The following is a 63,752-nucleotide window of genomic DNA, read 5'->3' as shown; positions in this document are numbered from 1 at the left end:
AAAAATATTTTATTTTTTAAAATATATATATATGTAAGTAATAAAGTGGTACAGTGGAAGCATCATTTACATATATATATTATAGACTTTATATATCATGAGATATGATAATGTATTTGCTGTAAATTCATACAGTAAATTCATAAAAATGCTGCATATCAAGGAGTACTTTTTATTGTAGTATACAACATAACTCATTAATTTTACTCTCCATTATAGCTAATATTTTATATAGACCACATGATAGATAATACATACTACAGGCTTTTAGGTATCTAGTTTATGTAAATAGCTTATCTAAAGAATAAGCCTGGGAGAGAAAAACTGTAACTCAGCACTAACTTTTCCTGTATACAAGTTATTAAATGTGTACATGTGTACCTATATACATCACTGGGTACAGGGCATGATACATAGGCACACGTATCTATAAAAGTCTGCATTTTAATATATATAGTATATATTACGCACAAAATGTGTTTTAATAACACATTGACTCAACCTTCTGTGTGTGTGCATGCTTTCATTAGTTTTAAATATATAGCTATAATATAAATTCATATATTTTAATACACATATTAAAGATATGTGTATATAAATATATAAATTAAAATTGCATTTTCATATACCATATTTATCATAATTGCTTTTAGCTTCCTATTTTTATACACTGTTATAAATATATAAATAACTTTATTAATACAAAGGTTTTTAATGAGACAGAAAGTGTATTTGGTCTAATAACCACACACACGTGCATCTGCACAAGCACATACATCTCTGTGTATCCGTAGAGCTATACCTTGGCTAATTATGCTTTCATAGAGCATATTTAACAGCACTTATTTTATTAATAAACCTTTTTTAAAATCTCTTTTTTTTAAATACATATATATTTTATTGTTATAAAGGTCTGGTTTTGCCATATATGTTATGCACAAACTATGATTGCTGTAAAGCACAAACACAGTGTGGGCACACACATCCTTGTAGCTCACTCCCTCTATATGTTTTATATATTTACAGGTTTAATAACTGTATTTCATATAGCCTGCCAGAATTTACTACTTGAATAAACATTTTTAAAACACATGAAAAATATTTTATTGTTAGAAAGGTGCTTTTATGATACATGCCCTGAATTATGCACAAGAGTTGTCTTAATATACCCATATATAAGTACATTTCCACACTCACCTGTGTGCCTATATAGCTCTGGGTGTCTATAAACTGTGTGTGTATATATTTATATATATATACACAGAGAGAGAGTGTGTGTGGTTTATATATATATATATATATATATATATATATAGCTATATATGTATATATACACTAAACATAGATATGTGTATATATATATATGTAGTGTCATATACTGTTGTATACACTGATATAAATTCAATTATATTTTCAAACAGCATACTTAGCAGAATTTAATAATCTAGATTAATATTTTTATATTTCTAATTATGTATTTTATTGCTATAAGGGTCTGGTTTTACTACACTTTCTGTATTATGCACAGACACATGTATGTACATGCACACACACGTGCACACTCCCCTTCCTCTCACTGTCTAGTCAGACAGAAATTTAATAATTTTATTTCCATATAGCATATGGAACAGAATTAATAAGGTTTCTAGTATTTTTATATGAAGATGCATCTAAAAATTGTCATCACTCACATGTAAATATCTGAGTATAAATATATATAGTATATATTGTGCACCAAAAATGTGGTTTAATAACCCAGAAATACTCCCTGTGGCTCTTGTGCTCCCCACCCCTGTACACACACATATTTCTTTCGCAGAGGTTTCCATGTACACACTCAGGATAGAAAAATAGGTTTAAGAAAAATGGATGTATTTTTATGCAGAGACACATGTATAAAACAACGTAGTTTAAAGGTTAAAAAATTATATTTTAATTTTATTTTTAAAGGCTAAATTTATTTTTTTTGTATTTTTTTCAAAAATATATAAAATATATTATATTATTATGAATAGTAATAAATGTTATATGGGACACAACATGTGTTTCTTCTAATACACACATCACCCCTGTCTAGATGTTTCTGCACATTTATCTTTACATGCCCACAACTAGAGACATTTAATAATTACATTTCACACTGCCAACTCAACAGCATTTTCTTCATTAATGTGGATTTAGAGCTTTTTGTATACACATTTTATGGCTACAAAGATTGTATTTGCTATATATGTTATTTATTATGTACAAAATGTATTTGTTATAGTGCAGAAACACACAAACCCTCCTTGACTGCCTCTGGGTGTGCTTTTTGCAGCCTTTTGATTATTATTATATATATATATATATAAAGTATAGAACAATAATACATAAAACATGCATTTGGAGATGTTTTCTTTTTTATATGCACTGTATGACAGGATTTTCACATATGATGAGGTATTTAGTAGTACACCTTTACATGTGCAGAGACTATTTAAGAAGCTTTATTAATATAGCGCAGTTAGTAGCATAACTATCATAGGTAACTATTTAAAATAAACCATCTTCTCTCCACTGCAAGCCAGGAGACACCCAAAACGCATCTTTATGGGAGCCAAGAGCACATTTTGGAGTAGCTTTACAGGGCGTTTGCCACTTTGGGGTCCTAGCGCTCCCCTATTAATCCACCTGCTTTGACTTCAGGATAAATTTGGTGGATTTAACATTCCTGGGGTCATTCATGGATGAAACGATCCCAGAAAATCCGTGATTTAAAAATAATAATAAAAAAAGACTGGAAAAGTCCGGTCCCGAGGTGTTTCCTTGGGTGGACACAGCCCCGGCTCCGGCAGCTCTGGAGCATCCGAGGTCGCCTTAGGGCTGGGTTTGCTGCTCCTTTTTAACTTCTTTTACCCAAGTCCCAATTTTCATGAAATCTGTGAGAATTTAAGAATCTTTGAGATGCTTTAAATCCTCTATCACTCTTGCCCAGCTGCTTAAAAAAAAATTATTCCGGAGCAAAAGAAAGACACAGCCGTACCCATGGCCAAGTCTGGACGACGAAAAAACGAATCCTTAATATTGCATTTAAGCGGAATAAATAGGATTTGTCACTGTGACTATGACCGGTGCGTTTCCGCAGCGTATTGTTTTGGTGGGGGTTTTTTAACATGTAATCATTCCCTAAATGCAAATGTGGGTGGGGAAGTGGGAGAGCTGCGTGGTGGGAATGCCGAGAGCCTTTCCCAGCTGACACAAGAGGTCACGCAAGAGCCATGAGTGGCTCCCGAGCGCTGGGATCTGCTCCGAAACACCGCCAGCTTTTCCTCTTTAATATCCCCTTTATCCTCCCTCGGGTGCTTCTGCCTTGGTGCAGCCGCTGCAGGTGAGACCCCGTGAAGATCCAAGTCACCGGTGGTCAGGGGACAAAGGCAGTGCCACCCCACCAGTGCCACGGCTCTGCCCAGCCCCGTGTGAGGGGGTTGGGGGGCTGCAAGTGCCGGGGTGCCCAAGGTGCTCCAGCTGCTGTCTGGAAGTGTGAAACATACTGGGACTTAAAAGAATGATGCTCAATCGTTTTTCACATTCGCAGACCCAATTTTAACTGAAATGTGAGAATTAGCCCCACCTGCAGACAGCAGCCAACAGCCAGGTTTCACCTGGGATGGATGAAACCAGCCAGACGTGATTTATTGTAACCAGGACTTTGGGCCAGCAACCTAATTCCTCTAACATGTATTTCTTTTCCGTCTCCACCTCTGCAGCCTGGAGACAGAAATATCACCCCTGGGAAAAGACACAGCCCCCTGCTCAGCTGAGTCTGAGCCCCAGCCCCACCTTGCAGATGAACTGGTTGCCCAGTACCGAGGTCCCAGTGGCCCTGGAGGAAGCATGGCATGAGCAGGAGAGTCCACGAAGGGAAGGAACCTATTTCCCTGCCCCAGTTTTGCAGCCCCTCAGGCCTTCCCCTGCCCTTTCCCCCCTGCCCTGCCCTGTTGGATGGGGCTGGAGGAATCAGCAGCAAAATGGAATCACAAAGGCAAAGCCCCCCAGGGCTGAGTCAAAGGATGCTGCTGGAGAGGAGAAGGTTCAATGAGGAAAAGTCCCCCAGCAGGTCAGGACAATGAGAGGTTCTTTACTGTCTGTGGAGTGCTTTGGGGCTGGAGGGAAGCAAATGTGTGTCTGGTGAGGTGCACAGCACATTCCAGCTGGAATAGAAGGGACTTGTCCTGAAGATGCTGCTGTGAAGCAAAAGCAGCACTGGAGACAGGTGGGAGATTGCATTAAAATACTGAAAAATAATAGTAATTTTTAAAAGTCCAGAAAGTAAAGAAAAAGAGAATTAGTTAAAAAAAAATCCCAAACCCACCAAACAAACAAGAAAACCCACCATCATCCAAAAAAACCAAAAAGCTAATCATGCATCAACAACAAAACAAACCAATAACCAGAACAAAGAGTTCTAAGAAGAAGGAAAAGCTGCCTTCCTGGAATGCTGTGTGTGCTGGTTTTGGGGTAATTTTCTTGCTTGATGTCCTTCTCCTGAAACACAGGATTACAGCTCCTGCTTCCACCTCTCCCTTTCTTCTGCACTGTCACTAATTTCTCATGTCCCTGTGTCACAACATCAGCTGGGAAAACTGTCTGGAGTCTGGAACACCCTGCTGGCTCTGTCAAGGTGGAAGGGAAGCAAGATTGACGGGACTGAGTTTGTTTAAATCTGGGGGAGAAGAAAGCAAGGGAAGAAGTGACTGTCTCCAGCTACAGAAAAACTGCCTGGAAGGGCTCTTATCTGAGCTGCTGCAGACAGGACAAGGAGTAACAGGCTTAAAGTACAGCAAAGAAAACTGTGCTTGGGCAGCAGGAAAAAAAATAAAAATCAAGAGGGCAGAAGGTGAAATACTGAAATAAACTGCCTGGGAGGACTGTGAAATCCCCATTATTAGAGGCTTTTTAGAACAATTCTGTCAGGACTGACAGGCAGTCCATCCTGCCTGCAGGCAGAGGAGGGGCTAAAAATATCTCACAGTCCCTTCAATCTTTATTTTCAGTGTTTTAGCAGAAGGCTGATTAAGCTGCTCAGCACCACCATCAGCTTCAAGACAAAAGCCATTTCCGTTCAAATATATTCATATATTAAGACATATATTTAAAAAAAAAATCCATATTCCCCTCCTAGACCAATCCTGAGCTTCCCATGTTCATGGGTTTTGATCAGAAGGCAGTTGAGTTCCCACAGCAACAATGTTCAATCCTTCGCTACTAAATCCTTGCTGGCTGAAGCCAAAAGTGCCACAGGTTCCCCATGTTCAGTAGGTGGTCTGGGTTGGGTTTCAGTGTTTCAACATCCAGAATAACTACAGCTCTCCATCCAAACATCCTGTGGGCTGCTCTGAATGTCCTGTTGGAGAATGGCTCAGTTGTGGGCTGGCTGTGTCACAGGAGCCACATCTGGTCACACCTCTGCGCCATCCCTGGAAGCCACCAGCACCCACCAGACAGTGAGGAGGTGCCTGCTGGAGCTAAAGCCACTCATTCAGTCAGTCTCTACCAACAGCTTTTCACCTCTCTGTGAAAATCTAAGGGAGATTTGCAAAGCCACCTGAAGGATTTGGGCACTCAAATCCATGCCAGCAGGGCTGGGGCTGCTAAGCAACAGAGACATCTGAACAGATCCCTCTGAGAGCACATGAGCTTCATTAGCCAATGATGTAACTTCTGTTATAAAACTGGCCTCTCTGCCAGCCTTTAGCAACAGTATTTTGGTTCCTCAGCTTATCCTTAGGAGCAAGCACCCTGGTTCTGCCAAGGGAACTAGCATTGCCACCCTCACTGCTCACCACAGACAGGAGGAGGATGCCTAGGGTGGAAACAATCCAGTGACAGACCCCCAGCTCAATAACAAAACACCATCCACCAAACACTACCCAAACAGGAATCTGAAAACTCCTTTATCAAGAGAGGCCTGCTTTCCCTTGGGGTTTGGACTGGTGAGTGGAACTTGTCTGTGTGTTCAGCCGGCACCTGGGACAGGTGCTCCCTGCTGAATTCTCCAGGCAGGCTGCAAAGCTCACACCAACCCCGAGGCTGAGCAGCCTGGGGATGTTCAGCCCCAGGGACAGTTACCACAGCACTGCTGCTTGTGCCGCTTGAGCAGTGCTGGGAATGCCAAGTTAAAGGCATCCCAACACTTCCAAATCGCCACTAGAGAACATCTCAGGTATCTTATGTCCATTCCCTTCCCTGTGACAGTGGTTGGTGTTTTTATTCAGACAAATGATGACTGAAACACAGCAGGATGGAGGAGCAGCCTCTGGCTGTTGGAGCACAGTGGTCCAAGGCACAGGCTGAGAAAGGAAGGCAGAAAGCACCCACACCCTGGAGCCAGCTCTGCTGTGCCATCCCGATCACTCTTTTGTCAACTATTTTTAGCTTTAACCTTATGGCACCTATTGATGGGTGAAAGCAATCAGCAGCAGAGCCCAACATCCTGCGCTTTTTAAAAATAGCAAAGCACAGAGAAAACATTCAGTCAAGCACATGATGTGACCATGATAGGCTTGGCCTTCAGGGACATCTCGTGGCTAAACACACCAGACCCAAGTAAAGAACTGTGTAGATGTTCTGAGCAGGAGGGGTACTTAAGCAAGAAAAAAAGAACTATGAAAAATTTTAGTATCTTCTCTTTAGCTTGCTCATTCCAGCCCCAACAATGTGCATTTTATAGAATATCCTGAGTTGGAAGGGACCCACAAGGCCACTCAAGCCTCCCACTTCCTTACCTAGAACTGGGAGATGGCAACACAATTTCTTACCATAATCACAAATAATTAAGAGGAATGTGGAGCATAGGATTGGAACAGCAGCCTGCTTTTAGACCTTTTTTTGGTAACAGGAAGAAAAATGAATACTGTTTAATTTAAACAAATACAATTCAAACAAGAGCACTCTAAGATAGATCCTTAAATGAAGCCCTTCGTTTAATAGAATTACTTTTTGATGCACAGGATATTGTGTTATAAAAACATGACCTAAGAGTCTATCCAATATTCAAACTACCTGCAGCATCCCAGACATCTTCTGGAAAGTTCCATCTGTAAAACTGAAATATTTGCTATCACTGTTTCATTTAGACTCAGCCTACTTGTTGCACTTCTAAAACCTAGAGGCATAGAAAATACAAAAGCAAGTGCTTTTAAAAACATTTGCCTCAGGAAGACCAAGAAATCCCATCTCTGTACTGCAGCAAACAGTACTAGAAAAAGCACTATCCTTACTGCTGAGAGGAATCAGCCTCAAGAGCTGTAATTAGATGGAAGGGAAAAAAGAAAAGACTAATTGATATGCTTGTTTTTCAGACAAACACATTTTTATTTCAGCTTGTCTATATTTTATGCAATGATACTCCTGTAGTGATAGGAGCAAAATTATGTATTTTTCAATGTTCTAAGCTGAAAAAAAAAATCGCAACATATAATAGTATAAGAAAATTGATCCAGAACAGCAAAAAGGGAAAAGCAAGTTCTAAACAGACCAAAATTTAGACAGAAATATATTTTTTCCCAACGGAATGTTTTGGATTGCAGTCTTTCCTACTATTTTTAAAGCATTGGCTGAGCAGGCATGAGGGTTCTCAGCTTCAACTCGGGTTCCCTTTTGTCAGGAGTAGCCACAGCGTCACTCCCTGATGGCCCTGCCCAGGTGATGGAGGGGAAAAAAACACCACAAAGAATACAAGAGTTTCCAAATTGCACCAAATGTTTATTGTTAGTCTAGTACATTCAATATCATATTGACTAGAATACAGTAATTCAAAATATTTTTGGCGAATTGAAATTTTTTAAAAACCATTTCAAACACTCCAAAAAGCAAATGCCATGAAAAATTAACTTAAAATTAAAACAAATATATTCAAGCAATAGTTTCACTTTTGACTACAGAAAACCTTTAAAGGTATTTTAGTGGTTTTAACAGTACTGCATTTCAACAAAATACATGGACCCACAAAAAGTGGAAAATATTAAAATAGACACATGTTAAAAAACTGAGGCATCCACATGTGCGAGACTGTGATAGCAGAATCACCTGTCCAGCTGTTCCCTTTGCTCTCTTTTGTGGCAGTTCATTAGTTTGCTGTGGTGCTGCCACTTCTCTGATCACCTGCTACCACCACACAGCAATTCTTCAATGTCTTGAATTTAAAGTTTTTTCCTCTGGTAAATTCCCTATACAAATGTAAATATTCTAAAACTTGCAACCCTCTGGCAAATCTGAGCGAAGCGGGACCTTTAAAACATCCCTATCTTGCTATTTTTTGTTTGTAGACAGGCAATATCCAGAACAAAATCTGAAAAAGGCAACGCATTTTGGTTTTGTTCTTAAATACTGACATGAAAAACTGAGTAAATTAGAAAAAGGATAAAGTCAATCTTAATATAAGACATTCATTACATAGTGGGACAGGATACAATTATTGGACAGACAGGATTACAATGACTCTTCTACACTGGTCATTAAAGTACATGTTCTACACTCGTGACTTGCTACCACAGCTGGATTTCCTGTACAGACAGACAGCAACACAGACCAGTTGGACTCTGTGTGAAGTCCCAGGATGAACTGTCAAGTTCTCCAAGCTCTGCACCCTGCCAGGCTGTGCTTGTGAAGAACCCTGAGCTCCAGGTGCTCAGCAATGCTTGCCTGCTGCTCCCACCAGGATTTCCCAGCAGAACCACCCCACCAAAAGCTGGTGGGACCAGTCAGTTTAAGTCCCTTTGGAAACCCAAGCCTCAATGTCACATGTGTGTACATGGTCTGGGGAAATGAGTGACCCTGGCTTGGATGGAGGGTATTCCTCACACAAACCCTCACCCTGGGCAGCACGGGTACAACTGGAAACCTGGAGGAGAAAAATCACCTCAGCTATTCCTTTTACAGCTCTTCACCACAAATAAAGCCAACCTAAGGTCTGGTTCATGGTACTGCAAATGAGCAGAATGCTGCCATGTTAGAACTCAGCAGAATCACATTCAGGTTTTAGTTTGTAAAAGTGGTTATTACAATTACACCTCCAACACAACCTTTGGGAGAGGTACGATGTTCTCTCCTCAGGACCGGGTGTGGAATGTAACCATTTCTTGCAAGATTTTGCAACATTAGTAGCTGCATAGATGACAGTTGTGTGTCTTCAATAAATGTACTTTTAAAGTTTACAAAAAACACAAAAATTTTCTATAAAAGTCACATTATACCAAGATAACGGGTGGTAAAAGTAGATTAGCTGTCTCTGATTCATGTTTAAGAAATGACTCGTGGAAAGGTGATAGAAACCAATTTCAGGTCAAGAGAATTACATTTCCACTATTGCACTGACTTCACCATTTGAATCCCTAATTTAGAAAAATTCACGTAGTTAAAAATTGTAAAATTAAACTAGGATACAAAATTTGTTTGTAAACATCAGGTAGCCAGTTCTGCTAATGTGGAATGGACTCTTGGTTACTGCAGTACAGTATCTTGGTTATTTACAGCACTTGCCATGTGATGAGCAATGGCAGGACACAGACATCAGTTCACAGTAATTGTGTTCACAGAACTACCAAAGTCAGTGCAGTTTTGCTGTGCAATTTTTCCAATTCCCCCAAATTCCTTAAGTCAAATAATACTGTTACAGAGGCCAAGTGCCGATTACTTCTTTATATATATATCTATATATCTATAGATATAGACGTATAGAGATATACATAATCTCATAAGTGACGAATGATGTCTGCAGGACTTCTGTAAAGGTACTTCCAAATGGCATAGTAATGGACAGCAGCTGCTGTGGCCACGAAGACGTGCCAGATGGCGTGGGCAAAGGGGATCACTCCGTCACTCTTGAAGAACACCACGCCCAGGCAATAGATCAAACCTCCCCAGGCCACCTCCTGCAGTCCTTCGGTGTTGCTCTGCCAGGGAACAAGGACAGGTCAGGGGCAGGGTGTAAAGGGGGCAAAGTGCATTTATGGACAAAATACAAAGTGCTCTTCTCCCCCAAGCAAAGGGAGCTGGCTGCAACAGCTCAGAATATCTTGGGTGGGACAGTGAGAAATGCAGTGTATTTATATTTCACTGTGAAATGCACAATAATGTGTTTATATACTATGTCCCCATAGCACTAGAGAAGTTATACTGGGATAACTCAAGAACTAAAACAAGTTTGATGGTTTGCTTCATCAGCAGAGCAGACAGAGACAAAAAACCCCATGTTACTCTGTGAAAGTGTGAGTTTAATGCAGCTTCTCCCAGCTGCATGAAACTCCCAGCAAGACTTTGATACAGCCAGTTAGGGCATTAACTTGAAAACGTGTCAGGTTTATATTAGCAGCAGAGAGGGTTAATCAACACTATTTAAAATGTATAACTATAAAAAAGTTTGGAGTAGAATGCTTTTCAGATGCACCAAGAAACCCAAGCTCTCTTTATCTACACAATGCAGCCCAGATTGAACAGAACAAGGCAGCATTTCACTGAAATGTAAACTATAAATCCAAACTATAACTGGTTGTATTTGGTTGTTCTGCAGAGAACATTTACAATTACAGTGTACTAAAATGAACATCTCTGCAGAAGAAAGAGTTGCACTGGAATTGAAGCTGGTTATAAAAGGCATGTTTTGTTTGTTTGCACTGTTAATAGTCACATTCCTTACCATGGATGTCACTACCAGAGCAGGAGAAAATCCCATCGCTAAATAGAAAAAGAGTTCAACGATCTTATACCTAAAAAGGAACAATTTGAGACATTTAAGGAGGTGTACAAAAGGATGAACATTTCCTTCAATAGTAAAAAAGACTATTTTAAATTATGTGTTGGTATGAGGTCATTAGTCAAAAAGCTTTTCATGCAGATAGATAACCAGTGTTCTATGACAAAATTAAAACTTGTGTTGATTTCTGCATTGTAGAGTTGCAGGCAGTACCTTCTCTAAATACTGCCTGGATGCCCTCATTTGCAATAAGTACCAGTGAGAATAAAACTCTGAGATAACTTAAACTTTCTTACTTGATGAGAACCTTGGTAGCTCATCTCCAAAACAAAGAAAGTTTGGTCTTGTTCCCTGAGGATAATTTTCAGTCTAAAGTTAAATGCAAAGAATAATTCTTACTTTTCATGGTAGAGAAATACATAAAGGGTTCCTCCAGCAGCCATCAGCCAGATAAACCATCGCATGTGAGACGCCAGAGGTCCCAGCTCACGGAGATTTAACCTGGAGGCACAAAGATTCCAAGAGAGAGTAGTGATGAGTGAACGGACCACACTGACACAAAAGCAGTAGGGACTGATAAAAACAAATAATTACTCAGAGGCTAAACTACAGAATGAGGGGGGAACAAACACTGGGACATTCTAGCCACAGAAAAGCAGAAGGTGTTTGCATTGATGGGTGGAAAGCATGAACTGAGGTATGTGGAATGTAAATAAACTGCTTTCTGATGTTTTCTAGCATCACTTTCTGTTCAGCAAGGCCCAGGCGATGACATTGCAGTGTCTGTCACAACACAGAATGTGGTCAATTGCATCCAAGAAGGCATCAACAGATTTTGGAAAACTGCAATGACAAATTGTTTACTTTGGAAAAGCTTTGATTCTGCAGCTGTGCTTCCCATTTCTTACCATGGTGCATAGGATGCTGCAATGAAGACGTAGATCATCATTCTGTCACACATGTGAAAGCAATGCTCCATTGTCCTAGGGAGATTGAGACAGAACAGGTCACCATGACATATTTTGGAAAGAATTTTGCATCACCTCATTTTCCTGATGTGCTTTGGAATCAGTTTGGGGAAAACATCATCAGCTCCATGCCTCTTAAAACCATGTGGAGGACCTGAGACACATAAGAGCTGAACACTTCTCCAGTTCTCTCCCCTTCTCCACCTACCTTGCATCCCTGTCACATCAACTCTACCTAATCCAGACACTGTTATGATTTAGCGACCACTGACTAAACCCAATTTGTGGCCCAGAATTTATTTAAGGGTCTTACATGGGACCAAAAATATAAAATAAAAAATAAATCACGACAGTTTTGCTATTTGCTCCCAAGGAGGTTTCCTGCTCATTGGCTGGGCACTGTATTCTCTTGGCAAAAGCTGTGTTCCTCAAAGCATTTGAGCATGCCATAGTCCCAGAGAGTGTCTTCATTTCTGCAATGGGCTATTATCCATCAACCACTTACATTATGTTTTTCCCATTCTGCTTTTGGATTAAGAGCCACTAGGGCCTACAAAACAGCAGAACTTCAAATTCACTGGTACGTGAGCTTGGCTCACTATTACTTCCAAAAAAATCAAGGGTGATTCAGTAGAAAGTACCACTCCAACCTCCTGTAAAATTGGTTTTGACTGAGAAACACAATGGGGAAACATCACAAGAAAGTGAAGCATTTTCTACTGCTACCTTAAGTGACTCTTTTTCCAGGAAACGATGTGGAACACGGTGGAGACGATGAAGAGGGCACAGAGCCCCACCCCGTACATCCATGCTGTTATCTTCTCCCAGCGGTCATCGGAGAGCCGGTGGAGGAGGGCACTGCCCACGATGGCAGGAACAATGAGGAACTGGGAAAACAAAAGGCCATTGTCAGGTCTTTGCCGTGGTGCCACCCACAGAGCAGCACCAGCAGGCAGAGAGAGCTTGGCCCCAGCCAGAGGAAGTTTAGCCATTTAATTTTAAGTTGACACATCAGCACACCAAAAATTCAACAATGTCTCAGGTATAGTTTAGATCTGGTTTTTCTAAATTTCTCCCCCCATGGTGCCAGGGAAGGTTACTGACTCCTCTAGCCATGACAGCAAATTCTTTTGTCTAATTTTATAAGTACTAGCAGTGATTTTATTTTCATATTCTGCCTCATGTTTTAAAACTATGTTGATCTTACTCTAGGCTTGGATTTAAGCCACCTCTTGTGCACAGACACAGAGCACAGGACAGACCAAAATAAACTTGAAGCCCAAACGAAAAAACTTAAGCATTTAGCAAAGTCCTGCTGCAAGTACTAAGCAATAGTTTTGCAGAACTTGGTTTTAAGCTATCATAAATAAATTAGCCACAAACTTCTCTCATGAATAGATTTTTAATGCACAAAGATATTCTTCTAATGCAGTGTATCCAACTCTGTTTTCCTTCCCACCTCCCTCTCAAGCATATTGTGCCGGTTTGGACATCACCCCAAGACACACATTTAATTCATTTCTTCCAAAACAGGCCTTCTTCAAACATCATGATGGAATTACCATGCTTGCATGAAGCATCTAAGAAGTGGCTGCAGGCTTCACATACATTTAAAACTACACTCCCTTCCAGAATAAAATACACGATGTACCTCTATCTCCTTCAGGAAAAGGCAGAAAGAAAATGGGGGAGAAGGACAAAACAACCCTAAAACCCCTAAAAAACACCCTATGCCCAACAAGTATTTGAAGAAGAGAGCTCACTAACTCAGACATTTCTACCCATCTCCTTCCACTATCAAGGCCAATCTTTGTCAGCCTTCTAAGTTACAAAGACTGCACAAATTCCCTTCCAGGCCCTACAGCATGTCTTAAGATGTTAATTTGTTCCCTTGAATTGCAAATGAGCTTCTTAGGTTAAATTCTTCGTACTTTAACCCAAGTCTCATATGTTAAACAATAAAGCCAGGAACAAGCAATATTTAAACAAATCTGGCCACTTTGCATTACAGGTTTGATAGCTCAGACTGCAAAGTTCTAGTCTAGACTGACCTGTCTGTCCTTTATCTAATTACAGACCAGAGGAAATCGAGGTTCTGCTCAGTGCACAGGATGCAGAGCAAACTGAATGGATCTGAGAAGAAGCTGGTTGAGCCAGAGAATAACAACAAAAAACAAGTGGCTTTTCCTTCTGGCTTTGAAGTACATCAGCTGTAGCTTCATTACTATTAAATTTCCTAATGTTTTGCAAAAGTTAGTATATTCCAAAAGCTGCAGAGCCGTGGAAATGAAAAGTATGGCATTGATACATTCACAGCACTGGGACTAGAGGTGAAAACACTTCCTGAGCTTTGTAATGAAACGATGGAAGTTGACATCGTGCACTTTAAGGCCAGAAATAGTCTGCCAGCCTGGCTTCTCATTTATCACCAACCCTAAGTTTCCATGCACACATCCTGGATAGTCCCCAAATTCAGGGAAGGTTGAAATGTGTCACTCCTCAGGAGATCAGTCACTCCTGTTTTCCACACATGACACACAGTGTGAATGAAGTGTGGCTGAAGCCCCTGGGACAGCCAGGAACTGATGAGATGTGACAGCTGTTTCATTAGTTTTTGCAGGGGACAGGATACTCAGCTCCAGAAATGGTGCTGTAGCCATGGCCCTAAGCTGTGCAGTCCCACCGTATTCGCATTCCTCGGTTTCCTTCCCCATTTTCCGTGCAAATTTCAGTTTTGACTAAACTTGACAGAGAACTAAAAGGTTTCAGAGAGATTAAGTACTCATAAATACCAGGTAAAATACTAAAATCCTACTAATTCTCTACAACAGCCCAGGCATGAGCTGCTCAGGGCCTCTGACAGAGACCATTTTATAGGAAAGGAGACCTCTTTGGAAACAAGAGTTAGATATTACACAGAATAACTTGCCTTTCTTACACAGACACACCAGCTTTTTACTAATCTCCTCAAATATTTCACAAGCTAAGCTGTGACATGGGATGCTCAAATGGACCAACACAAAGTTCAGTGTCAACCACTTTTTCCAGTAATTATTGTGTATAAAATAATACAGTTGAAACAAAGATGCAACTCTCTTATCACATCTCTCTTTGCACCTTCAGAATCAAGAGTACAGCACATGAATGAAGACCTTAATCCCTTTTTTGCTTTGTCCTGGTTTTAAAGAACAATTCTACCTCTCACAGGCAACAGCACTGTATTCCATAAGAAGGACTGATTGTTTTTTCTAAGTGCTCTTTTTGGAAACACTTTCCCCTCTGTGCCTGACAGGCACCATGGGAACAGTCCGACAAAATAAGAGATGTTTTATTACTCCTTTTTTTGGTCAAAAATAGCTAGATGAAATACAAAATCCAGAAATTATACCCTGCTGTTCCAGCCAACTGGATAAAAGTTCTTTAGATGCCGTAACAGGTAACATATGGTACAATGGGCTCTACCCATCTTACAAAAGAAATACAAAATTTTAGTTAATAAAAAAAGGCAGACTTCCCCATGTTCACTTGAAAAAAATCACTTACACAAGAATTGCATTTTAATCTCCAGTTTTCAGAATGGAAAAGCCATCAATCAGCCCTTTAAAAGGAGATGAATTTACCAAAAAAGCAGTAAGGGAATCAGAACTAACAGAATGAGTGGGATTGTGCTGTGTCATTTTACAGCATGACAAAGCATTTCTTAGTTGCCAATATTCCTTGAAAAAAAACTCCAGCTACAAGTCACAAAATCTTTGCTTATTTCATCATGGAGTGCAAGTCTTCCAAATGAGTATCATCAAACCCAGTAACTTAATGTACTGTGAGGAAACCCAGAACTGTGATGTGCCAATTTACTAATTTTAGTACCTTGATTAATCCTGGCTGCATCAGAAGTGGGGCTGGAAGAGAGATCTGCAGAACAAGAGAGAAGGCAACAGTTTCCTAAGCTTTCTAGAGAAATGCCAGAACAAAATGAGAGAATGAAGTGAAAAGCTCTTTGTAATAAGGAGGAAGATAAAGGACTAAAATACGGTTTTTTACAGCTATAGATAGGAATCTTTCAGAACAGATTTCAGCACAACCCCCTGTGTGATGTATTTTGGGAAACCAACTACCACAAACTCTGCTGTCACAATGAGCAAAGAGCCTTAAGGCACAAGGAAGGAGGCTGACACAATAAGCTGTGAACCTGATCAGGGTCAATTCAGGGAAATTACACTCTGGTTACCAACTTACAGCAAAATATCCAGTACCTTCCACCTGTCTGTGTTTCTTAGGGCACTGTTCCACTGTATTTTACCTGTATTCTTTCCATAATTCTCTAGACAATCTCTGCCACAGAGAGCTTTAAAAATGTGTTGGAAGTTTTGCTTTTGTATATAACATTCATGGAAAATGAAGTTACTTTCCTTGCACATCATGCAGGCAGCAACAATGCCCTTCGATGCACGAGCCACTGCAGCAGAGCGTGGTGTTACTGCTGCAGTCTCACGAGCCTCTCACTGGGAGGGAAACACCAAGGGCACAAAGGTGGTCCACGCACTTCCTTTTTGGAAAGGAAGGCAACAGAAAGATCAGTAAAGCTGCCAAACACCACCCCCTGCCAAAAATGTGACACTTAGAGGGAACCATCTCCAGCTGCCTGCTCCTGGAGTGCACTCCTGTCACCATCTCTCCCTACTTTTCAATTTTCCCCTAATTTTAGGAGACCAGTAACATGGAATGGGAGGCCCACAAGCAACTTGGGCTGTGCAACACACAGAGCAGAGAAACTGCTCTATTCCCACTGTCAGACATTTTCATCGGGAGAGCCCTTCTGAAATTCTGATGACCCCTTCTTCCATGCTCAAATGGCCTTCTAAATGCTCTAAGTCTCATTTTTAAAATATTTATACTCCTTCTGTTTTTCCATGCACTTCAAAAACCCAGCCTGGAATACAGACTATAATTCATTTTAGGAATAGTTACTCCTTTTAAGGCAGTTGGAAGAAACATTTAGAGCAGTATAAAGCAAGCCATATCTAAATTCTGAGGTTTTAACACAGCAGGGTCTATCTTTTGTCTGATAAACCTTACACACACTAGAAAGCTTCAAGATAAAAGAGCCATCTTTCCCCTCCAATTCTTATAACCCCTGCATTTCTCATGCACTGTTTCCTTCCTGTTCCTCTAAACACAGAGAACAGTTTTTTCTGTCTGTTTTCAACTACATTGCTGCCATTCCTCTCTCACAGTGTCTGAACACAAGTCAGTGCTTCATTTAAAGCCAAAAAAAAAAAAAAAAAAAAAAAAGCAAGACATTTAAAATAGCCTTACAAGTTAGAAATTTGAAGATACCTTACGATGCCACACAAAGTTACCTTCTAAGTATTGTACCAAAAAGTTGTGCCGGGGATTCTATACCCTCCTTTATCCTTGCTTTTTTGTTATTTGTTTTTTTTTATTAAGCAGCTGCCTAAACTGATTCCTGCGTATTTTTAAGTCCAAAACCCTACTGAGAAGTACAGCCACACTCAAAGTAGAAGTTGACTGCTTCCTGAATTACAAATAAAGGTTTGGAATAAAAATATATTGGAAAACCATTGTTGAACTCTGTTCTGTAGAATCATCAATGTCTAATTGAAAACTGGCACTGTAATCTAGCAGCAAAGACTCAGGCATTTGACCATCTCACATTTAGTAAGTCTGCAACACAAAGGAGATGAAAACATCCCCCCCATCTTTTTCTGTGCTTTCCCAGCCTAGACTCCCATTTCAGGACTTCAAATATTGATCAAAAGTTATTGCATATTTATTTTAACAGTTCATGGTAGGTTTTAGCAGGTAGTTTGACTGCTCAAAAGTAATTACTCAGAAAGTAATTAGACAGCTCCACCACAAACTACAGCCTACCAGAAAACACTGATCCATCTTGGCTGTCACCTCCTGCTGACAGGCAGGAGTAAAACATGCCTGTTTTTCAACTAGGTGAAAGCTGAAATTGCTAATGAGCACACCAACTTCTGCCAGATATTTTGAAATCTAACTTTTTGGCCAGAGCAAACAAGGTTTGCACAAGGATTATGAGATAAACTACATATTTGTGCTAACTAACAGAATGTTGCTTCATTCCCTAGGCAAATAAGCATATATTTACATAATGCTGTACATGAGACCCTTGGCTTAAGAACACAGAAGCTTCAGTCAACTTTTCTAAATGCAAAACCAAGGTGATTCTGTTTTTACCAGCACCATGGAGCTGTCTGTTGGTTATTTATGAAGTACACACAAGGGATCCTTAAGAACAGAGCTCCTTCTAGAACTGAAGAGTCCTGGGCAGTGCTTTGAGCTTTCATATCTACAGCTCACTCAGACACACTGGAGATAAGAGACTGAGGACATAGTCAAACATACTTCAGATGTTTGGAGTAGAGAGACTGAGGAGAAGCACAAGCTGCTTTTATAAAAGGGCAAATGCTATCTTAAAAAGCAAAAACCCACATTTTTAAATCCTTCTCAAAGTGCCAGACAGCAAGTTAAACTTCCTAATTACTAAAAGAAAAAAACAAATCAAAGAGGACTGCTTTTGTTATTCTTTATGTGAATACCATATACTCAAATCTAGAATAAGTCGTTACATTACGAAAATAAGGGCAGACTCGGAATTTCAACAGGGCTGTCAGCATCATCGGGGCCTCTTGCAAAATAGCAGATTTCTTGAACTAAACCACTCCAGCTCCTGTAGCTCATACCCACAGACAGTCTGATGAAGCCTTCCCATTTCTTACATGGATAAATCTTTCTTGTACTTCCAGTATACAATTTGCACAGTATTATGTCAGCACAGACCTGGGAAATCCACCTTGCAGGCTAACTAGTAGTGGCCTATACCCCTTTACTGCAGGCATCCTTTGACTGGAACAGAGGGAAAATATCAAGTTAATGAGCTGTAACATTGGTGAAAAGGAATCTTATGAAGTATCTGGAGCTCCAAGAGATTCAGAACATCACCAAACATCTATTTTTCTGGAATGTTATAGCTAAAGCTTATATGCACAAAACCAGAGAGGTTGTAGATATGAACAAAGTGAGGCAAAGGTAAGCATTTAGCAATCCAAACCCACAAAAATTTACTGAAACATCTGGTAAAAAAAAAAAAAAAAGGAAAAGAAGCCAGAAGTGTACTTACTGCATGTGTGTAACAGTTAGCAGCATGTTCATAGCAAGTGGGTTTGTAGCGGCTGTTGGCTGGAGCTGGGTGGTTCATGAACCTGTTGAATAATTAAGAAGTACTTTTAGGAAACTTACTAAAACATCTCTCTGAGTGTCATGATGGAAATGAAGGAATACCTCCAACCTAGTAGTGTTAAGAATTATAAGTACAGACATGTTCAAAGTAACTGTGATTGAAATTGCAAGCTCTCCCAAGTAAAGCCTCTTACCAGAAGCACATGTTAAATAAATTCCTGGGACTGCCTGGTGCAGGGGATGGTTATCTTTAACCAAGACTTCACACAGAGCAGTCACACTCCCCCTTTTCTGATGGTTTGGTCAGATGAAGAATGAACTATTTCCTATTTAAATGCATAGCAAGAACTCAAATTACTCTTGAAATATGGAGTTCATCATAGCTGTCATGGGTTACTCTTCTTTTCAGAAGTTCTTAAAATTGCAGCAATATTCCAGTTTGAAACAGATGAACACTGACTTTTTGACTCTTATAGCAAGCAATATTTGTGTTTGGAGCCTGAAGTGGCTCATTTTTTTCCAATCTTGTATCTTTTACCAAGATCCAAACTACACAGGGATGATGAAAGGAGACTCTAATGGTCAATTCCAAAGAGGAAGCATTTCAAGAGGTTTGCCATAGATATTCCACCTTTTTCTCTACGAATTTTCAAACATTCTAACAACCATCAATCACATGAAACACAGTCCATGCAAGCCGAACAGAATATGATGAAACCTGAGAAAGTTTTGGAAGAACTTGCCAATACAAATGTTTCATTTAAGTATATTAAAAAACCCAAACACTTGAGTTGTTTCTGTGAAACCCAATAATTTAAATCTGTATAGGAACAGCTGTGAAAGACAGCACACACCTATATGCAACAGTCAGAGGAAAGCTGTGAACTTCTCCAGCTCCAGTCTGTTATCCCAGCACTGCTGACAGTCCTATAAAAGTGATTATCTTTCACCAATAATTCCAGTTTACTCCAGACTATTCTAAAACTATGCCCTGACAATTAGTCAGGTATCCAAGAAGCCAGGAACAGCTTCACAAGCAATACAGAACATGTCTATATGCTCAGAACTGAGAGCAGCTTTGTTACCTAGATTTATACAAAAAGCTTGTTAGACAAACTTTGGTCCTTCCCCATGTCCCCAATGGTTTAAGTCAAAATGAGTCCTATTTTTATGACATCCATAAAATATTGGCAGACCTCAAACCAGGGAAAAACAAACAAACAACTAAAAAAATCCAATCCAAATCTTACGGTTGGCATAAGCCGTTCCGGATTTCTGGGATATTTCACGTGGTTTTCTTGTCTGATTTATTAAGTGACTTTTAAACCATTTTTTCCTAAACTGATACATGAAAATGTAACAGCATTGGGAAAATAACACAGTGTCATGACCCCTCCCCAAACTGTGGCAATTTCAAGAAACAGTTTCAATTGTTACTAATACAAAGGCTAAGAAAAATGTGGATTTAATTCACAGACAGTGAGCATAAATGGTTGTTAGCAAATTAATAACCCTCCAGGAGTTAAGATAGGGTTAAAAATAGCAATTCTTTTGTCAGCGACAAATGGCACCTTGCTCTTCTCTCCAAGAAGACAATGACACTGTCATCACAAAGGCTCGCGGGATATTTGGATTTTTTTTTTTTTTCCCCAGGGCTTGTAGGTCTTCAACAGCTGCTGAACACCATCTCTGCATCCTCTAAAGATGGAACATTCAGTTTGCTCAGTTCTGCTTCCAAGTTAGGAAAATGTTTAAAAATAAAAGCATCTGTTGGCTCAGCGAGTGGCCAGGCTTGGACTGCCCTTGTCCAACTCCCTAAATTCAAAGTCATGGGAAACTCTGCACTTATCACATCTAGAATATCATTACATTTCTCTGTGGTGGTACCTTGGAAGTCTCACAAGAAGTAAAAAAATAAAAAAGAAAATCAAACAAACTCAAACCTGAAGAACCAAAAGGAATAAGCTTACACTCTGTAGTAGCTTTATAATTCCTGTTGTTCCAAATTTCTATATAAGATACTATTATCGTATAAAAATCTATAAATAATTGAAGCCTCCCAATGTGATCTTCTATTATCCAACATTAGACTACTTTTAATCTTTTTTTCCTTTTTTTTTTTTTTAGTAGAAAATACACGGCATCTTTCTAAAGCAATCACATTGGATCTAGGGGCAATGTTAGATTTTAGAACTATGAACAAACACTTTAGAAATAGGACCTCTTCCTCTCACTAATTTAAAGACAGTTATTAGCCACAGAACAGAACACAAAATAACAAATCTATCCTTGCTCTGCTACCTGCATACTGAGTTGGGTTTTTTTCCCTGTTTTGTTTGTGGCAGCACAGAACAATTCAAAGCACCACAGCTCCAGCAGAACTCCAGCATTAGCAACACCTCATCCATCCCCTTCACATCCATGTTTATACCAATAACACCAACACCACCAGTGTGTTTTGGCAGGAGGGGAAGAGTTCAGCTTTACCTCTGCCTTGCAGAAATGGGTCTCACAACGTCCCAGCAACAACTTTGCTGTACATTTGATGGATCTGCACCTCTCTTTTCTGGAAGGGATCACCTGCAACAGGCTGCAGACCCTGATGCCAAATGCTGGAGAACATTTCCTCTGCACTAATCACAGGCAATGCTCTTAGTAAAGCAAAGTTTCAGTTATTCCCCTGTGCCTTTTGATAATTAACTATTTATAAACGTTATCAGGAACAACTTCAGAGGGAGGATCACTAACGAGGTGGTTGGAAGGGCAATAATTCCAGCCAGTGCTTCTCTCGAGCTGGTTTCATTTCCAGCTTGACAGTTCAGGTTTAATGTCTTAAGAAACAGATGTGAATTTTGAAAATAGTTGCTCTGTGATATTACTGATGTGCTCATCAAAACCAGGAAAATTATTTTGACACATACTGTTAAAGTCAGTCATATACTCCTGCAGTTATAGACACGTATGACATTGCAACACAAAGGCAAAAGAATGTGCTTGCAGACTTACATTCTAGAAGCAAAACCAGCTCTGCTCTTTCTTAAAGATAAATAAATAAACAAATAAACCCCATGCCATCACCAACAATGGATGCTTCTTGTTTCCTGCCTCATGAATACTGCAACACAGGGACACTGTTCTTCCTCCTATCTACAGGTCATGTTTGCCTCTTCTGGAAAAGATAATTGTGGGAATTATCATCTCACCTTCCTAAAAGTGGAAGCTCAATAAAGAACATCCAGATGCTGTTTACTCCTAAACAAAGGCTCTCTATAACACAGACATTAAGGTTATTATCAAATGCAGGACAGTCTGACAAAGTCCCACTGAACTGGACTACAGTTTACAGGAAATGTGTTTAATTGAAGCCTTTTGATTCTCTAGCAAATCTCTAATGCATTCTTTAATAGCAGATCTGGTGAAACCAGAGTCATTTAATCAGAGGATATCACAAGGATGCAAAAATAATTCTCCATTTAAGATACTGACAATCCAAGATATATAAGATAAAACATTAATGCCCTCAATACCAGAATATGAAAATTCTGAAATTAAGAGACTAAGAACTGCTTGCAGCCAGCCAGGAGAGCAGAATCCTTTTGCACTGAACTGAGCTGTGAGTTCCTTTTCACAATTTAAATTCTCAATGCTCAGGATCTGCTCAAGGAAGTCCAAGATTCAGAGTTTCACAGCAAGCAAACAACTTTTGATGAACACATTCCTAATATAAGCAGAAAAGAGATATTGAGAGAGACATATGACAATTTAAAACAAGAGGGAAGAAACTCATACCCCTCCCTTCACACTACTTGATCTTTCATCTTGAAATACTCCAAATATTTTAAATATTTAGCATAGAGACTGATCCATCCTTTGTGACAGACTCTAATCTCAAGCTCCTATTCATTTCCAAGGAGCAGATGCTGTATGTTTCCCAGAGACTCCAGAATTAAGAGAAGGCAGTATTTGGGAGACAAAGCAGAAGGAAAATCCAAGAGTTCTTAATGTTTTGTCTTTGCATGCAAAGCCAGCTTAGAAAAAATAAATTACAAAATCCCAAATCTATTGCACATATCTGCATGGCATGTGTCTGGCATCATAGCAAGCTTAGACCCCAAACTGCAAAAGGGAAATAAAATCTCGCCTTATTGATGGTTTCCAACTGCTGAATGAATTATTGCTTTAAGCATGAAGCAAAATGTCAGTAAAAACAGCAAGCACTGATAATGGCCACAAAGATCTGGATTTTTTTTAGTCTTTTCAGGAAGTATATTTCCTTTATTCAGCTCAAAAGACTTCATACTTCCTTTTACCAGCTTAAAAGCACATTCCCCCTTCTTGTGTCTTTCTTTCTTTGCGCTTTCCAGCAGCAGGAGAAGCCATTTAGACCTAATAAACCACAAATAACAGTGTATGAGAAACTGCAACAAGGCGGGTGTAACTCCACAAAACTGGCAGTAGCATACATCAAATGGGGTTAAAAATTGCTTCATTATTTAAATATATGCTTCGGTACCTAGGATGTTATCTAGACTCCTTGTTTTCAAGAGGAAAAACAAAAAATTACAAGCAGGTCAAAACAGATTTGCACTACATTTTCCTGACGACCATTTAGATTAGATTTTGAAGAGAAACGAAAGTATTTATAGAAAGCTTCCTTGCTTTAACCAAATTGGCTGATATTTCCTCTTTACAAATTCATTCAAATAAAAGTAGATCCATATTCCTCTGCATTAGCTACCTTCCTTCCTGGATTTGACAGTATCTAGCTGTGGTTTGTAACTGTTCACATAATCTTTACTATCACTGAGCATCTGAGGCACAGAAATAATTCAGATCAGCACAGAAGCAGTTCCCTTATTTGGAAATATCAGTGAAATCACACGCTGTGTGAAGGTTCATGTACTTACAGCACGATACTAAAGATAAAAGGAAACCTGCAATACTCTGAGAATCCACAAACAACTCTGGTATCATACATAGATTGGGTCATGGAAAAAAGTGTCTGTGCATCCCACTGACCTCCCCAGCCTTCTGGCAAGTACAAAAGGCAGCAATTCAAGCAAAGAGTGGGCAGCAATCACAAGTCACCCCAGGTGCTGCAGCACATCTGAGCTCAGAGGCAAGGGACCAACCAACCGATGTGTGAGCTAGCACAGAAACCACATCTGACTGCATTCATATTTTTCTGTTTCAGTTTTATTTCCCGTTTAATACTTAGATTATAGTTTCTTGAGTAAGTTGATGAAAGGAGAGCAGGGCAGCCCTATGGCAGGTACCTGGTCAGGGAAGCCACGGTGAAACCGGCCTCACCCAGGGACGGGCTGTCCATCAAGTTATCGGCCTGGCATCTGGACTTTGGGCAGTGAAAAACCAAAAGCCCACAGATATTTATCCAAGAATCACGATTGCAGTTAGCCAATCGACCCCCCCATGAACATGAGCAGCATCTTAAGCTGAACGAGGGTTGATTTTTAAGTTGAAAAAGCATAGATTTGCATTGGATACTAGGAAGAAATTGTTCCCTGTAAGGGTGCAGAGGCCCTGTCACAGAGAACTCGTGGCTGCCTCATCCCTGGAAGGGTCCAGGGCCAGGTTGGACAAGGCTTGGAGAAACCTGGGATAGTGCAAGGTGTTCCTGCCCATGGCAGGGGGTGGAATGAGACAAGCTTTAGGGCGCTTCCAACCCAGACCATTCCGTGATTCCATGATATTCAATGCGCCGTCGGAGGCAGCAGAACAAGGAGCTCCATCGCCCCGCGGGGGCACACGGAGCCGGCGGGTGCTGACCCAGCCCGGCCCAGGAGCCACAGGTCGGGCCCCGCGGGAGCGCTGCGATGCGCGGCTGCGACACACGGCCGGATGCGCGAACCTTCACCCATTTACCGGCGGCGATGAATAAACAAATACACAAACAAAAGCCACGCAGACCCTCCTCACCACCCCCCTCCCCCCACTCGCACCCCTTGGGACCCCGCTGCCCTCCCCGCCCGGCAGCAGCGAGAAAACCTCGGCTCCCCCACCCATCCCTCACCCCGCCCAGGGGTCCCATCCCGCGGGGAGCAGCTCGGGCAGGAAGGGGGATCCCATTCCGGCCGGGGGACGCGGCAAGCTTACCTCCGGAACCGCTCCCGGAGCCGCCGCATGGGTCCGGGGCGGGGGGTCGGGCCGGGGGGCTGCGGGCGGCTCCGGGGGCGGCTCGGGCTGGGCTCCGGGCCCGCATTGGCGAGCGAGCTGCCGCGGCGCGCAGGACGGCGGGCGCCGGGCGGGCTCAGCGCGGAGCCGGGCGGGCGGCGGCCGCTTTAACCGGCCCTGGCTCCGCGCAGCCCCCGCCCCGGCCCGCCCACCGCGGCCCGGCCCCGCCGCCGAGAGCGGGAGGAGCCGGCCCGGCGCGGGCTCCCGCGGCATCACCGCCTGCGAGAGGGGGCCGGGCGGCAGCGCCGCGATGGCACCGGGGAACGCGGCCGGGGCAGCGGGAGATGGGGCTGGGGGGGCAGCGGCGGGATGGGAACAGGGAATGGGGCTGGGGGGGCAGCGCCGGGATGGGAACAGGGAGTGGGGCTGGGGGGCAGCGGCGGGATGGGAACAGGGAATGGGGCTGGGGGGGCAGCGCCGGGATGGGAACAGGGAATGGGGCTTGGGGGGCAGCGCCGGGATGGGAACAGGGAATGGGGCTGGGGGGGCAGCGCCGGGATGGGAACAGGGAGTGGGGCTGGGGGGCAGCGGCGGGATGGGAACAGGGAATGGGGCTGGGGGGGCAGCGCCGGGATGGGAACAGGGAATGGGGCTTGGGGGGCAGCGCCGGGATGGGAACAGGGAATGGGGCTGGGGGGGCAGCGCCGGGATGGGAACAGGGAGTGCGGCTGGGGGGGCAGCGCCGGGATGGGAGCGGGAGCCGCGGCCTGGGTCCCGAGGCCGGCCCGGCTGAGCCGGGATGCCGGGGAAGCAGTGGCAGTGGCAGCAGCCGCGGCGGTGCCGGGGCTGGCCGTGCCCAGGGCCTGGTTGCAGTTCGTCCCGCAGCCTCGCAGGGCGATGGAGCAGCGCCGGGGGGCTGTTGGGGACAGTGGTTCAATTGCCATTGTCTCAGCTCGTTCATCGGAGAGGAGGGCTTGGCGGTGGCAAGACGCCTCTTCTTCCCGGTCTGGGAGCTGTAGGAGCCTTTCCACAAGGGATTCGGCACAGACTGATCCGGGTGACTTCACCCACCCGCCCATGGGGTCCGTCCCGGCGTGGCACAGGAGAGGAGAGCAGAGCGCTGTGGCTTTGCTGTCACGTAAAGCTGCACATGGGATCATTAACTCCGCTCCAGATCGAGGTCACAGTGGCCAGACTGCTTGTGATAACCTGGCTGGCCGAGTTCCCCCGTCGCTATGCCCTAGTCTTACCTACTCAAACCAAGCTTTGCCAAGCAAAGGCTATTTCACTAAATGAAGGGACCATGTCAAGCATATTTCTGTAAGGTGAACGTAGTGTTGCCTTGTATAGCACAAATCAAGGCATGAATTAGGAGAATATTAAGTTTTATTCATGCTGTTTTTCTAATATCTTGTCTTGAAGTGTTCTAGCCCTCAACAAAAGCCATTAGTAGAGGCACACCAAAGCAAACCACGGGTTTACACAAATAACCCATACCCAGTGTCAACATCTTTCATGGTAGGACTGAGACAGATAGGTTTGTAAGTCATCTCCCAAGCTAAACGTGTCACCTCTGCCAGGCAACCACCTCCGGCACAGGCAGCACAGGGAAGTGTGAGCATCATGGCATGGCTGCATGTCAGGCTCAATCTGACTGTTCATAGCTCTCAGTCCCATTTACCAACTCTTCCCCTGTGCCAGCAGTGAGCAAAGGATTAGGTGGTAACAGTTTTGTAAACTGCCATGGCAAGACTTGCCCCTCACTTTCTGTAGTTCTAATAAAGAATAAGCTCTTCTGATACAAATTGCAGGTTTTGTTTTCCAGCAGGGGCTTGCTTGCTGCTAGGATAGCTGAGGCTGGGCCAGAAGACTTCTGCAGAGAGTTAGCTGCTCAGCTTTTCTGAAAGAGGAGGGTGGAGCTTGATGGTGGAAAGGAGAGCTCCTGAAATGCACAGCCAAGCTAGTTCCCTGATAAATATTCCCATTAATCTCAGTGAGGTGTCACTGTTAATATGTTGGTACAATCTGCCATCCGATTTAACCAGTGTCACTGGTAATAAAGTTTCATATTGTCTATGTTATCTGTTAATCCAAAAGGAGCAAAGTTTGAGGACCCTGCAGAAGAGCCCGGGCCTGCACACAGCTGTATTTCAACAGCTGAAGTGCCAGCAGTATTCCAATATCCTGGCTTTATTTTGAGGTAGGGCTTGTGGTGATGCAGCTGCCTTCCTGCTCAGTACCACACACCCACCCTTGCATTCCTCTGCAACTCACCCAGTAATTTGCACTTTAAGGTTGTAGAAATGTTCAGGAACATGTGATGTGGACACCATGACCGGAAGGCTGGCTGCTTTGTGGTTCTGGCAAAAAGCTGGACTGACTCCTGTAAAATGAGTGTGCTGATACCTTCAGAGGTGCACACAGAGGTGTTGCATCTTGTCTCCATCTCCTCTCATTCCCTCTGTTCCTCTCTGACTCTTTCTTCAGCCTTCTCCCAAGCCACTGCTGTTTTCATTTCCTTCCCTGCTGCCTTGGACATTTGATGTAGACTCTACTCACAAATGTGTCAGAGTTTTTCTCCACACAGTTCTCAAAGCCTGCTGTTCCACCTTTGTTCTGTGGACATAGACCTCAAACCAGTGTAACTTCCTGTTGCTGGAGCATCAGATATACAGATTCAAGATACAGTTAAAAAAAAAAAAAATCACTGTTCAAACTGGTTTACTTTGAATGAAAATAAGAACATTCATATCATGAAGCTTGACTGAGTGGAACTAGGTTAAGAAGACCCTAACCATCACAACAGTAGTGAGGAAACTGGAAGATTTTTTACTGGAAGTCTGTGTCTATTAAGGAGAGCACTAAATTACACAGGTATTGTTAGAGCAGTCCTGACCAATAACATTTTTAGTACCAGTGACTCTTGTTGAACTCATCTCTGTAATTGCTTTTGATGATTGAATGAATCAGAGTGCCTTAAAATCACAGTAAAAGAAACCTCTTATTATGGACCAAGGAACCATTAAGTCTAAATCCTAAAAATTGGCATTCAGCATACAAGATTAAGGAAGCAAAAACCTTGTTAGTTTGATTACTCTTATTTACAAAGTAAGAAAAACCAGAACCTTCAAATACCTGAAATAGTTTTGATTAAAAATGTTCTTAAGACTAGAAATATGTCATCGTGCACTCAGCCAGAAAAGTATTTCAATAAAAGAGCTGGGGTTACAAGAAGGGTGAAAGAACTTTTCTTACTGAATGCATCCCTGCTGTGGGGCACAGTCATGTAGTGTGCTTGGAAGGAGCAGTGTACTGAACATGAACAGCCAAGGACTGATTAATAAGACATTTAACCTATTATTTTTTCATGCGGCAAAGAGACGTTAGTTCTGTAAGGTATTTGTAAAATGGGTTTCCAAAATGAACCAGGCAATCCCAGTCTGATACCCAACAGACACCCATTTGGTACCTCATAGGTGTTTGCATAGCAAATCCGTTACTAATTACAATTCTTGACAGTCAGGAGTACATGAGCTGTGTGGTTTGCCCTTATTATTTTTAAGTCAAATTTTACCCTTGTACAGTCTCCTGCCAGCCCTTCACAAGCACTGTCTACTTGTCTAGAGGTGGAGGAGTTCGTACTCCTGGACTATTGATGAGCATTAAATTGTCACGTAAAGACATATGTAATTTCTGAATGAGACATTAAATACCCGTATAGGATTATGCAAAGAGGGACACAGAAGTGGGGTCTGTAGTTTTCTCTGCATTGCAAAATTGTCTTGGGTTGCACAAATCCAGGAATAGGCAGGATTTGCTGAAAGCTTCCTTTTCCCCACCCAAGATGAAAAATTTAATTGCCACTTGGGATGCCAGCAGTGAATGAGATTCTGTCAGGAGGTTACATTGATAAAAGTAAAAATCTTGCACAAAAGCTGAATTTCTTCTGGCTGCTTGGCACAGATGAGTTCTTATTATAAGCCTGCACAATAACCAGTCCCCTGATTTGTTAAACAGATAACAGAGAAGCAGCTCCACAGTTGCCAAAACGGATGTATTAGTGATAAGACACTGCTCATGCTCCCAGGTACTCACTTTTTGGAGCTGGCAGTGCTGATGGGCTGGCTTCAGAGGCAGCAGAGCAGAACACCACAGCTCAGGGAGCCAATTAAATGCAGTGGGGAGGGAGCAGAGCAGCACAGGCCTTAGTGAGGCACAGGAAACAAGTTTGGCAGGTGAAACTCCTCTCCACTCCCAGTCTACACCGGAGAGAAAATCAAGCATGTGGGGTAAATAAGGGGGAGAAGAGTACCCTTCTGCTTTCTTTTGACTTCATAAGAAACAGAGTATGTGGATTTAGCCTTCCTGTCTTAGGGGTGTGCACAATAATGGAGGAAGGTGGTGATTTCATTAAGGTTTGATTTAGAAGATTTAGTGGTAAAGTTCTTTTCTTGGATTTAGAGAACAAAGGGTTTGGGCTTTTTTAGCATGTTCAAGGACATGTGGCAGCAGAAGTATCCTGTAAAAAGTTATGCTTTGGGCCCTGCAGACAGCATGGATATAGCTTTTTTTTTTCTTGCTGCAAACTGACCCAGATTTCTGCTTTATTTGACAGTCTTTTTGAGCATAGTGTGAAGGAGAATCATCACTTACTGAAATGCATGTCAATGGTCTTGTGAAATGAGCATGTTTCTGTCCCTCAGCCTTCCCCCAATCTAATTAATAAGGTCGTCCCAATGAAGGCAGGCTTATAAATAGCTTTCCAAACACTAATGGAATTAGTTCTGGCTTGGACAACTTTTCCAGGGTGACACAGGTATCTAAGAAGGGCTGGCTCCTTGGCATAGACAGCCACTTACAGTAGAAATGTTGAAACATAAACATTTACCTGATGTCCCAGGTCTTGCTGCCAGCACTAAACCTTAAATGGGATTACAGCATTGCTACTCACATCATAGAAAGACTTCCTGCAAGTGAAACAAGGGATTTTAGAGGGATGGGCCTTGTATTAGATTACATTAGTCTGGATAGTGAAACGTCAAATTCTGCTGAAGGTTTCTCTTTTGTCACTATTTCTGAGGAAAGTGTATTTTTCATGTCCCACAAACCCACAAGAGTTTGTGAGGATAATAAACATTTACCATGGGGAATAACATCGAAGTACTTCCAGTCGATAGGAATCTTTACTATGACAGCAATTAATGGAAAGGAATAGCACAGCTATGAACTCCCAGAAGACAGTGATGATTGAAAATTGACTATTTAAATCATCAGTGAATTGAGCCATTGAACCCCTTCAAAAGCAATGGTTGAATTATTAACAATTAAAATCTGGCATGAGACTGGAATTTTATAATGAAAATAGAATCTAAATGTGTCATAGAAAATGTAAGCTCTGATTGTTTAAAAAACTTGAACCAAAATGTAAAGAGGATGTATCTGATTCAGGAGCTTCAAATCAGTAAGCATGAAGCTCCTGAAAACATGAGACAAACATGAAATTGTAATATGATTATCTATGTGACTCATGAAGTTTAATTACAGTAAAATCATGGAGAAACATTATTTCACAGTCATTTGGCCTGTGTATCACAATAGTCCTGCCATGTACTGCATTTCCAGTAAACAAAAGGACATTTCAAAGATTTCAAAATGCATATTGGGAAAACCAATGAAGGTCAAATTTTATATTAATTCATCTTTTCAATCAAATTCCTTGCTGTTGCTTGTTCTGAATATAACCTTCTCCTTAAATGAAGAAGCTGACACGAGGGCAGGAGGTGCTTCATGTAACCGAGAAAAGATCACTTCTTTAGAGAAGGAGAGAAAAGCAGCACTTTTCAGTCTCTGAAATGGCCTTGGACCAGCTGCACAAATTCTGAGTCATCAGATGAATCAAGTCTGTTAATGACTGCAGAGAACTTTTACTTCAAAAATGCAGAAGTATCCTGCTTTCAGATATCGATTCTGTTGTGCTTCCTTTAGGAAGCTTTAGTCATAAAGGTGCCAGATTTCAAGGCTCTTTTAGAAGTAAAAAATGTCACAAGGGTTTGGCATTTAGTAATTGTACCATAAAAATTATGGTGGCCCATAGCCCTTGGAACATCTATCAGTTCCTCTAGCAGAAATCAGTATGGAGTTTTGGCTGACAGGCAAAGAGGGAGTTATTAAAGGTAAAATTCACTCATAAAGAGAATTTCATATGAAAGGCCAAATCAGGACAACCTGACTCAGGAGCTAAGCAGCTGCCATTGACTTCAGCTTCAGACTGGAGAACACCTGAAAAATCACAGCTCACTTTCTTAAACCAAAGGGATAAGAGTCATGAAGATCTGTGTTGTAGCCTGCCTTTAGGAAGTCTACAACAGAGAATAAAGAATTACTCTACTGTATTATAACAGTATATATTCTCAGTGTCATTAGATCCTAAGAGATGAGGTCTCTCACCCCATCCTCCAGCTGTCTCGTTATTGTGGCCTGAAAAGAAAAGCTGTACCCAACCCTTGGGGAAAAAAAAGACCATTGTTGCCCTCTCTCAGATGTTGGATTTTAGCACTCAAAAGCGAAGGTTTTTGAAGATCTTTTTAGCAATGTGTTACCCATGCAGAACCAAATTATTTCTCTTTGGACCCAATATTTTAATATATCCCCAAATTCTTCCCTTTTCAGAAGTAAATGAAAAATGTTCTCCCTTATACCAAAGCCAGGATAAAGCAGTTCTGTGTTTGAATCCCTGTCCACAGTGGACCATCTTTAATTGATGTTTATAACATTGACACATAAAATCTTTTCCCCTCCTTTCTTCTCCCCATCACTGGGTTTTGCTCTGCAAACGTGTCTGCCATCCATAATCACTCTTAATTCCTCATCTTTGACATCACAATCAATGAAGGGAAATAAGCTGTTACTTAATGGGGCTGATTCTGGAAAGACATGATCTGTGCCCACAAACATCTCTATTTCAGCTCTTCATCAGGGGCATTGTCTGTTTATTTCTTGATTTTGTTCAACCAGCCTCTCCTTATAAGTATTGCTACTGCGCCTCAAGACCCAGGAGTCTGAAGGACAGGAATTTGCTCTCTGAGGATCCAATCTTAAGTTAATCCATTTAAGTTAACAAAATCCATTTAAGTTAACAGAAAGACGTTCATTGTTTCCTATCAGCCTTAGGTCAGGCCAAAGTGAACAGAGTGGGTGGAATTTAGCCTGTCATTTGTCATCTGAGAAGAAATGATTCCTACGTCCCATTTGGACTGCTTAGAGATTTTAAACATATTTAGCAAAAGAAAAACTGATTTATTCTCAGTTGTTAAATTGTTGAAATTTTACTCTGGTTGGATAGTCTCTCACTTAGCTTAAAATGGTACTTAATTTTCTTAATAGTTAAAAAAAACCCAAAAAAACAAATACAGGAGAGAAAGATCAAGGTGAGTGTAAGTCAGTGAAACTGAGGAGGTGCCTGACTGCCCTGTGCAGGTCATAAAGCATCGTCTGCACAGGAGCTTGGCCTCACTGGCAGGGGCTGCACAGAGCCCATGAACTCACCCTGCCCTTCCTGCCAGCTAGCTGACAGCCTCTTAGTTTTATTTATTTTAGGTTTCCTAAATACATTTGGAAAGGGAGAAAACATCTGTACTCCAATGTATGGCATTGTCTCAGGCCTTGTAGGTTTTGTAAACAGACTTAACAAAATATGAATCCATTTTTCTCTATTGCTCACAAATGTTCACAAATATAATTCAGAAGCAAAATGAACATGTTCTTTAATAGAGCCCAACAAACATCAGACACACTTTCCCTACTATATCTCTCAATCTGAATAATGCTTGTTAGCCTTGGGAAGAAGGAGCAGAGTGTCTGGCAGGGACAAGAGGCTCTGAGTGATTGTCTAACTTGCAATTCCCCTGATAAGTTTAGAGACTGTTTTTGCAGTGTTTCTGCAGAAGTAACTTCTGTGATTCAAGGACAAAAGTCCAAATGTTCTGTTTCTTGGTTATGGTGTTCTAAAGAGTAAAGGGAGTTTCACCACATCCCTTCTGAACAACAGGAAACTCTTGGGATATATCATTCAGTCGCTGATGACCAGGCCAAGTTGCTGAGAGGTCAGATGACTTGCAAGAGACAGAGATATCAAGAAGTTTGATTCCAGTGCAAATTTGTCTGCTCTGCTCCAAACAGAGTGATTGCAAAACAAGTGTTACTGCTATTGGCAACCTTTGTGAGGCCTTACATCCCTCATCCATGTAATTCTGTCTGACCTTGAGTTAGAGTTATAAACTGTGTTATCTTCAATGGAAGGGATAAGTTTTCAGACAGACTCTGACCTGACTTCTCTTTCTGCTGTAGTAGATGAAAGTCTACAGCATTCCAGTGATATAACTGAGGGATTGGACTCACATAAATGAGACTCTGACCCATCACATCATTGCTGGAAGGACTAAAGGGGAAAAAAACCCTAATACTTGGGAAATTTTTCGGAGCCAGTTGGACAGCGAGTGAGTAAACAACAATCCAGAGGGGCACAGGAGTCCCTCAACCTGTTTCTAAGATTGGATCCTCAGAGAGCAAATTCCTGTCCTTCAGACTCCTGGGTCTTGAGGCGCAGTAGCAATACTTATAAGGAGAGGCTGGTTGAACAAAATCAAGAAATAAACAGACAATGCCCCTGATGAAGAGCTGAAATAGAGATGTTTGTGGGCACAGATCATGTCTTTCCAGAAACTGGTCCTTCCCTGGGGCTGTCACTTCTGAGCTGCTTCTGGTTACCCACAGAAGGGAGCAGGAATCCTCACCGGGGCCTAACCTGGTTCTGCTGCGCTGGGCATTACAACCTTCTTATCTGTACCTTGTGGGTGCTAAATTGCAAGGCCACATTTTTGGGAACAGAACCCAGAGCCTTGGAGGAAGGCTATGCTTTCAAACTCTGCTTCCTTGGTAGCTTCCCCAGTGTTGGGGCCACGGCGCTGGCAGCGGATCAAAGCCCAGGAATTCCTGTGCTGTGCTCAGACTGTTCTTCCTGAGGTCACACCACTCTCCTCCTTTCTGTTTGGTTTTAGCAGGATCAATTTTATAAATTACAGGGCAAGATACAACCCTGGTGTGAGAGTGGGGATGGAGAGGGCACTGTGCTCTTCGTGTCCCAAACAAACCACCATGGAGACATCTGCCCTCGGCTGACCCCACTGGGCAGCTGTGCCCTGTCCTGCTCCCACCAACTGCCCAAGGCTCATTTCAAACAGCCTCACGTCTGATATAAATAGGAATGGTGGTTTCTGAACTACCTCCAATTCTTTGGAACTTCACAGGAGTCTTGTAATAGCATTTTACTTAAATTCTAGAAAACAACCCCAAAGCTATTAGCAACCTGGCACTGGAAAAACCTCTGTGGAGGTTTAGTCAAAATGACAAAAGTCTCTATCCAAAATTTATGAAGGCATTTTCAGTTTTTCTGTGGAAGTCCAAATTCCCATATTTTGGCAGTAGAGCTGTGCTGGGTACATTTGCACTAACACTAACGATTTAAAAGCTCCTTGGTGCCCTTAGCAACAAAAAGGAGAATGCATCCTTGGAGGAAAGATGCCCCTTAGCAGAGGAGAGGTGATACTCTAGAGGAGTTAATTTCTTCCCTTTTGTTCTGGAGTTTTGGGGGGCAGAGGCCCAACTTTTGGATGGCGACATTAATCCCACACAAACTGAAGGAAGACCCCTACTTGCATTCCTGCAACATGAAAGGTTAAAATAAATGGTTGTTAAACTACCTACAGGCTGTATAGTGCACGACACATTAGTGCTGCTTTTAGTCATCAATATATTGCTATTTAAAGATGACCAAGACTTTTAAGTCTGCTGATTATTCATATTAAAAATGTTTCTTTATCAATTGAGATTTTATACTGTCATGCAAACATCTCCATAATTAAATGTGTGCTTGACTCTTTCTGTCTCCAGTTAAGTGGATGTTGATGGGGAACCTACCAAAAGCAACTGCCGAAATGTTCTTGCACTTCATTTAAAAAATATTAATATCAAATTACAGTGATGATAAAAGTGCAGTATGAGATCCCTAAAGGGAATCAAGGCTAAATGGTTTTGGAATCATCCAAGGTAGTTTGCTCAAACTGCTCTTTTTCTCACAGTTTTTCTATGGTCACAGCAGAGACCTGTTCTCCACTGCATGAGGAGGGGTTTAAACATAAACACTTTAAAGCACAAAATCTCTCCACCTATAAAAGCGTAGTACTGAAGTTGCAAAATCAAAGACCTTAAGGAGCACCAAAATTCAAGTCAATTCTGTATTAGCCTGTCTGTATCTGTCTAATATTGCACACTATTTAATGCCATAATCAAGCAATATTTTCCTGTGGGAAAAATCACAAAACTGAATGGACTATGTTCACTTTGGGAGCAGCTATTCAATATTTCATTTTTCAATATGTGGCATAGGGTTTAATCCAAGGTGGGAGGGAGAGGTCTTACACACTGCAGTCTTGATAATCTGATCTGATCCTGGGTCATTTACAGAGCAGCCCTAATCTAACCTGTGCACTGAATCCACATGCTAAAACTTCCCTGTGAACTTTTTTGTCTTTAGAATTTTCTTTCCTACAGTAAGAACAAATCACCTGATGCAGTGCCTGCAGGAGGGAACTGGCTCACTGAGTAAATAATCACCTGGATGCTTGTGGCTTGATCCCGCCTTCCCAGGGAGCAGATGGATGCTTGAGATAACTTGAGGTATAGATGGAATTGTAGCAGTGACTGGAGATCCCAAAGGTGTGCTTTTTACAGCCACTTTCCTGGCCAAATCCCCTGTGCAGGAGGATTTCCATCCTTGCAGCATTGCTCTGTCATGACTTTGCCTCTGTCCCAGGCTATGGAGAGGGGCTGAGCTACACCTTACACAACCTGCAAACCAAGCTGGAGGCCCATAACACAACCAAAATTGGGTCAATCTTTTGTAACAAGTGAGTGGGACCTTAAATGGGGATGTTGTTTGTACTCATCCCTTTGCTGCTATGGAGCAGAGAACAAATATTTGTACAACTGCCTTCACAAATCCAGTTCACATAAACCCTCTGCCCTCCCTGCAATAAAAAGCTGCCAAAAAAGGTTGGCTGTTCATTAGATTTTGCTGTGGGTGATGAATGGGGCTGCCTCCAAAAGCAGTCCTGCCCTCCACACTGAACATGGCCTGGCAAGAATGACCCAGCTATTCTGCCTGGCTTGGAGGGCAGATCCTCAGCCTCTCTTGGGAGCTGTGACTCCGGTGCAGCCAGGGCTGCTCTCTGGCCCTTTATTTCAGCTGGTTAGCTGCACAGCTTTACATTCCAAATCCTGCTTTTTACCCTGAAATGTGAAAACCCAAGCCAAGCAGCTCAGAGTCTCTGCTTTGGTCTCAATTTACCCACTGCAGCAAGGGTTTGCTGGAGGAGGGATGGAGAACTGCATCATGAAGGTGTGTCTACTCCAGGTGGAAATTTCTGCACCGTTCCCAGCTTGGAGGGGAATGGGACAATGCCCATCCTTCTGTCGACAACCATACAGAGGAGGTGGCAAAGCTGCTTGTATTTGTTGTCAAAAATGGGTATGCTAGCAGGGGCCACAGCCTGAGCTAAGCCCATGGGAATGTGGGCAGGCACTCTGCATGCCTGCCTGGGGAGCTCTGCCAGCTCACCTCCACCCTGACCTCACACGGCCCCTGTTATTCCAGCTCTGAGTCCAGCTCCGAGCAGCGGCTTTGTCCTCAGCGCAGAAGAAAGGTTTGTTTTGATGGCAGAATAAGTAATGTGCCTCAGCTCCATAGCTCTAAAATCCCTGGGGAGACGAGGCATGTCTAATTTGTACTGTGCCACAGCCAGGTGAACACAGCACCAGGTCCCTACTCGGGCATGACTGTGCTCAGGCTCAGTATTTACCTGACTGCAAAAACTACAGCTATTTTCCTCATTTTTGTAGTGGCAAAGCTGGTATCCACTAACCATTCCACTTGGAAAAATACCACCCAGCTCCCTAGAGAGGCCACAGTGAGAAACCATCAGCTATAGCAAACACTTTTTAATGGGATCAAGGAAATTGCAAACGCTTTTCTTACACTGGGACTTGAGGCAGCATTGAAGAAGTCTTCTGCTTCTGTCTTCTGTTGTCCTGCAGGTGAGGCAGTGGAACTCATCTTTTTTGTTATTAAAAATGGGCTAAAACCCGCGTAGGCTAAAGGCATCCTTAATCAAAGAAGCCCTTGGCTGATGGCAGGCCCTGCCCTGCGCAGCAATCCTGGCCCGGGGCAGCATCACTGCAAGACTCTTGTGATTTAAGGCCTGAGGGTATTTTGTATTTGCATATTCATCCTTCACGTAACCATGCCATGTTTATGTATTGCTGCTCCGGATTTTACTCCGATTTCACAACCAACAACCCCTTGTCTTTTCCTCCTTGACTCACCTCGAAGCCAAACTGTTCAGTGCTGGTTTGGGAGTGCTCAGCACTAGTGTTGGATAAATGCACTGAAGCAGCAGCAAGGACAGCCTTGGTGACACTCATCCCATATTCCAGCGTGGTTTATTTTATGTTCACTATGGTTTATTTTTTATTTTGTGCTAATGAACTCTGTAAATATAAATATAGAGCCAGACTGGTTTGTGTGGGTATTTGACGTTGATAGAATAAATTACCTTTCCTACATATTTTCCATTATATGTCTGCTTCCATTATGTGCTGCACACAGACACGAGAAGGAAACCTTTGCCATCACTGCCCTTTGCAAACACAGTTCTCTTCCAAGCTTTCAGTCTTACTACTAAATAAATATGCATGCAAGATAGCACTGGTATAGTACTAAAAAACCGCTATTATTTATACAGCTTTCAAACCTAGACAAATTCTAATTTTTCACACAGAAAACTTGTTCTAAGGCATGGAGCTGCAGAGGATCTTCCACAGCTGTGCTTCCACCACCTCCAGGACCAGAAACCCAAAATGCACAGCAGAGACCAAACCTGTGTTTTTCTCACTGAACCCAAATGAAGTGTCTTGTCACCTCAGAGGGAACAAAATCCACCTGAGATCTGAATTTCCTCTGGAGGTACCCAACCCTCTCCTTTGGCTGTGAAAGCAGACTGAATTTCTAATGAGGCACTCAGGTTGGGAAAAGAGGAGCAATTCCACAGCCATGAGCTTGGGCTTGAAGTCTGTTTGACACCGTAACACTAGTTCCTGAAGAAATCATCTCACCCAACAAAAAGGGTAAAATAAGGAGATTTTTCAATACCCTGAAAGATAACAAGATGCCTGGCCAGTTTTGAAGCTTTTTGGTAAAAATCAAAAAAATCCAGCTGAGTTTTATCAACTTCTGACAAATATTTTATTTTCATTTACAAACTCCTGCAACTGTGGGTACCATCACTCCTAGAGCAGCATCACTCTGGCTCTGAGGCAGAAGTCCTGTCCCATCCAGGGTGAGCACTGCAGCTGCTGGGCTCTGTCTCCACATCACCCAAATTTCAAACCTGCACTGAGCACAGTTCAGACCCATATGGCCAAGAAGGGGACCCACAGGGAGGGAATCCAGCAGAGGAGAGCCCCAAACCCAGCATCTCCTGATCTCATTCCATTCTCAGTCATTTCTATTTACTTCATTTTCTTCCACTTCATTTCTAGGCTGGCCCTGCCAGGTTAGACACAGCTCCTGGAAGCCTTGCAGAGATGTTTTTATATTGCATCTTATATCATTATATATTCTATAAGAATAGAATTGTTCTTATATTCTCTGTGTGTGTTTGTATGTATTTATATACACACACAGAGGCAGGTCACACTTGGTTTGCCACCTAGACTGGACTGCAGAAGTGACAGAGAGGGGAGCAAAGGCTAGGCTGATTCACAAATCTTCTCCATATGTCGCAACAAACCTCATGCAAAGTCAACATGGCCTTGCATCATAAAGCACAGGCTGGAGCCAAGAAAGAGCTCAGCTGGAGAAGCCACAGAATGAGGAGAGAACAAGCCTGTTCAGGTAAGAGCTCTGCATCTAAAAACATGTCCTGACATATTCACAAGAGGAGGTTAGGTATTTTTGAAGTCGATTTTTCTTTTCTTGCAACTCCCCAATCCTCTGAGCTCATTAAAATGAAGACACTCTAATTTCCAGGAGTGGCCATCAGGGAAAGGTCAAAGAAGGACTTCTTTGTAATGTCTATTCTCAAATTCCAGGGAGAAGATCAGCAGGACTTTCATTAAACCACTGTCAAATTGTAAATTACTGCACTGTCACAGGAAAGTAGGACTGCCATTACCTTATATGCAAAAGGAAGTGAAAGAAAAGACCTGATGATTTATAGCCTGTGTACAGGTCTGCCTGAAATGGGATCCTGGGCTGACAAAACAAGGGTCTGGTTACCAGCAGCTGGCCCTGGCTGGGCACACAGCAACCAGAGCTGCTGTATCAGTGGTGTTACACATTCCCTCTGCACAGGAGGTTTTGTGGGGGTACATTCATAGAACCCCAGTTCTGAAGATGCAGAGTTACTCAGAGAATGTTCCTAACATTTTCAAAAGAAACAAAGCAGCAGTTTTTGCTGTTGCACCAAACCTCAAAGAAAGGAAGCCCTGGGAACCCAGTGAGATCTGTACTGAACAGGACACTCAGTTTCTTAGGGAGGGACTCCAGTGTAAAATCCAGAGCTGTTGCTTGCTACTTTGTGGTTTGTATTTCCATGGATAGACGCCAGAGGAAGACAGTCTGATTAGACAAATTACGTTTGTTCAAATGGAAACAAATATTTGATTTTATTCATCCCACCTTCACTTGAAAAATGCCATCTGTCCACTACAAGGCATCCAACTTCTGACTAAGAAAAAAACATTGCTCGAGGCCCTCAAAGGGAAAACAAAGTGAGGAGCTGAATCTCCCAGGTGCAGCTCTAATGACATGAGTTTAGGGTGTTCAGAGCTGTAGCTGCCTTTGTCTCTCAGGAAAGCCTTTCTGATCCATAGGTTGGATCTGAAGACCAAGACACTGTCTTTTAACAGTTAATTAGCTGCACCAATTAGTGGTCATGTTGTACAAAGAGTGACAAAATGAGTATGAAAACCAACAGTAAGAGAGCAGCTGGATCTGAAAGCAGGGAGGGATAGCAGAAAGCTGGGGCAGCACATCCAGCAGCCAAACTGTGGCTTGACAGAGGCTCTGAAGTGTGGCAGCCAAATGGAAATCGTGGTTGTACCCATGCAAATTTGGGCCCCTCTCCTGCACTGCAGTTGCACTCGTGTCACCTCTGGGTATTTCCACTGAAATCCTGTTCAATTACCTTGAGTAACCTCCTGCCTGCAGCAGGGACAGGGAGAACAGAGCACAGCACATGGGCTTCAGACCTGGTCCAGGGTCACACCCCACTCCTGAGCAACAGAATCTGGGCCCTGCAAATCCAAAAACTGGAGCACGGAAAGACCAATGGTTTGTGGGCAGACAGCAAGTGCATGTCATGTGCTGTACCTGTATCCCAGAATGTGCTTTTTGGAAAGTTGATGCTTAGGGCAGCAGTTGCTTGTCAATGTCAAATTATCTGCCCTGTCCCTTGAGCTTCTGGAGAAAAGGGGTGACCCAAGATGAGGTGAAGAATGAGAATCAAGCTGGGGTGACTTCTGTATTGAATTTAAGGCACTGTAATACAGGGTTAAAATAGAAGCACCTGCAGCCTTTATGCAAGAACCTGTAATTATGTGCACAAAGACAGGTCTCAGCGTGTGGAGCTGTATGCATGCATTATACATTAATATGGGGCTAACAACCAGGGAAGCTGATAGGGTTGGTTAATTATTGCATTCTGTATTATCTTTTATTAGGAGACATGCATTATGATGGTTTCATTTTTTAAAATCCAAACATTAAAGCATTTTCTGACTGCACCACATGCAAGAGGAGCCTGTGCTGTGCCAGCAGCCAGGGCTGCACCTACAAACCCAGTTCTCTCTCTGCAGACTTGCCCTGCTCTGGTCATCTGGGGCACTTGCACTCCCAGGCTGAAGTCATGATCAGGCTCACTGTGAGTGCTAAGCCCAAAGTGCCCCTTTGAACTCAGAGCTGATCTGAGCCCTTGGTGCCTGCTGGCAGGTTATACTGGGAGTGTGCGATGCCGTGATCTGGCCAGCAGAGGTTTATCTGCTAGGACAGAAAAATTGGTACCTTGCAGGAGTAGAGCTAATCTGGCAGGGTGGTACTTCAATCCAACGAGAGTGGCAAGATGCTTCTGTCCCAAGAGGATGCTCTCAAGCTCTGCACTGACAAGATGCAGTGACAGGAGCTGCCCACACTCACAGCACTATTACACACTGGTAACACGCATCTCGCCTGGTCCTGCTCAGGGATGTGCATTCCTGCCATCCAGCCAGGTCCTGGTGCTCATTCTGGGGGAACTGGCCTCTGAGGATGGGCAGGGGGCTGCTGAGACCTAGCCTTCACTTCCAGCTGTCTGCACAGGATAGGAAGTACCTGGACATCTAAGGGTGCCCTGCGCACTGCAGGCAGGTGAGTGCTGCTGCACACCTGCCTGGAAAGAACTCATAGCAAAAGGCTGGACCTGCTCCAGTCCAGGTAAGGGCAAGATTTTGCTATGTGTAGAAACAAAGAGAGGTGCTTCACCCTCGTGTGATGAGAGCACAGCCTGGGCTTAAGCCTTTTGCCTTCATCCATTTCATCCAATAAGTATGCCTTGGCTTCTTCTGCTGAAATAACAAAAAAGGAAATGATCCAGCTTCTGTAACATCTGTGACTCCAGATCACCCTGAATGCTTCCCAGCAGAGAGGGCACAGAGAAAACATGGTCATCTCCTCCCTAGCAGCTGTTAAATGAAACAGGAAAAGGTGGCCCTACAGTATGACCGTGCTTTGAAGTTCTGCCCTGTGGGCCAGGCTTTGGCCACCCTTGGGGAAGTTTTAACAGCACAGTTCACCCACCTCCCTACTGGTGAGGGGACTTTTCTTTGCCTTCTTGCCTCAAACATGACTGCCCTCTCCCCTGGGAGCTCTACCCCAGGTTGGGGCATCCTCTCTTTCACTGCACATGAAGAGCAAACAGGCAACAAAATAAAACCACACATTCACCTTCAGCAACTGAAGAAGGCAAAGCATTTTCTGTTTGCAAAAGGGGAAGAGCAGCAAGTCCATCTGCAAACCAGTTTCCCATTACCAGCCCATGATAATATCTTACACTCTCTCAATGGCAGTTTAACTGTCACCCCAACAAACAGATGGACTTTTGTAATACCGAGAACACAAATTCCCAAGAGGAGGGGAGCCTCGGGATCTGATGGCATACAGAGTTGGTTGGAGGGGAAAAAAAAAAAGGGCCCTTTGTCCCTTCAGGTCTCCAGAGGCAATAATGGGGAGCAGCATGTCCCCTCCCAGGCCCAATAACCCTGCCAAGGCAGTTACAAAAACACACGATGTGGCAATGATGAGCCCTATCTTCTCCTCCAGCCATGGCTTAGCACTCCCACCTGTCCCAGCAGTTCTCTACTCTCTACCACCAAGAATTGGTGAAAACCTCCCTCCTGCCAGGGAACTCAAAACACCAGCACGTTTTGTAAATATGCATCCCAAGGATGTGGTGTTAATACTTCACAATGATTCTTTCCATGCCAGAACGAGTTAAGGTAGGAGTCTCTGTCCTGGCTTCAAATTTCCTGGCTTTCCTCTGTCTGCGTCACAACATAATTCTTTCCAGCAGCCTTTTCCTCAGATGTTCAGAGTTAGCATCGGGATCCCTGCCAGCTCTCCTTCCCAAAACAAACACGGAGCCTCCTGATGCCAAAGATTTGCCTTCTATTCATTTCTCCAGGGATAGAACACTTGGCTTTACAAGCAATGCTCCAATTTTCAATCCAGCATATGTATATAAATAAAAATGCAGCTTTACAGAGCCTTGTCTGCACTAGAAAAGACTGGATGGCGTGTCCCTAACAAGCTGTCTCTCTCCATTAACTGTAAATAATGCTTCAATTAATTAATGAGATTATCTGCCAAGTTAGTACACATCACTTCAGCAAGGAAAATAAGGCTTATTGTCAAATTAATTTTTGCTGGTGTAATCATGTCAGCATCAGAATTTTTGCTAGAAATAAAAACACCCACCCATTATCAAACCCCTCTGGTTCCAGTGTAAACCTGGTCTAAAACACCCTGAAAAGTGATAAAATACCATTCCCATCTCAGTAAAAAGCTTTTCTTTCCCTCCAGTGTCCCTGGGCTCATAACACCTCCCCTGCCCTGGTGACCTGCCGGCTTTGCCTAGAGGGCTGGAAATTGCAGAGCTGCTGGTGGCTGATGAGAAATGATTTAAAGGAAGCGTTGCAGTGAGCCCTGCAGAGAGCAAACCACAGCCCTGCACTGCTCCCCGCAGGAGACAGCTGAAATCTGGGTAGATTCTGTCTCACTAAGGGACATGTCCTTCAAGCTCAGGACAGGTGGAGTGTTTGTCCTCCAGCAAGCCCAGGCTGCTGCTGTCTGCTCTTCTTTTGGAAGGAAAACAAGTAGGTTTCCTCTTTTTGAGGAAACAAGTGCGTGACTTATGTCAAATCTGTGATTAAGATGCTCCTGAGAGAGGAGAAATGCAGAGAATGGGAAAGAAATCACCTGTAATAAGCACTACTAATATGCCTCCATCAAGTATTGTCTTTTTTTGGTTGTTGTTGGGAAGGGTATGAGGTGCAGTGGCTGTACCAAATGGACAGGGCACCTGCAGACATTTAATCATCTGCTGCTACTCATGGATTTTTTCAATACACCTTTTATGCTCACTATGTTCCTTTTATGTGTGTCCAGTTTCCAGCAATAAACTTAAGGCAACTCCCATTAATCCCTCAGAATTTCAGAGGGTTTATCATTTGAAAAAGGTAAAGGTGGATATGCCCAATCTCTGCCTCCCCTCCTCTTTCTTGAAAGGTTTAGCCCTAGAATTGGCCTGAATTTGTACGTTTATTTTACATGAAAGAAGTGGCTGAGATAAAAATAGAACATGAAAAATATTACCTAATGAAGTGATAACATATTGATTATTTAGGCAATATAATTTTTACAAATAAAGGTGGATGCTAAGCCTATATTCCTTGCTCATGCAGAAGTCAATAGCAGTTAAATTCAGGGTATTTTTAGAGTAATAAAGAGCTATACCATGGGTGCAATCAGCTTCAATACTGAAGGAGTGCAAAATGAGAGTGCTTAAACAATATGTCCAAGTCTTCTAGGCATTCAGGAAGAGACACAAATATATAATCATTCATAATTAACAATTTCTCCACAGCACCACCCGTGAAAGGATCTCATGTTCCTTCATAAATACTAATTAAATCAACCCTACACCCCACTTGTGTAACAATTATTACTGACATTAACAGATGGAGAAACTAGGGCACAACTTCATTGCCCACACAGAGCATCTGCTGCAGATCTGGGATGAGACTGACCCATCCGCAGCCGGGGCTGAGCCATCAGATGCTGGATTTGGATGCCTTGTGACAAGGATCTGCCTCCAAAAACTGCTCCTGATTTGTCACATTAGGGTGGAAATGCCTCTTTGAAACATTATTGTCAAACACTGTCAGTGTTAGACAGGAAAACCAAGGAGCTGTGTCTCCAAGGAAACCAGCATACGTGAGGAGGAGGAAGTAAGGAAACTAAAGCAGGAGCAGAACAGAAGCTTGAGGAGGCAGCTGTTCCAATTTCCTGTTTTTTATCATTCTGCTATGATTTTCTCTTGTTAAGTCAGATAGCTTTCTGCTGTGGATGTCAGAGCAATTTATTTATAAACAATTAATTTAGCTTTCCATCACTCAAGCATGAAGAGCCAGACCTTCACCTCAGAGCTCTGACAGCTGCCCCACGAGTCCACCTGCTTTCCTCCTGGGCAGCAGTCATCAGGAGACTCCAGCACACGTACCCCTATGCCCCCCATCCTCCCCACATGCATATCCTTGCTGAGGCTCCAGCTGTCATTTCATCCAGGAGCCACTCAGGGACCCCAGCAGGACACATGGATTCAGTTTCAACCCCTGGAGCCCACCTGACAGAACAGATCCCACACAGGGAGTCAAGCACTTGGGAGAGCCACAAAGTCATTTGGGCTGGAGCAGGGCCAGGAGACCCAGGTCAGTGCTTTGCCATATAAAAGGTACACAGGTAGCTCAAGAGACTTGGGCTTGTGGGGTTTGATCTGTCTAAAAGACAACAACTGGGCTGTAGGGCTCCCCAAAGCAGCATTGGCTCATGGCTGGAAGAACAGTATTTCCAATTAAACTCCCAATACCAATTCTTACTTCTTGGCATTCCTGCCAAAGCACCAACATCACACAAGCTGAATGACTGATAACTCAAGGTGATACAGTTCTAGGCAGCAAAAATCATTCTTAAGTTCTTCTTACAGCCAAGGGTTTTGACTTGGACATGTCACTGTGCTTCTATACTCAGTACATCCTCATCAGAGGATGAAATAATGTGCTGATAAAAAAAATGAGACAAGATTAACCCCTTTTCAAATTCAAAACAATCACTGCATGGGGAAGGAATTCTCCCTGGCAAATATTGGTTAGTCTGTCTGGACTAATCCTCTACTCATATGTAGTGGCTTATTAGGGATTTGAAAAAGAAATCTGAAGGCTTAGACAGTATGTTTACAGTGGAATAGCCTCACAAGAAAGATGGATTTTCAGTGAATTTAATGACATGCTTGACTTGAATTAATATTGGAGAAATCTAGAAATCTTTTTTCCTGTTGTTTCTGTAAAACTCTTTAATAAAGCCTTTACAGAAGCAGTAATTTGTGACTTTAAAAGGGCACTAAGCCAACTGTAAGTGAGCCAGTGCAGACTGAATTCCTGCTTCCTGCAGAACAGCAATAAATCCTCCCAGCACCCCTGAGTTCCATGGTGAGCACAGCTCACCCAAAGCAGGTGTTGCAAGGCTGTGCCCAGGGTTTGCCCAGATTTATTGTGGCTTGTTCATCGACCTCTCTGATCCACCTGCTCCAGGCGTTGTTTGCGGGAGAATATTTTATTTTGTTCTCTTTGATCCTACTGGGGTTAGTCCATGGACTGAAATTCAAGTGCAGCCCCTGTGTGCCAGTTTTGTAATAATAACCCCCTTATGAATGGCATAAATGACTAAGAGAGAAATCTCAGTGCAGGGGGCAGAAGAGCAGAGAAAATTAACCAGAGACACGTGGAGCAAAGCACAGAGGGGACAGGAGCTGTCCAAGGATGCCCCATAAGCCAAGGGCAGAACTGGGAACAGAGCATATTTCCTAAATCTCTGTCAGTCCATCCAACGTCCTTTAACTCATATTGTTTCTGGATAAATGTTAATACAATTTTACCCACATCTCACTCATTTGCAAAGGGCACCTGCTGCAGGACAGTATTTCTGTGCTGGATATCCTGGCCTGAAAATCCTGCCTAATCCTCTGGGCAAAGCACATGTCTCCATGGGCATGGGTAGGATTACACAAACCCATCCTCGACTGAACAGGGATGGAAGAGTCACATTCAGAGGATGTGCAAAGAGCTGCATGACAGCTCTTTCCCTGGAATCCAGGGATCCCCACAGCCACATCCTGGTGATTCCCCATGTGGGATGGAGCTTGGGAGATGCTGCAGGTGTCCCAAAGGGATAGCTCAGTCTCTGTGGGGCTCCTCTGCATGGCTCAGTTTGGGATAGATAGCAGCAAAGCCTGGTTCAGGATGTTTTGTACCGTATGAGTTCCAGCAAGGGATTCACATCTTACACACAGCTTAGGGAAACAACAAAGCTGCTGTGGGAGTATTCCTCCCTGTTTTTTCACAACGATGCAAATGGCATGGCAGAGGACTGCAAGCACTCAAAGGAACACAGCTTCAAGGCTGATTTCTGGCAAGCTTGGCCTGATAAAAGCCCATTTGCATGCATTAATCTTAACACAGCCATTAGGTAAATTGTGGCAGCTTAGACCTCCCCAAAGCAGTAATTTCACTCACAAGTACTTGATTACTTGGAATTCTCAGTGCGTACTAAAGGGCTCTCTCCAATAATAATACTCCAATCCTGGTCTAGTATAAACAATATTCCAATATTGGTTTAGTATAGACAAAGCTGAGAAAGCCATTTTATTCCTCTTGGGAAGGAAAAGTCCCCCTGCACTTTAGTTTCTCATTTTCCAGAAAGGATTTAACCTCCATTTACCTTCCTGCTATCAGAAGGAAAGTATCGTTTGCTGCTTTTACCTCCACATTTTGGAGCAGAGTCCACCAACTATCACAACTGATAAACTTCTTCATGAGTGAACAAGGGAAACTGCTCCTGTGCCTGCAGCCTCCCCTGGCACAACTTCTAAAGCTTAAGCAAGAAAACTTACCCTGCCAAAATCAGCAGCTTTGCCATTGACCTTCAAGGAGCCAGGGATCTGTGGTTCATGCACACAAAACTACGTGTCTGGAGAATTTCAGCTATCTAAAAGTATTTATTAACACAGCCTTGCAAGTCTGTTTTACATACTGAAACAAACACAGTGGCAATGATATGGTGACGTGACATGGTGTCATTACATTATTTGCATGACCTTCAGCAAAGAACCACAGCTTCTCTGCTGGCACTGTGGCATTTGGTGTGACACGAGCTGTGACATGCTCTTTGTGATATTTTTGAGCTCTTTTTAGTCCCCCCCCCCCAAGGTCTTATTAACAAAGGTTATTATTCCTGTTCTTTAATGCCAGGGATCCCGTACCACCAAGAAGGCTCCTAGGATGTTAAACGATACATGAACACACAAAAAACTTTAAAGACCTTACAGGCTGAAGGGAATGCAGATGGGAGAGCCCAAGGAGAGATAACCCAGCCTGAGTGGGTGACAGCAGCCATAACATATGAGCAGCTCAGTCACTGCTACATCTTGCCAGAGCAGCTACAACTAACTGCACTTTTTCAGTGCTAAATAACCAAAAGAAGACATTAAACATAGTTATTTCAGCATGATACATGGAAGAGGATCATGGTGCCAACTTCTGATTTACCAGTTTCATCACATCAAGGGTTTTACTCCAGCACCCACCCATCAGGAACCTTCCTTCCAATTCAGGCTTCCTTCCCAAACCAGGCATATCCATAACTCCCAGGGTGCAAAGGATAGCTCGGAAAAAAACCCTGGGTTCACTCACAAGAGTTTACAAACCAAAAGAAAAACCACTAACCATTTTGGCTCCTTTTCTTAAAGTACAGTTAAATAAAAAGTTACTCTCAAGATTTCTTTGCCAGTGCCAGGATGCTCTGTGGCTGATTCATAAACTAGCACATCTGGGGCTGTAGCACAGGCAGACTGTTCCTACCCAGCTGGAGTACAAACCACGCAATCCAGCCAACAGCTTTGTTCAACTGTGCTTTGAATTCACTGCAGTTTATTTCTGGAAGTATTTAAAATACCCGTCCTGAAGGCATTAGGACCACTGCATCCAGTGAGTCATCCTGACACAGGTAATAAATCTCACAGTATTTACTAAAGCTTTCTGTAGGACTCTGTGGAACTTCACATGACCATGATGTAAAATAGCCTATGGGACAGGCACCTGCAACAGTCTGGGTCCAGTGCTAGTTTTCCCTTAATAACCAGCTAAAATCCAACTTAAATAATATCACATATAGGAACTTGAGCACTATTTAGAGGGACAAAATAACCTGGTGTTAAACATCCCATTGAGCACTCGGAGGAAGAAAACCAGCAAGATGCAGAAGAAACTTGTTAACCAAAAAGGCCTATAGCTTTATAGCTCTGAAATTATGGGAACAGCAGAACCTGATGCAGATAGCATTAAATTTACTGGAGATACAATAACAGCCTTCCTGTGGCCCAGCAGGAACATGATACAGCTGAAGGAAGGCTCAGGGTGAGAGGCAGGGTCAGACACGTGGAGATGGACGCTGAAATCCAGGACGTGGGGTCAGAAATTCCTGTTCTAGTGGATTGTGGTGACTCACACGTTTCACATTACTGGCAAATTCACCTCAGTTCCTGCTTTCCTTTGGGCAGGAGGCATTGTACCCAGCTTTCCCAGGAAGCATATTGTATCCTGTCAGGGGATCTGTGCAGGGAAAGGGGTGCTCTGCCCCATAAGAGCAGAGCTTGCGTTCTACCTACAGAAAATAAGTGCCAAGACAGGCTTGGCACTGCCCTCAGGGGAGCTCGCAGACAACATGGAAAGTATTAAATTCTGATGGGAGCAGCAGCTGGCTTCTATCTGAAAGGCATTATCTATCCTTTGAAAATCTTTAGTGTTTCTTTTCTCCCTAGGGAGGTGGGAACAGCCTCCCAAGGTCATTTGCATGACTGAGGAAGATGTGCCAAGGCTGTGGGGCAGCATAGCTCAGCCCACTGGGGTAGGATGCCCTGGACAACGCTGTGTCCCTGACAAAATAACTGCACCAGGCACAACTCGAGATTAAACCAAGGCCCCTCATCAGTGCCTGAGTGGATAACAGCGTCACTGCTGCCGGCTGCCAGTGGCCTGCGAGGCAGCAGCAGGAATGGAAATTAGTCTCTTTATGGCTGGCAGACAGAACTGCGAACTCATATCAATGCAGAGCACAGCTCAACATCAAATGACCCCCAGAATGATGGCACCACATCAAATAAATCAGCGTCTAAACTTACCTGGGGATCACATTATCCTTCTGCAAATGGGGAGTAAACATAGCAGAGAGGCAGGAACTGGAGCTCCAGACAGGGTCCCTCACACAACTGTAGTCCTTTTCCCAGGCAGATCAGCAGGGTTCTCGTAGGCAGAGATGAGCCCCTTTGCCCAGCGAGTACCAGGAGCGCTCTGCTGCATCACCACCAGCCGGATCGGGGGCTGGGTGTCTGCAGGGACCTCAGGAGCATATTCCTTGCTGGGATCCTTCCCTCTGCAGTCATAGAGCACGCAGGAGATCAGGAAAACCAGAAGCAAAATAACATAGCTAGCTACCAGAATGATGAGATTCAAGGTAACAGGGTCAATCTCCAAATAAAACTCCATTTGGTCCCATACTAGTGAGTGCAAACCCAGAGAATGAAGTTTCATATGCACGAATGAGCAAGTGTTAACTGATCAGAATAGATGTATTGGCTTTGCGGTAAAAATACACTAATCCCCAGGTCTCCTGTAGCAATGGATTTCCCCGAACGGGACGATTAAAGCAGCTCAGTTTAATAACTTAAGCTCTTTCTTTTAATGCCGCATTGCCTACAGTGGCAGAAGCTAAATTTGATTGCTATATTGACAGGAAAACATCCCCCTTGCCTAGGGACCACCTCTTTCCTTGGTGGGCAGGTAGCAAACTGGGTTTTCTCTAAAGGCATTTTGCAGAGCCTCCCTTCCTCAGGTGGATTTGGACTCGTGGGCTGAAAAAAACTGAGCTGTGTAATTAGTAAATGAATACAGAAATAATTAGAAAGTCATTTGCAAGGTAACTTTTCTCAAAATCTCACAAGCCTGATCTTGATTTTGATTAAGACCTTTCTGCCCTGGGCTAGTGCTACAGAAGTGTTTTAAAGTGAATTAAAGATGTTTATTGCCCAGGTCCCTATCAGGATTACAAGGACACATCACACTGCTGTCACACACTGCCCAGCGAGTCCTTGCACAAATTCCTCTGTAGGATCCTGCTTCCCACAGGCTGCTCTGTCTTATTTGAATCTCCCACATGTGAGAAGGTACAACAAAACTGCAGCGCTTCTGTAGCCTGGGCACTGCTAATTTCTTTTTCCTGAGTGGAGCCTCTGTTTGCTGAAAAGAGGGTGACATTTGCTGTGCCCTGCCTGGCAGCAGGGCCAGGCTCCTGAGCACACACTCTTCAAGTGCCTTTTGCACCTTCCAGACCTACGTCTCTGAAGCTGATGAGGGAGTAGAGACACACAGAGCTGCCACGTGTCACCCACACAGTGCTTGGAGAGAGACCACCCTGGTTGCTTGAAGACAGATGTGTCCAGGACACCAGGGAGGCAGACACAAAGCACAGGGGATGGTGCCAAGGAGCACCACAGACCCTACATCAGCACACTCACCTCTCCATGCAAAACCCCAGGGTTTTGGTTACTGCACAGGAGGCTCTTAGGAAGAGATTAGGCTGTCCCAGCTCTTAGCACTGCCAGAGCTGCGGAAAAGGGCTTTACGTGTCAACAGGAATCCGATCTGGCGCGTCTAAGCTGTAAGAAATATGTCATGGGGGCATCCTGCCACCTCGACCTCAACACAACACATGCCACTCGTTTTAAGGTCAACATCAGCTGCGTCCCCCACCCACCAGCTGCCCTCACAGCTCTTTAGCTGAGGAGAAGTTTGTGTCAGGAGTAATCCTAAGGCTGGCACTGCCAGTGGCACGTTTGGCAGCAGGAGGGAACCCCACGGCACCTGGAATGCACATTTGTGTGTCCCTGCTCTTCTGTGCCTGTCACACACCACGTGCTCTGTCTGAAGCACAGCATTTGGCTGTCAAATGGGGTTTAGATGAGGCTGAGATTCTTTTTTCAAGACAAGCTCTTAATTACGCACTTCCCTTCCAAAGCAATGGGGTGATGGGAGCTGGGATTTAGTTTCAGTGCTTGTTGGGAAACTGAAAGTCTTCTGGAAATCCCTCCAAAATTCTCAGAAGCACCAGCACATATGAAGGGCAATAGGGTTCATGGCCTTAAATTTCAATCATGTTGTGCTACAAAAGATCAATATCAGAGTAATAAATATTATATCGTTTCCATGCTGAGACAGAGATGGGATTTTACATTAAGTCTTTTAAACTGGTCCTCAAATGGCAGCCTGGGTTCTGAACTTAGCACTGTGCTAAGAAAAAAAAAAGTTTATGGGATTTCCAAACCTGAATTGTCTCCTCCAAGGTCCTCCACATGAATAGCTTTGTTTCAGATTAGTCTAACATTGCAGCAGGGAGATACATGCCATAAAGTGTTTAATTTAGATAGGCATCATGCCAGCTTTTAGAGGGACTTTTCAAAATGTAAAATCTGGTACTACGTTGCCACAGCACCTCCTGTGTTGCTTCAGACGTGCTCTCCTGGAGAGAAAAAAGACTCCTTGTTTCTACATCTTCACAGCATCTCAAAACATGCTCTTAAGGGTGAAAATAGATTATACTTTCAAGAACCCTCCTCCCAGGGCCTAGTTTGCAGCAAAATCTCATACTTACGCTTGTATTACCAGGATTCCTGTCCTTCAGCCTGAGCAGCTCCCAGCAGCCTTAGTCCAAGTCAGTGTGCTGAAAACTGAAGTCCTGGAAGGGATTTTGCTGCAATACCATTTATTTCCTCCTCTCAGCCCATGTCCAGGGCAAATCACAGATGTTCACCATTTGATATTCCTGTGCCCAAGGATTGCCAGGGTCTAATCCCATCTGCCAGAAGCCCTGTTGCAGGAGAAGGAGCACTACAGGAACCTCATCTGCACACAGACTGGAGCTTTTTATAGAGGAGCCTCACACCAACAGGCTGGCCCTGCTCCCAGGATCAGTGTCCTGGAGTCCTCCCCTGCCCAGCACTGCTCCCTCCTACCCATCCGGCAACCTCAACTCCATCACTGACCATCCCTCACCAGCCTTTGGCATCTCACCCTCCTCAGGCTGTTCGTGCCTGCACCCCTTTTCTATAGAAAAGTTGCTCAAATTCCTGTTTGCACGTGCACTGATGGAGTACTGAGAGCTGCCCTGGCTCTGCAGGGAGCAGGAACACATTTCCCAAGACACAGAGTGTTGGGAGCTTTGTAGGATTGGGAAAAAGCTCAGGATATTGTGTGTGTGCTTCCCCAGGCAACCAGAGGCAGGAGATGGTCAGGGCAAAGCGGTGCCTCAAGCAGGCTCTGCAGTGACTGGTGAGACAGCACCTGGAAGACACATTTTGGATCTCCAAAAATCATCTGTGCTACAGTTGCTTCAAAGGCCAGACCAGCTCTGTCACCAGCTGTGCCAGGGTGCAGGGATGGTGGGTTGCACAAAACCTCCCTCTAACATCTCAAAGGGGATTAGCCGGACCACCTTATTTATTTATTTTTTCCAGTATACAAAAGTAATGTTTGTAAAACATTGTTTAATGTTTGACAAAAAGCCTTCCAAGGGCAAAAGCCCCGGGTTGGAGATCCAAGGCAAGCAGCTGCCATTGGTGCAGTCAGTCCTTCCTTCAGTTTTTTTCCTCTTATTTTGTCCACCTCAGTTTATAGACACTTCTGGACAGAATGCACCTTTTCTTCTGCAAACACCCAGCTCAGCTGGGATGAGAGACAAGGGAAAAAGATGCATGCAAGAGAGAACTAGGTATTTTCTGTATTTTTGCTTGAAGACATTGCACAGTGAATTTCTCAGTATAAAAGTTCAGATGTTAGTGAAACAGCAAAGAACCTCCCTACAATCAGAAAGAAAAAAAGATTTTAAAAAAAGGGTTCTGGTAGGAGGGAGCTATAAAAGCTCTGTTCTGAGAGCAGCAACAGCAGAAGTTGCAAAGGAACTGAAGGCAGCTGCCAAAGAAGAGAAATCAGTCTGCAAGAAACTACATTGTCTCACCCCATACAGGAGTTCACACGAAGTCCCTGCTGCGCCACCTCCTTCAGAGCAGGTTAGGGCTGCTCACAGGACATTATTGTCTGGCAGACCCAAGGCAGCAGCTCAGAAGGGTGACCCAGCAAATGAGGCATCAGACAGATGCACAGAGCAAAATATTCAGGCTCTACAGGACTCAGACACATGGAAGCCAAGATCATTTCCCTTCCTGGTGCTCCCCAGCTGAAGCCTGAGGTGTCAGCAGAGCCTCATGTGCTGTGGGAAGCGCTGGCATGGTTGACCCCATTCCAGCTGGCTGCACCTTGGAGCTAAACCGAGGGACAGCCATCGCTGCCAGGCCTGATTGGCTTAACCATGGTGTCATCTCTAAAAACAACTCCACAGAAAGAAATCATTTCAATGCAGCTGCAGTGAGAAAGAGAGGAATAGGGACCACAGCAATACCAGCATATTCCAACAGAAGAGGGAACAGGCTGAGACGGAGTGTCAGCAAGGACAACAGCAGCATAACACCTTATCCTGCCATGTCCTTGCTGCCCAGGACAGGGAAGGCAAACACTTAGAGGTTGCAGGCAGCTGCCTCAGCCCATTGCCTTCCTCATACAAGTCAATTTAAGAAGGAAATTGCAGATATTTCGGGACCACAGGGAGAAACCTGGTATGATCAGGAGCCATAGTTACTCCAGTACCTACAGTCCAAACCGAGTGGCCAGAGCAAATCCAGGGAAAGCAGATGTGTTACACGCTCATGTGCGGACACCAAGGGCAGAACCACAGCCACTGAGCCCCTCTGGGGTGCCCAAATGCCTGTTTGAACAGTGCATGGTGTTTGAGAGGGGCCATACACGAGTGTGTATGTAGCTTATGGCTTTTGAGGTCGTGCCTTCCCTTAGCACAAGCTCTGCCAGGGTATGGAAGGGCCTGACCCCTTCCCCTACTCCTCCCGGTCTCCTATTGCCTATGTATTTCCCAAGTGCAAGAATAATGCAATAGATCTGAGAACTTTGGTGAGCTGGAATTCACCAGCACCACAAAAAATAACGGGAGGTGAGGCACAGACAGAAGCCGGCAGCACCAGAGACCTGAACTCACAGAACCCAAAATGTACAAGGTGACAGCGCGACTTGCATCTGGGTTTGGTGTTTTTCCCTGCAGGCCTCTTCCAGCTCGGGTTTTTTAAGCTACCACAGCGTTTCCCAGGTCTGATCCCGGCCGGCCACACGTAGGAGCTGTTGCTTTCCTTATGGAGCATCCCGGAGGGAGCCGGGCCCGGCAGGCGGCCCCGGGGAGCCGCGGGCTGACCCCGCTGCGAGATCCAGCAGCGCCTGTCAAAAAGGAAACCTCTGCTTTTTAACCTCTTCTGGTCAATGGTGTCAAGCCTTTGCCAGCACCCGGAGAGAGTGGCAGGAGTTCCCGCGGTCGCTGCTCATGGCTCACACGATGCTCGCCCTCGGAAAGTGTTACCACAGCGGTTAAACTCTTTCCTGCTTTACAGGTGCATTTGTTCTGAGTTTCGTCTCTACAGCAGCAGAAAACAGCTGTGAAAATGCTGCTTTTGAGAAAGGAATAGAAATTCAAGAACGAAAATTAAAAGGTAAACTAGAAAACAGCTCTTAGGATACAGAATAGGTTTGATTAGTTATTTGTACTCAGTGCCCTCCTGGAACCCCAACCCCCCACACACATCAGTCAGGGAAGTGTCTGAGACTATGAATAGTCCTACAGAGGTGAGCGAGACAGCTGGCACTCGAGGTTAAGCGTATCCTGAATAAAAGAAGCTCAAAACAAAGACTAGGTCTTATCAGATTAAGCTCACAAACCTTGCCTGCAGATCTCTACTCCTCTCCCCAAAAGCTCAGACACCATTGCTATCACATCCATGAAAACACTTCCCACTTACAACCCCTGATACCCAGCAGGGAAACATATGAACTTATATCCAATTTCCTTTATCACACATTAACTTACTAGAAAAGTCTCAGCTGGAGAGGATCTGATCCTCAAGAAAATTAAAGCAGTTGCCATGAGGTGGCAGACACTGATCAGCTATTTCCCTGATTGCTTTTTCTTTGTCTCAGGCTCCAGGTGAGATGTGTCCCTCAAACCCCTGCCCAGCTGAGATGTATCAAGCAGAATGGGGTGCTGGTGTTTGCTTCTATCCCAGCTCCCTTCTAGAGGGCTCTGCTGCCACCAGAACTGGCTCTGTTCGATACTACAAGGAGCAAACCCCTAAAGGAGCTGATTTTGGGCCATGATATTTTTGCTTTGGATAAGGAATTTGCAGGCAAAAAACCCCTCAATTTTAATTTGGAGTGTGTGCATGAGTTCAGGATGCTGCATGACAGAGGATGGATTAGAGGTTTGACCCACACCAGTAGGGTCACAAGGTGTGACAGTCAGGCAGGAATCCTCTCCATGATCTCCAGTAGGATGTAACTGAAATGATGTTGAATGCTCATATAAAACAGCTTAACATTTAACTGACTTTTTTTTTGTTAACCAGAAAGACAAATTTGATGTGAAAGATAAAACTCATTACTTGATTCAGAACAGTGATCTAAATCTTCATGTCAGATAAATCCTTATAACTTTATCAACAGTACGGGGCTGATATCAACAGATCATGGGTGAACTTCAGTCAGTGCTACTCTGCAGGGTGAAAAGCAATAGAAGATTAATACCTGGAAGAAGGAAATATCCTTATTTTTCATCTCTAAGTAACTTTCCAAGGAAAGCTCAATTACCTCAAACTGTGGCAAATCTATTTTGATGAGCTGTGAGATATCTAGTCAGTCTGCTTTTCCTTATCCATGAAATTGTGGATTCCTTCTCATTATTAATGGTGAAATAACTTAAAAACAGGAGGAAAAAACATTACATTCTTGATATTGAATGCAGGTGTCCTGGAATGGGTAAAGTTGACTCAAATGGGTTTCCGTTATGCTGTAGCTGGGCTGCTTACCTGATTTGTCTTCTGTCCCATAACTCAAGAGTTAATCAAGATGATGCAGATATAAAATTAGTGATATAGCTATACTTGCACCAAATTCAGTGAAACTCCTTTTGCTTACCCCATCTGAGTTTTCTATCAAATTCAAAATTGCTCCATATAAACTAACCTATCCTTTCTATTGCTCTGACTTGGTGCTGCACAAATAACTTTAAGGATTCACTTCCCTTCTTTCCCTGGCCCTGAAGTCCATGCTGACAGTGCTTTGCTGAGCTGGGATGGGTTTAGGTGCACACAGTGTTCTGCTCAGGTGTGTGTGTTTAGCTGAACGGGGGCTATGAACTAATTGTCACTGTCAGAAATCAAATTATTATTGTAGCTAGCAAAGCATTTAATCTGAGAAATCACAAAGCAAGAGCTACAGCTTCTTGTTTTATTGCTTGTGAAGATTAAGAGTTAGACTCTTTCTCTCCTCATTCCTAGTAAATGAAGATTTTTCTGGTCTGGCTCAGCTGGTGTGGTAGCAAGAAGCACCTGGTGTGACCAGATCCGGGGTGTTGCTGGGTGACCTCCCCATCAACACAGCTGTGGCCTGTAAGAGGAAAAATAGGTGCTGGCACCCTCCCAAAAAGTCAGAGGCTACAGACATCCAGGAGAAGCTGCTGTACCCAGGAGCAAGAGGGGAATTGAAGACTCCAGTTTTGGGCAGTGCTACTCACCAATTTCTGCCATTGCAGACAGAGCTGCTGAAGAGTCCCTGGTTCTGTTTGCCAGTAAATCTGTGTGTCCTCCCTCAGGGTGATATGTGTGTGTTTGCCTCTCTCTGTTTGCCTTGAATAAACCTCCATGGGGCAGGATGTCAGGACTACATCACTATTCCTGGGGCATGTTGGAGCACTGCTGTGATCGTGTTACCAATCTGTGGGCAATAAATCAGTTTTGCTCCTGAATTCAGTCTGCTTTTTCTCAATTTGCATTCAAGACTCTGCTACCTTGGGATGACTGGCAACATGTAGCTGCTTTTCTAGGAACCAGAGGACTTCTGTGAGCTGGGAATGGGTAGTGGGTCTTGCCCAAGTGAGCAGGTTTGCTGGCAGAATAAATCATAGGAGTCATTTCCTCAAAACCAGAGGTCTCCAGGCCTGGCTCCTGACCGCTGCTTTGAATATGATGTTGGGTGAGGGAGGCAGAGGGGAGTTAGATGATGAGAAGAGAAAGGAGTCTCTAAAATTAACTTGGCAGGAACTGCCTAAAGAGGCCCTGCAGAGTTCTTTGCTCGATTCAGCTGGGGTGCAACCAGAGAGAAAAAACCCTGAGATTTCCTGGAGCAGCTTTTCTTGTTTGTTTTGCTTTTTCAGGCTTCTTTCAGATCTGCAAATCTGTGTCACATCATGTGTGAAGGCAGCAAATAAAGTGAACTCTGAATTAATTTTTTTGTTTTGTTTTCAGAGAATACAGGCCTCCCTCAAAAGAGGATACTTGAATACCAGTCAGACACCTGGTGAGCAAACCAGCTGTTCACAGCTGTTCTTTCCATCTCTCTTTTTCATTGTTTGCAGAAACAATGAAGGGATCGAGGACTAAGAGGGTTGAACTGCAAAAAAAAAAAGAGCCCCAAGTGCCAAGCTCTTTAGTGCTCTTTGTAAAACCCAAATAAATGGAAAAATAAATCAAGCTTAGACATCAACAGGAAATTGAAAAGTTACATCAATGGAAGGACAGAAATATATACGTCAATCATTTGGCTGGAGATGTCGTGGTGTAAACAGATTTTATCACTTATAGCTCTCTATTCAAATAATTCTGTCCCAGATTTCTTTTGTAAGAGTACAGAACATAATTTTGCCAACAAGCCTCTCGGAACAAATATGAAAAATAGAGCAAGACTGGCTTTGCTCTCCCTGATTTCAAGTTCACAAAGTTTTTACAGCATTGGCTTAATTCAGAAATACAGAAAAAGCTTATACCTAACCCTCAGTCAAGGCAGCAGGACTTGTTTGATGCCAAAGTGGGCACATCCCAAAGTGTTTTGTTGGATGGACCTGGACTCCTTGAACTGCTCCATCCCCACTATGCTCAAACCTAGTCCTCACTGTCACCTCTGTTCTCCCTCCTTCACAGCAACACACATTTCTGTGAGTTGGTTCATTTGCCCACGGGGAAAGGTTGGATGTGACAGCAGACTGTCCCTATCCCAGCACCCCGAGCTGCCATCCCTGTCCCTGCATGGGGTCATCCTGGCTCCAGCTCCATCCCAGGGACATGGTCCCTGTCACGGAAGCCCTGCCGCTCTCGGGCGTGGATAACCAGCCCCTGAGGACCAAGCCTCTGCCTTCCTTTTGAGATACAAGATATGGGGTACAAACAGTCATAAATAATTGATGTCACTCCAAACAGAATCCTGCCTCACCCACTTCCACTCTGTTTACCACCAGGATTTTTTGTTTTGTCTCTGCTTCTTCCACACCTGCCAGTTGCTTTGTATTCCCTCAGACAGCAGCAGGACTCCAGTCTGCAGCAAGGGGCTTTCCTGGGAGCTTTTCCTCTCTGACAAAGAAGGAACTATGTTCCCCTGCTGTTGAGACATTTAGGCCTCTGATTTCCTCCTTCTGACACTTGGGCTCTCCCTCTTGTCTAGACCCAGTGGTTGCACTGCAGTCAGTCCTGCCATGTTCCTCAGGTTTCTCTCCTGGCACCAGACAGAGTTTTCTGATGTAAACTTAGTCTAAATCATTTTTGCATTGTTCTTTCCTGGCCACTGTCTTATCATCTCTTCATTGTTGCCTCTTGGCTTCCTCTGTGGTTCCCATCTGTCTGCTGGCTCTGTGTGTATCACTGCAGGCTTAGCTTCAGTCAAGTCTTGATATCATTTATTAGACATCTCGTTATTACTTGTCTCAGCATCCTGGTTTCTCTCTGTTCTTGTCAACGCATTCCATGTATTTCAACCTCTCTGAGCAAAATCTCAGCTGAACTCAAGTCCAGTGTATCCAAAAAGCCCGGAGCTGAAGGGGAAGGCAGGATGGTGTGAAGGTGCCCATGAAAATGTTCACAAGCACAAGGTGAACTGAGCTAAGCCCAGCTGGCCAAAACCCCTAGGATGCTCTACAGACCTGTGTGAACTCTTGCCAAAATACAGTTCTGTTATGAAAGCAGGCACTGCTTAGAGTTTTAAACGATTTGCTGAAAAATCACAGGTTTCCTGTCTCCACGTGATTGCTGAGGTTCTGGTTTGCCAGTCTCCAAGCAGATGTCCAACTTGATGCACATGGGAATAAAATTACTTCATATGCTTTCAGGTAAGTAATTACCTATCTGGTAAGCATTTAACTGTACCTTGGGTCATTCACTGGAGACAAATCAGAAGCAAAATTGACACAAATACATGATATTCTGAGAACTTTTAGAAGTTGCTCAGCAACCTTCATGCAGCAAAAGTGGCCAAAGAGAAAATTTTAAAAGTTTAAGCTATAATCCACCATTTGCGTCACCCTGTGAAGAAGGAGGGTGATACAAGAATTTATGCTCTTGGGCTGAGTGCCTCACTGTAAAGGGACATCTATTTTCAGTTTAATATAACAAACCTGTGTTTTGTCAAATGTTCAGCAGTTCTTGGTCACAATTATGCTCAGATGATTGATAATCCCTTGGGACAGAGGTGTTCTGGTCAGACTGTCAGCACTGTGCCATCTCTGGCTGTGAGCCAGTGACATTTTCCCGCAGCCCAGTAGCTGCAACCCACAAAAAAAAGAAAGCTTTGTGTCATATGAGACTGGGCCATGCCAACCTCCTCTTCACTGCCCACACTTCAGTTCACAGGAGGGCTACATCTGGGCAGTGATGGCTGAGCCTCCTGACAGTCACCAGTGTGAACCCCACCATCAGCACTGTCCTGGTTTGGGCAGCACCTCAATAAACCGAGTGCAGCCATGAGTTGTTTTCATTCTTATTCTGACAAATCAGCTAATTAGAGTACAAAATAATATTCTCAGGCTTGGCAAATCCTTTTGACTTTGAAAGATTTTAAAATTTATTTTGGTTTTTCTTGCTCAGACAACATGGAGACTCAGTGCTAAACTACATAAAACAAATTAAATATCCAATTACAAACAGTTGGCTCTGGTCTGGAAGCACTTCAGTTGACTGCTGTGATTCAAAGGAGAAAAATGATTTCATTTTGAATACCGTAATGCTTTTTAAACAGCACATTGGCTGACCCATCCCAGATCACAACCTCAAGAACTTCACATACTTGTTTTTGAAAATGAGGTTTGTGTCTTGCCCTGTCAAATGGATGTTCATGCTGCAGTGATGGGAGAGGAGCTTCCCATCTGCCCTTGATGATGTTTCAAGGAAGACACACACAGGTCTAGAGTGACCCATGTGTGTTATTCCAGGCCTAACAGCAGTCCTGACTCCCTGACCCTGGAGCACAAAGGTGTGCACAAGAAACTCCACAGCAGACATAGACAGTTCCTCAGGGAGGAAGGGAATGGCTCACTTGTGTGAGTGTGTCTGGAAGTGCAAGGATTTAAAGGGTGTTACAGCCCTGAGTCTTCCATGGCTATGTTCACAGGTGCTGCCATCAGGGACTGACAGAACAAAGCCATCCTTTTGGGCTCGATTCACACCAAAGTGTGTTTTTCAGATCCAATGCTCAAATTTCCTAAGAAGACACCAATTGTCATGGCTCAGGTGGACACTGGTATCCATCCTCCAGTATTTGTCCTTCAGCTTCACAAAGGGCAGAGTTTTAAAGCAGCACCGTATGGCTTTAGAAAAATCTTGGGGTGTAACAGGAGGTAAATTAGGTGCCTGATCCTGCAGAGAAGATATTTGTGCTCAGAGGTGTGTAAAGTTTCACAAGACTCAGCTCAATCCCCAGGCTCCAAGTGGACCACCCAGCTGCATGGCAAGAAACCCATTTTTTTCTCATGGTTTTGTCCATACTTTTGCTGTTTTGCAGCTTTTACAGCCCTTGTGTTTTCCCAGCTGGTTTTCCTGAGATCAGGTCAGAGAAAGCAAAGGGCTTGCTCAGAAGTTAAACAAAAGCTCTTTCAAGCTTAAAAAGAAGAAAGAAGAAAAAAAAACCACTTGCAGGGAGACCCCTTCTCCAATGAGGAAGAGTTTGATTTGGAGGCTTTTCTGCAAGAAATCCAAGGCTGACTAGACCCATTACTAGCACTGCCAAGGTGTGTGAGGTGGGTGAGATCTGACTATCTCTGTAAGGAAAGAGAATTTCAGGAACAGACTTCAGCAACGGAAATAAATACCCAGGATTTAAGACAAGGGATAAAATCTCCTTCCTGATTGGCAGCCATCAGAAGAAACAAGGAGGACATAAGGGACTGGCTAAAAGAAGATCAAAAACTCAAATGGATGGATCCAGAAGAGAGAAGCTCAGTTCCTACCACAGCCATGAACTGGATGGGTGACTGAACTCAGTCCCTGTGAGGGTTAAATCCCAGCCTGACTGCAGGGTACCAGGACAGCCCAATCCACAGCACAGCAGGGTTGCAGGGCAATGTTGAGGAGCTGAGAGGGGCAGGTTTCCCTGGGCACATAACAAATGCTGCCAGTTTTACTCTTGGTCAGATTTCCAAGAACCAGACACTGTCACGAAGTAATTCAATGGCAGCTTCTTTTCATTCCTGGAGCACAGAAATCAAGATTTCCACTTGCCTGGCAGGAACTGAACAGGCTTTGAATGAACCAGAATTACTGGAGAAAAACATAAACTCTTTCATTTTATACACACAAACCCCACAACTCCAAGTGTTGTGTGAGCACATTGGGGTGTCATACATAGATCCCTGACATTTTATGCCCATGCAGACATAGTGTCCTGCATTTTAAACAACTGCAAGAACAGAAATTTTGTTCCCATGGAAGCTATTTTTTTATTACACTCCTAAACCTAATCTTAATACTTCCAAGTGTACTTTGGACAGTGGCCAAGCTGTTCACGTGTGGTAGGAAGCTGCCTCGCACAGCTCTGTGCAAAACGGGACAACAGAGAGTGGCTCCACAGGTTCCTGTGACATCTAAGGCCAGGAGAAGCCGAAGGCAACGACAGCAGCTTGGCTGGCGAGGAGATGGTGAATGTCACCCCACAGGGGCCAGGCAAGAGGCTGCTGTTACTGTAACAGGGTGGAAAAGCAACATGTAGAGATTAAAAATAAAAAAGGGAGAGCGAGCTCCTTTGATAGCCTCAATATCACAATCAGGAGAGACTTCCTGGCCTCATATTTTCCATATAAACACTCTCCACTGGATAAAGTTAATGGTTCCCTAACTGCAAGGCAGAAGGGCTTGATCAGTTTAATTGACGTCACAGATTGAGTATTTTAATGAAATGTTCTGTGCTTCCCCCATTTATACGTTTGACCCTAACCTTTACCAGATGTTCAATTCCTGCTCCCTCGCAGACACTGCAGCTCTGTGTTTGGGAGGCTCTCAGAAAGCTGAAATGCTGAAGTTGAAATAAAACCCTCTGACACGAAACCTTTTGTTTGAGCTGCTCCCCACCACAGGGACGAGCTCATGGAGGGCTCTGCTCAGCAGGAGTGTGCCCAGGAGAGAAGGGGAAAACAGCCAGAAGGATCATATTGTGCTTCGCCGCCGGTGTGGGAGTGTGAAGGATACAGTGCTGCTCCCCTACCACTGGACAGGGATGAAATCACAGTCTTCCCTTCCAACCCCTCCAAACTGCGGCCCTGAGACCAAAAAAAGAGCCAGAAAGCCTGAATTGGGGATTTGGCTCTGCCATGACCCCTTGGGCACTCTGTTCCTGCCTCTCAGCCTTGTTTCCCAGGCATAAAACAGGACAATGTGCCTTTGCCCAATTACATCCTGTGTTTATCAGGGGCAGGGCTGGGCTGGGCTGGGGAGAGGCTGCAGGGCTTGGATTAGGAGTGCTCCCTCCTGTCCCCTGAGACAGCCCAGGCTCTTCCTTGGGCAAAAAAAGCAGTACCAGCACCACAGACCCAGCAACCCCGCGTTGCTCTGGATGCAACTCTGCTCTAGGCTGAGACTCCTCAGAAGTTAAACCTCCCTGAGCTCTGCGAGAGTGAAGCCAGCTGGAATAAATCATCAGGAAACGGGCATGTCATCAAAAAGGTGCCATCAAAAGTTTTTTGGTGTTTGATGCTCATTTAGAAAGTCTCCTGCTCATTCTTTTTGCAAAGAGAAGATAAAATG

General features: G+C 43.7%; 2 protein-coding genes across 4 annotated transcripts; both read right to left on the bottom strand.

Moving 5' to 3' along the window:
• Nucleotides 1-7,722: 7,722 nt before the first annotated feature.
• MMD (monocyte to macrophage differentiation associated) lies at nt 7,723-49,851 on the bottom strand. Of its 3 annotated transcripts, XM_048323692.1 has the most exons (8): nt 49,719-49,851; nt 18,869-18,950; nt 15,568-15,612; nt 12,427-12,587; nt 11,641-11,715; nt 11,132-11,233; nt 10,676-10,745; nt 7,723-9,932 (listed from the first exon to the last, which is right to left on the bottom strand). In XM_048323692.1, exons 1-8 carry the CDS (start codon nt 49,757-49,759, stop codon nt 9,732-9,734), a joined length of 777 nt encoding a protein of 258 aa, XP_048179649.1. In that variant the 5' UTR covers nt 49,760-49,851; the 3' UTR covers nt 7,723-9,731. The 3 variants fall into 3 exon arrangements, with proteins under 3 accessions (XP_048179649.1, XP_048179650.1, XP_048179651.1); XM_048323693.1 differs by lacking the exon at nt 15,568-15,612 and having other exon boundaries at nt 49,719-49,848; XM_048323694.1 differs by lacking the exons at nt 15,568-15,612; nt 49,719-49,851 and adding an exon at nt 25,042-25,174.
• Nucleotides 49,798-50,195, bottom strand: SMIM36 (small integral membrane protein 36). Its single transcript, XM_048323695.1, has one exon. The coding sequence runs from the start codon at nt 50,125-50,127 to the stop codon at nt 49,798-49,800; it is 330 nt and encodes a 109-aa protein (XP_048179652.1). The 5' UTR covers nt 50,128-50,195.
• Between the last annotated feature and the right edge of the window lie 13,557 nt (nt 50,196-63,752).

This window comes from Corvus hawaiiensis, chromosome 19, assembly GCF_020740725.1.
Source record: "Corvus hawaiiensis isolate bCorHaw1 chromosome 19, bCorHaw1.pri.cur, whole genome shotgun sequence".
In the NCBI taxonomy this organism is placed as follows: Eukaryota; Metazoa; Chordata; class Aves; order Passeriformes; family Corvidae; genus Corvus; species Corvus hawaiiensis.
Note: the sequence above shows the minus strand (reverse complement) of the source record. Positions and strands in the feature narration are given on the sequence as shown.

Coding starts and splice junctions, on each gene's coding strand:
- MMD (XM_048323692.1), bottom strand. CDS start 49,759: ATGTTTACTCCCCATTTGCAGAAGGATAATGTGATCCCCAG. Junction 15,613..18,868: donor CTAACTGTTACACACATGCA/GTAAGTACACTT, acceptor CTTGTTCTGCAG/ATCTCTCTTCCAGCCCCACT. Junction 9,933..10,675: donor CTCTGGTAGTGACATCCATG/GTAAGGAATGTG, acceptor GTTCCCTGGCAG/AGCAACACCGAAGGACTGCA.
- SMIM36 (XM_048323695.1), bottom strand. CDS start 50,127: ATGAAACTTCATTCTCTGGGTTTGCACTCACTAGTATGGGACCAAATG.